The sequence below is a fragment of the Chenopodium album genome, chromosome 22, assembly GCF_948465745.1.
Source record: "Chenopodium album chromosome 22, dcCheAlbu1.1, whole genome shotgun sequence".
NCBI classification, from domain to species: Eukaryota; Viridiplantae; Streptophyta; class Magnoliopsida; order Caryophyllales; family Amaranthaceae; genus Chenopodium; species Chenopodium album.
In genome coordinates this window covers 31771661-31824809 of record NC_137855.1, presented here as the reverse complement: position 1 = coordinate 31824809, position 53149 = coordinate 31771661, and the positions used below count along the sequence as shown (strand labels likewise).

Sequence of the window (53149 nt, the reverse complement as noted above, 5' to 3'; positions counted from 1 at the left end):
GACTATCAATAAGGGACGGAGGGAGTAATTATATATATAATATAATTAAATATTGATGAAATCATCAAAAATTGTTATTAATATCATGAAACATTGAATTTACTTATTAACAACATTTTACATAATATAATTGGTTTTTAATACATACTATATATATATATATATATATATATATATATATATATATATATATATATATATATATATATATATATATATATATATATATATATATATATATATATATATATATATATATATATATATATATATATATATATATATATATATATATATATATATATATATATATATATATATATATATATATATATAAAGAAAAGCTTTTATAGACCACTTATGGCACAAAACATAAAGTTAGATTTATGGAAAAAAAATTGACTCATAGAAATAGAGGCAGTATTTATTTTAAAGTAAAAGTCAATTAAAGTTTAAGCTAAGTGATATTTTGTAATTAGTATAAGATTCCGCATTACTATATATTACCTCCGTCCCCTTTTGATAGTCCCTTATGAGCAAATTTTAGTCCCAAAATGTTCACCCCATTTGCTTTTTCCAACAACCATTAATATTAATTTTTTACCAAAATTTCCTCCAATTTGAACAATACTTGTGCAAATTTAAATTTCCCATGTAAATTTTGTTTTCCCATGTACTTTTATTACTTTCTCTCTTTATTTTTTTTGTATACCCAATGTCAATTTACTTTTTCAATGTACTTTTACTATTCTTATTTGTGTTTATTAGTTCCCGTGAAAAATGCCCATAATGGACTATCAAAAGGGGACGGAGGGAGTATGTTTTTCAAGATAGTAGATGAGAAGTTTTAATGATATTAATTAAACAAGATTCCTCATAACAAGATTTTTCAAATGAGATAATCAAATTGAGGGTGTAAAATTTTCAATAAAGTGTTGTCCATTTGGAATGAAGTTTACCTATGTTCTAAATGACTAAATGAGATAAATCAAATTAAGGGTGTGAATTTCTCTTTTATCTTATTGAGATGTTCAAGTTTGCTTTATTCACATCAAGATAACCAGATTGTCTATATATGTTTCGTTTCGATTAAACTTCAGATTGTTCATTTCGTAGAAGATAAAATTTTCAAATTTGCTTTATTGACTTTTATATATCTAATGTTCATTTAAAAAGTAGTTTCATGTTTAATCATACGATCGAAAGACTACATGTGAAGCTTAGTACTCTTTCCGTGCGTTCCTTTTTTATTGGAATAAATTAGGAGATTCTCTCAAATTATAAATAGTGTCAAAAAATCAAAACATAACTAATAAAAGATGCATGCTCTACACTTCTTCATTTATTTTTAATTATAACGCTTGAAGTTTAATATTTACAATTCCCTCAAAGAATTTTTTTTTTTTCATATTTACAAGTGCACATTTTATACAAGTAAATATGTTAATTAAATTATCTTTCATAAGATAAAAAATTAATATTTTGAAAATATATATTAAAATGAATCTACGACGTTTTTCTTAATGTATACATTACAAAAACAGTCAAAATTAAAGAGTGCGTATCATGTGTATGGTGTAAATTTTCAGAATATTGCAATTAAAAAAGAACATGGTTAAAGACTTCCAAGTATATACAAATTCAATTCAAGAAACTTCAACTAGCTCATTGCCATCATTGTTGACTAGATACCAGCAGGCAGCAGCCCATACATAATTACTAGATGTTTCTTAAACTGTTTTTAGAGCTTATTAATTAAACCGTTGATAGAAATGATTAAATTTATTACCGTAGTAATTAATACATGCTTTTTTTTTTTTTTGGGTAATGTTATATGTAGCCCTAAGGGCTATATATAAGCATTAAATACACTCTTGAAAATTGTATAAAATTAGGAATTCATGACAAAAACACACGTAAATCATTGTGATTATTGTTTATATTTTCATGATTTCCTAACTTTTAACGGTTTTCTAGTGTAACTTTAATGCTTATATGTAGCCCTAATGGTTGGTTATGTATAACATTTTCCATTTTTTTCAACACAATACTTTCTTTTACGAATACTTATTACTAATCCTGCAATTGACTCTAAACCTTAAGCACTCAGAAAAATTCAACAATTTTCAATTAAATATTACATAAAAAAATTCCTTTATAAAATCATGATATTAAGCAATAAAAAGAATTAGTATTTGTTAAAGTCCCTGTCTTATTGTTATACTTCACCTCAATGATTTCTGACAGAAAGCAAGAGTATCTTGTTAGTGGTCATATATAGTTATCACTAATCTTCCGACAATAGAACCATAATCTACTTTTTATTCTTTATTTGTTAATAATTTAAAGCATAACAAATACAATAGGGTAGCTAACTTGTCATTTTCTTCTATTTTTACTATTTGTAACTCATAGGCATCCCCAATCGGCCTACGACACATCACCCCGGTTAAGGTAATTGTATTATAAATTAATCACAAATGGTTTAAATAATCCGAACTATTGATTTTTGACTAATTCTTAAAACATTGTTTAATCATGATTTAATTAAGTTAGTTCTTGTAGAAGACTAGTAATTCCACAAACATAATCTTATGGGGCACTTCAGGTAAATTATACATACGTCATTTACATAAAATCTAAGCTTCAAATGTGGACCGTTGATTAAGGGATAATATTAGTTAGGAAAAAAAGCCGACCACCCACTATTAGTTCCGTTTAAATCAACAAAATGAATCATGAAGTGTCCAAATGGACCAGGTATATAATTCCATTTACTAAAGCTTGTAAAAGGATTTTCTGGATTAGTTAAATAATTTTTTTGTTTTTTGATTAGTTAAATAATTCAATAAGATTTCTTGGTTCAATAAGATTTTAGAGATAGATTAGTCTTAGGTAATTATTTGGTTATAAAGGGCATAGACAAATAAACTTTCAATGAAAACTTTTTTGTAATTTTATTTTTTTTTTATTATTTTTTTATTTATTTTAAAAAAAAGTGTTGTGTGACCACATTTGTTGTCAAGAATAACCCTTATTCAATATATATATATATATATATATATATATATATATATATATATATATATATATATATATATATATATATATATATATATATTTTTTTTTTGAAACCACCCTTATTCAATATGAGTAACCTTAATTATTTGTAAATCTAACTTTATTTTGTTCATCTGTGTAACTCCAATTTGTTATACTAGTAACATCAATTAATTATTAAAAAATTAAGTAATCTTATTTGTCCATTTGAGTAACTTCCATTCTTTTGTTTTGACCATTACAAAAATAATTCTACTTGTTTAATACGTAAGAGTAAATGAGTAATCTCACTTTTCTATTGCAATAACCCCTCCTCCGTTGATGTAACCTCATCTGATAATCATTGTAATCCTAGTTACTCGATTAATTTCTTATGTATTTGGAAAAAAAATATTAAAAAAAAAAAACCTTTTAAAATGCCTCATTTCGCAAAAAAAAAAAAAAAAAAAAAAAAAAAAAAAAAAAAAAAAACAAAAAAAAAAAACTTTTAAAAGGATCTTTGTTAAAAAAAACAATTAATTAGTATTATATACTCCTGGAGTACTATGGATCATGGTACTCCTTACACAATATATTTGAGTTATTTTGCGCACACTTTATGTTATTTTGTTTAAATGTTGTGTTATTTTGTTACAACAATATGTTATTTACTTATTTATTACTTCAACCTCAACTCATGCCATTAAATAACATGTACTTATTTAAAAAAAGGCAAATTTGCAAAAAAAAAAACTTTTAAATGCACCATTTTACGAAAAAAAACCTTTTAAAAGCTTTTTTGCAAAAGAAAACCCGATTTTTAACATTTTAGCAAAAGGAAACCCAATTGTGAAATTTTTTTTGTTGAAGACAACTTAGGCCCTGTTCTTTAGAGCTGCTCTGCTCTGCTGAAATCTGCTCTGCTCTGCCGAAATCTGCTTTGCTTTGCTTTGCTCTGCTCTGCCCTGCTCTGCTCTGCTTAAAAATAGTACTTAGAAATAGCTGCTTCAATCTGCTATACTCTGCCTTGCTCTGCTCTGCTCTGCCCTGCTCTGCTCTGCTTCAATCTGCTCTGCTCTGCTTCAATCTGCTTTGCTCTGCCCAGAAGCTCAAAAGAACAGGGCCTTAATATCACTAATTCACTTAATTAAGTTCTAATTTCTTCTAATTATCCTTTAACTCTCACATAACTATTTATTAATTAACTTAATTTATAAATCTTGCAAATTAAAAAAAAAAACCCAAAAACCACTACTCCCACCACCAGCCAGCCACCCCCTCCTCTTCCCCCTCCCATGGCAGCAGCCCCCTCCCCCTAACTGTGCCACCGCCTAGAACCCTCAACTTCCGGCGATCCACCTCGACCACCAGCCGACCCTCCTATCTTACTTGGCCGCATACCCCCGCTGCAACCCTCCCCTCCTTAAACTCTAACACCGAGCACTTAATGGGTGTTTCCGGTCAGGTTCCCTCGCGCTTCTTCTCCCTCTTCCTTGTTCTTCTTTGATTCACTCTCTCTCTTTCCCTCTTTCTCGCCCTTGCCGCCGCATCGCCGACCTCTCTGAGGATCTTCTGCCATTTGGTGTTGATGCTATCATTGCTGTCTCAATTGATTCTCTAATTGAAGAAGAAATCTTCGGTGTAGGGTGGATGTTCGGGGTTAGGGTTTAGGGAAGGGGGAGGGTTCGTTACCGCGGGGGTATGGTAAGGGGGAAGGGAGAGGCCGGCGGTGGTTCAGGATGGCTCGGTTGGGGGGAGGAGGGCACTGCCGCCATGGGAGGGGAAAAGGAAAGGGTGGCTGGTGGTGGAGTGGTGGTAGGGATGGTGGTTTAAGTTTTTATTTTTGTTTATAAATTAATTTAATTATTAAATGGCTAAGTGAGAGTTAGATGGTAATTAAGAATAAATTAGAGCTTAATTAAGTGAATTAGAGGCATAGGTTGTCTTCAACAAAAAAATTTATCTTTTGTTTTTCTTTTGCAAAAAAGCTTTTAAAAGGTTTTTTTTTCGCAAATTGGTGCATTTAAAAGGTTTTTTTTTTTTGACAAATTAGCCTTAAAAATAACATATATATAAATTGAAATAATAATAAATTCACATCAAAATAAAATTAGCATTGTTGAGTTTTAATTTAAAGCATCGTGAAGAGAATCAAACACTTTAGAAGATACTAAATTTCTGGACATAAACACATTTAAACCCTTAAATTACCTTCAAATTAATTGATTTCTAAGAAGCACAAAAAATTAGAAGAAGAAAAGAGGAGAAAGAAAGTGTGTATGATTTAGAGTTGGAGTAGTAAGAGGAGAAGAGAGAGAGAGAGAGAGAGAGAGGTTGATTTTCAAAAACCCAGAAAATTGAAAGAAGAAAGGAGAGAGAAAGTGTATGATTTTGTTGGAGTAGATGAGAGGAAGATGGAGTGAGTGCGGGAGGAAGATGAATTAGAAAAAGGGCGAAATAACATACATGTATTTAAAAATAACATATATATAATTTGAAGTAATAAAGAGTTAACATCAAAATAACATAAATTTTATAAAACCTTGAGTACTGTGTACATGGTACTCCAGGAATATGATAGAAATTGCGAAAAAAACACCACGATCACTTTTTTTTGTTTAATAAAACCTCCACTCTCTTTTCCGGCATTGACTCGTTAATTTTCCTACTTGCAGCCTATTGTTGGTTAATTTACCCTTTGTTTTTTTTTTTTTTGGGCTCCCTAACTTTCCCTCTTATAAATAATCTAGGGAAAATAAAACCTCCCCAAATCAGTTGAAAAAAAAATTAGGGCAAACATCCCTAAATCAAATCAATTGAAAGGTAAATTAGGTTAATCTATTTCTTCCAGAATTGTAGTTTTGACTTAATCATTTTAGTGCTCACTCGAGCCTTCTTTGTTTTTTTTTTTTTTTTTTTTTTGCATATGTTCTCTTCTTGTGCATTCTTCTCTATTCTCTAATATTTCTCTTCTTGTGCATTCTTCTCTATTCTCTAAAATTTCTCTTCTTGTTCGTTCTTCTCTTTTCCCTTTAAGTCGACAAATTCAACAATCCATCAAAGGTTGTGGGTTTGGTATTAAATTCACCAACAACAAGCAACAAATAGGTAAATTTAGTTTATTTTTAGCCAAAATTTTACATAAACCCTAACTAATTTCACGAAATTAATCTAATTGAGTATGAAATTGAAGATCTTACCTTGGTTTGTACTTAATTACGTAATTGGAAAACCTGAATTTGGGCCCAAATGACCCTTTTCTTCCTCCTTTAGCCATTGACAACAGCAATTACATGAGTTTTTTTTTTTTTAATTTTGTTAAAAAATCCCCAATTTTTTATACTTTCTGCAGTAATAATTTGATTAATTTACACTTACCTTAGATTAGTGTTATTAATTGCAACATATATGGCATGCAATAGAGGAGAGAGACATATAGAGAGAAACCCATATTGATGTTATAGGAGAGTGGAGCATTCATGGAAGCAATGGAGAGAGAGAATACAAGGGCGTTAACTTTGGAGGGGAAATAAGAGGGAAATAAAACCGTACTAGGGAGTGCAAATATAAAAAGACTTGGGTGTAAGTAGAGAAAATAAGGGGACAACACCTGAAAACTAGAGTCAATGCCAGAAAAGAAGGTGGAGGTTTTATTAAACAAAAAAAAGTGATCGTGGTGGTTTTTTTTTAACAAAGATCCTTTTCAAAAAAAAAATTCTTGTAAAATGAGGCTTTTAAAAGGTTTTTTTTTTTTTTTTTTTTTTTGACAAATTAAATTTGCCTGTAAAGTGATAACGTCATCAACTAAAAATGTGGCAGATCAAATATAAGAATTTGTGTTTGAAATCATCATCCAATAGGAAAATTTAGACATAACAATATTAATTTTAGCAAAAGAAAGAAAAAGAAAATATCATAAATTATACACTTAAGGCCTGTTCTCATACGATTATTTTCAGTTCAGTTCAGGTCAGCTCAGCTCTAATAAGTTCAGTTCAGCTCAGCTCCTAGTTTCCTTCTCTTAAAAAATATTCATTTCAGTTTAGTTCAGTTCAGTTCAACTCTAATAAGTTCAGTTCAGTTCAGCTCTAATAAGTTCAGTTCAGTTTAGTTCAGCTCTAATAAGTTCAGTTCAGCTCTGTTCAGTCAATGAGAACAGGCCCTTAGTATATACTTTATGATCTAATAAACTTCAAATGTTGTATGTTGTTGTTGTATATATATTATATCACAAATATTCACTAAGTTTATTCTAGCTCAGTTGCTATATAATGAGGCTAAAACTCTAAAATAATACTCCATTTGCTTCACTTGTGTTAATCCCCTTTGACTTAATAAAATAAGAAAAGGAGGAATCCTAATAATTTGGAATTTGATTGCACCTTTGTAATTAATGTTTTGTCTTTTCGTATTTTATTTGTTTTTTATCGCAAGTCACTGTAAATTAAATTGCCTACAATAAATCTTGATTGGAAGAATCTTTCATGTCATCAATCCACTAGTACATATATTAACCAACCACAATTATTTGACTCTTTAAACACCCAACTAGATTAATTATTCACATCATAAAAAAATAGATTAATTATTTACATATTATGAAAGTTATGCAACTCGAACTCTATTGTTGTGTTTTGGAATAAGGTTGAAGCCCTGGCTTCAACAATCGATACTGATTGCCTAACCGATTTATCGAACCACTCTAAACCGTTTTATCGAGAATTTTAGTTATCCTTAGGTGTAATAGGACAACCAGTTACTGCACACGATCGAGAATAACACTGGACTGAGCACAATAGGAAAAGGGTATAAGGGATTAGATTACTTATCGACTCAGTCAAAGCTCGGTCAAAACTCGACTCGAGTTAGCTCGACTCGAGGAGTTAATGAACACGAATTGAGCAAGCTCTAACTCGACTCGATAATAAGCTTGTATGTACGTAGCTCGATAATATATTTTATTAATATAGAATTTACAAATAAAGTTACCATGTTTAAACAAATTTGACACTTAATAAATGTTAATTTATATCATCAAAAGAAAAAGAGTAAAACTTTAATAATAAATAAATTTAAAAAATAAAACAATATAAAGTGAACAAAAATAAATAAAGGCATATAATTATAGAATGGTAAAAACTTTAACGAGTAGCTCAGGCTCGAAACTTTAACGAGCACGAGTCGAGCATGTTTTATTAGCTCGAAACTTTAGCGAGCACGAGTTGAGTACATGTAAAAAGTTTCGAGTCGAGTCGAGCACCCTTCAGCTTGTGATCGAATATTATTTTAAAATGCCCAAAATAGTATTGGGACTAACAAAGTGAAACAAAGGGAGTATTCAACAAAACGTTGATAGTCGTACACACACATACAAAAAAAATAATAATAATAAATAAATAAATAAATAAATAAAACGTTGACAAAAGGTAAAATTGGAAAGTAAAATTTATAAGTAGAGGCAACATGTAAGTGTCACTCCCACATTTTTTTAGGATAAAGGGTCGCTTCCTACGGTTGTTAAAAGCTTATGGTACATGTTTTGTTGATTAGTGCTAAACAATAATTGGATCATATAAAAATAAATGGATAACTTAAGCACATGATCAATACAAACAATAGAAATATCATCAATGCAAATTACTACATTTAATCTTTCCAAAGTCCTATGGTCCTATTATTAGTTAGCACTAATCAACATAATTACTCTATTGTTTGTCTTTTTTTGAAGGGGTAATGTGTGTCTTAAAACATTTTGATAGTTCGATGTTCTAATTTTGGTTATTACATTTAATTGTGAGTGGGAATTTTTTTAAAATGGTAATTGTGAGTGGAAATTAGGTTGTGTAACTAAACCATTTAATGAGATTGAGACGATGGACGTGCTTAATGCAACAAATTAGATAAAGAAATTGATACCTTCACATTTTATATTCATATTTTGCATGTCTCTTTTCATATTATTTTCATGTTCAAATTTTAACTCTGTTAAAGGACAAAATTGAATTGAAATACAAATGTATATATAGTTTTTTTTTTTTTTTTTTTTTTTTTTATTAATAAACAAATGTAAATAGATACTTCCTCCGTTTTATTTTTGTTATTGCACCATACAAGTTGGCACAATAATTTTGGTAGTAGGAAAAAGTTAGACAGAGAAATTTAAGTTAAAAATACAAAAGTGTGCATATGATGTAAACATAAACTAAAGAATAAGTTTGAAAAAGTAAGGGTATGTTGGGTATTTACAGTGTATTTTTTGCCTATTAGAAATGGTGTAATATTTGTGAAACTTCCTTAAAAGACAAATGAAATTGTATAATTTTATATAATATCATAAGTAAATGTAAATACGTTTTTGAAGAACATTAGTGAAATTGTATAAATAAATTAGCAACGAATAAAGGTGTGACCAATATTGATTGAGCCTTGATTTTGGTTTCCATTATAGAAACTTTTTAATTTAATACTGTATGAATTTTACATTATATATCATATTAAATCCATAAAGCAACAAATAATATTTGAATGGCATTGAAAAAAAGTCTGGCCAACATATTTGATTTTTTTTTTTTTTTTTTGGGTAAACAACTTTATTGTCTTTTCATATTGAGTTATGTTCTTTTCATAATGGGTTTTCTTGTTAATCAATAACTTGTTCTTTTCATATTATATCATTTAATTATACTCGTACCATGTTCTTTTATATTAAGTCATGTTATTTTCATACCCAGTAATATTCTATTACAAGTTTACAACCCGCGTTTTGTTTGTGGGATATTTGTTTTGGGCCGCATGCACGATGATTCGATGAACACTATTATACACTTGCCTAGTTGCCTGCATATCTAATTTCTGCCTTGCGGCTATATAAAGAATGAGAAAACAAAATAAAAATATCTTAACTATATGAGTACTTCATTTTTGGTCTAATTCTTTCAATTTCCTTGAATATATATTCGGACATTTGGTTAGACAGAGATCTCCTCAACAGAATGATCTTGTCAACAGTCAACACACAATTCAACTTATGCTGAGGCAGTCTCCTGAGAGCTCTGAATGCTGTTACCACATTTGACAATCCGCGCTTGGACTGGGAGTTTGTCTTCTATGATACTCACAACTGAAGACATTGTGGGTCTGAGAGTGGGAGAAGGATTAGTACACAGTAGAGCTATATTCAGCAGTCGTAGCGCCTCTTCTTCAGAGTAATTTGAGCCGAGTGTTGGATCCATAAGTTCAAGAAGGTTCCCTTGCTCTAGTAATACATAGGCCTGTCAAATTGCCAAGTGAGATCCATAAATAAGTTAACTAATATATGAAGGGGAAAAAGATCTTTAATGATAAAATAAATTATGATATATCTCTGAAGTAGTGTAGTATATCCAAAAGCAAAATAATAGATTACCCAGTCTAGAAGAAATATGAACTCTTCCTTCGGCATATAGCTTGTGTTGCTTGTTCCGCTCACGAGCTCAAGTACGACAACTCCAAAGCTGTAGACATCTGCCTTATCTGTGAGGTATCCCCTCATTGCATATTCAGGAGCCATGTATCCACTGTCCAAATTTGAAATAAATACATGAGTTGATTTCCATAATGTATTATGATAACCATTGAACTTATAAGCTAAAATGTTCTGCTTAGAGAAGACTAATATATCATTATTATCAATATATATTATGCTTTGACATCCAAGAGCCCTCTTAAGATCATATATCTAATAATCTAAACGATGTGATGTAATGGTTGATTTGTTAAGAATCTGCATGATCTTGTCACCCATTTCCATGAAATCATGAATAGCTGAAGATTGGCCCAAAACCCATTAAGATTTAATAGAAGAGGAAGAATTACCGATTCACTTACAGTCTTCACAGCTAATTGCAGGAAGATGACGCTAAAAATGCACAAAGTATGGGAACATACATATGCAAGAAGCGAAAGGGAGAAATTGAACTTACAATGTTCCCGCGATTCTAGTACTGATATGAGTGTTTTCTTCTTCATCAAGCTTTGCTAGACCAAAATCTGATATTTTAGCGTTCAAGTCCTTATCAAGCAACACATTAGTTGCCTTAATATCCCTATGAACAATCTTCAGTCTTGACTCCTCATGAAGATATGCTAATCCTCTTGCAATTCCCAAGCATATCTTCATTCTTGTCTGCCAGTCCAAGTGCAACTTCTGATCCTCTCTTCCTAAAAAAGTAATTAAAAAAAAAAACCGATTGGAAAGGTGATTAGTGTCATAACGAAATATAAATCAAATTTACCACAGAAAGATAAAACTTTCTACAACACATTGGGAAGGCACTTGCCAAATAGCGCACGTGCAAGGGAGTTGTTTTCCATGTATTCATATACTAGCAATAACTCTTTTCCTTCAATGCAACATCCATAAAGCTTTACCAGATTTGGGTGTTGTAGAGCAGAAATCATGCCTATCTCAGTGACAAATTCACGGTTTCCTTGCTTCGATTTGGAAGACAGCTGCTTTACAGCAATCACTTTGCCGTCAGGAAGTACACCCTAAAGCCAGAAAGTTGCACGGCAAGTCACAATACTATTCTCATATATGCACTATTTACTTGTGCAAATTGACCATAATTTACCTTGTACACTGGCCCAAAACCTCCTTCCCCAATCTTATTTACTTGACTAAAGCCATCTGTAGCAGCTTTTATCTGCCTTAAGGTAAAATAACCTGTATCTAGCCTCTGGAGTTCTGCAATACGTGAATAAAAACAGAAATTAGTAGCATTTTAATAAATTGGATAGTAGAATTTTCTTTGTTTTCTGTAAAGCATCAAGAAGGCAAGAATTTACAATTATGCTAAGAAACTAAACATTATTGATATTGAGCAATTGAAAGAGGGTCAACTTTTCTCTTTCAGGTGGGGGTGGAGGCAGGGAGGGGCAAAGTGAATTTAGAAGAAAAATGTCCGTTGTAAAAATAAAAAGTATGTATGCTGGATATTTTCAAAGAGACCCAAATACGCAACATAAATTACAGACCAGAACAACATAGTATGAGATAAGTGATACACAGAGCTTTACCAGAATTATCTTTAAAATGTTATTGCACTGGAGGCAAAGGCACTTTTATTTTATCATATAGGTACAAGCAAGAAAAAAAAAAGGTTCTCATCAGCAAAAGTACGATTTTTCTTCAATCTCAAAAACAGTTTCACTTGAATTATCCGGAGTGAACTGTAATTTTTATCAACTAAGAGATTCCGGGTTCTCATCTAGAAGCTAAAGCTAAACAGAAATGTATATTTCTTCAAATTATAGAATAACAAATGAAGGGAGGATTTCACAAGAATATTATTGAAAGAAAAGTACGAGCCACTCTAAAATAGTCATGGTACTCCTGTTTTCACTTCCAAATAAAAACCACTATAATGTAGCCATATCTAGTGTATCCACTCTAAAATAGTCATGGCATTCCTGGTTTCACTCCAAAGAAAAATTTTAATCACTCAGAGAATTCAATGCCAAATAATGTGAGTAAGAAGTATCAAGTAAACATATTTCCTGTAAGAAAATCAAAATTAAATCCAACAATTTTGTTTATTTACAGGATATTATTATGTCTATTTAAAAAGTAAAGTAATTATGCAGGATCAGTCCCTTCAATGTTATTGAACAATCAATCTGACAAACGGTCTTAACAATGAGGTCTTACCTTCATTTTCACGGTCTTTTCCACCTATGAAACCTGTCATCCAGAAAATTACCAAGAGAGATACAAGAATGGTGAACAATGAAGCAAGTACTATTCCAGTAATGGCCCCAACAGGCAATCTTGTTTTAACTTTAAAGTCTGCAAAGGCATAGAAACAAAAACATCAGAAATCATTCCTTAAAATCTAATCATGTTAATAGAGAAAAAGTAGTAATTTGTAATGGAATATAGACTAACTAGGTGTCACAGTGATCCCAGATATAAGAGGTCCATATACACTTCTTAGGGGAACAGCCGTAGTCCCTTTTCCAGCCCAGTACAAGAAGATTTCAAGTGTACCGTCATTAACATAGACATTTTTAAACACCTTAGTGAGCATCTTGCCAGCCCCTCCAGCTTCTGCCGCAATGTTAAAATCATTAAGTACCTCATTTCCCTATCAAGCCAAACAAAGAAAAGAAAAATTAGAGAACAAAGCAGTTTATTAGCACCTTAAGAAGTCCCATCTTACAGTTATCAATACATCACAAGCTGAATTTGCTTATCCAGAGTGTATTTTGAATGTAATAAAGTAAATTGAAGTGTAGACTGGTTTCTTGATTCACCTGAATTGACACATCAAAGATGCGTCTGCCATTGCTACTAAAAGTTTGGTCATCAGTAATCATAATTTCAGCAAAGTGTAGCTTCACTGTGTAACTGCCTTGCTGCATACAAAGGCCATAATATTTGAGTGACAGAGGTGCCAATCGAGCTGTTCGGAAAATACCAGGCACATTAGGATCAGAAGTCTGTGTTACAAAGTTGGCAGTGCCATCGAACTGATAAGTTCCTGTACTGCTGTAAGCCCACTTTTGTCCAGATGAAAAGAATATTGATGGGCCTTGAGAGATTGTATCTTCTTCATATACATTCCCTTTGAAGCTCATTTGGTTTCCTCCACAGTTAATAAACAACGAATGATCTGAAAAACACGAAACATAAAACAGGAAGCTAACATTTCAAATCAATTAAACAACAATGTCAATCCTTACACTGGGGTTTTGTGGAGCAAGGAAGGTCCTTCATCAAGCACCAGTTTACCCTGCAGAATCAAACGTTAAATTAGACAATTCTATCATTAGTTTTACAAAATAAGATTTGCATAAATGAATGATTTCTCTAGATCAATCTCTCCAGCTACTGACTTTTGGATTAATGTGGTATATTGTAAATAATTTAATGACTTTTCTAATTGTGAAAGGTGGAAGAATAAAATTTAATAAAAATGAGAACTATTCCATGGGTATTAACTCAAATTTGGCTCCTCTCCATCTCATTATTATCAAGGTATATAGTAAATGAAATTAACATTTGTTTTCGTGCCACTGTATTAAAAAGCTTTTATTACTTGACAAATAAAAGAAAAAGATAAATTTGTCAGATACGATATGCTTGCAGATAAACTTGGTTTTTCTCATAGAAATTCTGACACGAATATTTGGTATCATAGGTAACCCTTGTTAAAGTATAAATAAATATGTATTCCATGTTTGTCCAACCACAAGTCCACAAGTCGGAATGTTGGGTATATAGTGTATTGGTGTGGAAATGTTATTAATAGAAATGATTGCCGCACCTTTACATTTCTCCAAAACAATATTTTATGCAAGAGTGATTAGGATTAACTAAGGCTAATATCAGAATTAGCTAAATAAATAAAATACAATATTACAAAATATACACTCTAAGTCTCTAACACACCCGTATAGTCACAGCAGGAGGTTAACAGACGCTTAGGTTGTCTTGAAAGTTATCAAAGAGAATGCGTGGAAGCCCCTTGGTAAAAAGGTTAGCAATTTGGTTGGTACCAGGGAGGAACATGGAGCACACATACTTCACCAAATTAGACCTTTTCACGAATGAAATGAATGTCTATCTCAATGTGTTTGATGCGTTGATCTATCATTCAAGCACATGAACCTACTATTAACAGGACAACTAACAAACACACTATCAAAAGTTTTAGGTCCAACATTTTCCTGTTTTAAGGAAGGTAGTTTAACTTTAGCAATACGCCCCTAGACTTTCAAGTATTTTAGGTTAGACACATAGCTTTTCCATAATCTGTAGGGACTTTATCAAGTTTTTATGGGGCACTTTGTTTAACACATAAGAAGCAAAAAGTATAGCCTCCCCCCCCCCCCCCCCCATATATTATAAGACAAACTAGAACTAATTAACCCATTGCATTCATGATCACTTTAAGAGTTCTATATGCCATTTTGTTAGGGAGTATAAAGAGCAAAAAGTTCATGAATAATTCTATTTTTCTCACAAAGTTCTATGTCTATTAATCTTACGATCCAATTGGTTTTCAACTTCTGCTTTATAAACTAAAAACATTTTTTTAGCCTCATCTTGTTCAAATTCAAACTTTAATTATGGAAGATTTATTATTAGAATGTTGATTTTAGAATTTGTTAATTTAAGAAGTGGTTAAGAATTAGAACTAATGACATCTGTTTTGGGTGTTTTCGTCCCTCAGGAGAGTTACAGCTCGAACACTGATTCGGCTTGAGTTGTACCTGCAAAAACAACGGAGACTCCGGTAGTTAGGAGCTCCGCCTCCGACGATCAAGTTAGTACTTGAAAGAGAGTAAAAAAAGGTGCGGAAATTTAGGTGGGATCTTCTCGGATTCCGAGATCAGATGTTCTCTGTTGTAAGAGAATGTAGGGTGTAATAAATGGAAAAACATGCCCTCCAAGTGGAGAGAATCCCCCTATTTATAGGGTCATCGGGGATTGTGCCCCTGATTAGGTCATTCTGACCTAACTGTTGGTGGGCTGCGCCGCATTGCAGCTTTCTCGGGATCTGGGCCCTGAAGGCCGCATTCTCTCCCATTTCTTTGGAGCGCCACTTGTCAAATTGGGATTGGTCTACTTTGGACTGACCCTTGGGCGACACGTGTCACCCTCTTATTGGACCACGTGGCGGGGGAGGGGGGGTAAAATTACCCTAAACATTTGCCCCTCACAGGTGTGACGTGGCACGCCACGTGTATATGTGACAAGTGTCACTCATCCATTGGTGGTAATTTTACCGCCATTTTTTTACTGTTCACCTTCTGTGAAAATTACGGAAATGCCCCCGAATTTACCCCTCTATATATAGCCGTTTACCCCCCATTATTTTTGCACGTTTGCAATAATATTCAAGAGAGATAAACATCTTAGAGAGAGAGACACTGCCATCCGTCTGTGTCAAGCACAAGCAATCGAGCTCGCACCCGTCTGTTCAACGCCTATTACCTTCAGATATAAAATCTTAAGGTACCGTCTCTGCCCCTCTCAGCTGTTTCTTGTTTTTTCCGCTTGTATATATTTCTTTCAATAAATGGACGCATCACCAACACACACGGCACAACCTAGGTTAGAGTCCAGCCGGTCTCCAGATATGGCTGAGTCTAGGACTAGGAGTGCCGCATCTGGGTGTTGGGACCACCCTTATGCTTCTCCGAATCCGACCGTCTATGTGCAGGACACGATGGCTTGGACAAAGCAAACGACCCCAGATACAGATTATAGGAGTGAGGGCTCAGACGATCTTCTGCCCGAGGGAGAGACGTCAAGTAGGGAGGACCTGACGGCCGAGGAAAGATCTCCTCCTTGCACTCCTTCTACTCCGACGGATTCATTCTTAGAGGAGTGTGATCAGGGAGGCGGTGAGGAAGCCGCCTCTATGTCTTGCTCGCAGAATGGTGAATCCTCTGAGGGAGATGAGCTCAGAGATGAACCCATGTCCCCGCTTAAGGACGTGAGGTTGAGGAGAGGAAAAAGTGGAGCGAAAAGGATGATCCCTTTAAGATACACGTCTCTATTAGATCGTGATGCCATAAACAAAGATCTTGATAAGTTTAAGCTCATGCGGGCTCTTCGGGACGAATATAGCATCCGGGTGCCGCCTGAGTTAGGCACTATAGCTTAGAAAGACGACCAGAAGGAACGCCAACACCTACTTTGGCTTTCGTTTCCCCTTTCACGAGGCGGTGAAGACTATCTTGCAAGGCTACGACCACGGTGTGTGGCAACTAACCCCAAACTCCTGGGCCAAAATCTTGGGTATGTTGCCGCCTGCGAATTTCAAGGGCTGCATCCCGGCTGGGAAGCGTTTGCCCATATGCACTATCTATCCCAAATACATGATGACCTTGGACAAGGTATCCAAGTATGACGGCTGGAAGCACCGGTTCTACTTGTTGTCTACGCCCAGCCGGCGTGAAAAGTACGAGCTCCGCCGTCACAAAAAGAAGCCGGAGCTTATGGGTCAAAAGTGTGTCCTTCCCCGGATTCCAGATGAGGACTACGAAAAAATAATCGAGACCAATTTCTTCGGTCTTGAGACAGCTACCCTCTCAACTGGGGAATCAATAAAAGTTCCCAAGAACTGGATCCCAAAAGTAATGGACCACGTGGCGAGGGTAAAATTACTTGAAAGAGAGTAAAAATGTGCGGAAATTTAGGTAGGATCTTCTCGGATTCCGAGATCAGATGTTCTCTGTTGTAAGAGAATGTAGGGTGTAATAAATGGAAAAACGTGCCCTCTAAGTGGAGGGAATCCCCCTATTTATAGGGTCATCGAGAATAGTGCCCCTGATTAGGTCATTCTGATCTATTGGTGGGCTACGCCGCATTGCGGCTTTCTCGGGATTTGGGCCTTAAAGGCTGCATTATCTCCCGTTTCTTTGAGCGCCACGTGTCAAAGTGGGATTGGTCCACTTTAAACTAACCCTTAGGCGACACGTGTCACCTTCTTATTGGACCACGTGGCGAGGGTAAAATTACCCTAAACAACATCCTTTCATTGTTTAGAAAAAGGACATGTTATATGAAGATTGTAAAGAAAAAGGACATGTTTAGAAAAAGTACCCCAATTGTCAACAGACCAATATGAAGATTGGTGCATCAAAATGAAAGCATTATTTGGATCCCTAGATTTGTGGGAAATTGTTGATGATGGGTTTGAAAATCCATGAGATGAAACAAAAGCGACATTAACTAAAGAGAAGAAAGATGAGTTGATAGAAAATCAGAAAAAAGATCAACGAGCACTATTTTTGATCTATGCAAGATTAGACCGCGAAACATCTGTGAAAATCTCAAATGCAACCACAAGTAAGGAAACTTGGGATAATCTTGCAACTATATTTAAAGGAGTCGAGAGAGTTCGAAAAATTCGCGTATAAGCACTACGAGGTGAATTTGAGGAAATTAAAATGACTAGTAATGAGTTAATCTCTGAATATTTTTCTCGCCTACTTACAAATGCTAACCAACAAAAATTAAATGGGAAAAAGATCGAAGATCAAAAAAATTGTTGAGAAAGTACTTTGATCATGCAATAAAAGATTTAAACATGTATAACCCGCGATAGAAGAATCAAAAGATATTGATTCATTATCAATAGAAGAACTTTTGGGGTCTCTTCAAGTACATGAACAAAGAATTTAGAAGAATGATGAACTAGAGCAAGCACTTGAATCAAAGTTGTCATTAAATGAACAAAAAGGTGGAAATCGACGAGGTAGATTTCGTGGACGAGGAAGAGGTCGTAATAACTACCAACCTCGCAACCAAAGTAATGAGAGAAGTACGAACGTAAAAAATCAAAAGACATCCAATGCTATAATTGTCAAAAATATGGACATTGTGCATATGAGTATTGGAGCAAACAAAAGGATCAAGGCAATCGATTAAATTTTGCTGAATCATCAAGAAACAATGAAGAAAGTCCTACATTGTTACTAGCACATGAAGAAGCTAGTAATCAGCAAGACATGTGGTTTTTCGATTCTGGAGCTAGCAACCACATGTGTGGGAGAAAAGAAGTTTTCATTGACCTTGATGAAAACATTTAAGGTAATGTAAGTTTGGTTGATTCATCCAAACTACAAGTTGAGGGTAAAGGTAAAATACGATTTTTTCTAAAGAATGGAAATGAAGAATTCATTTCTAATGTTTATTATGTACCTAATATGCAAAGTAACATTCTCAGTATTGGACAACTTTTAGAAAAAGGATATGTTGTTCATATGGAGGGTAGTAATCTTCAATTAAAAGATAATAGTGGAAGAATTATTGCTTAATCGAAAATGGCAAAGAATCGCATGTTTCCGTTGCAACTTCACACCAACTTAACACGGAGGTTCAAAAGTGTTTCTATAGTGTTATGGAGAATGAGTCATGGAAATAGCATAAACGTTTTGGGCATTTGCATTTCAATGGCCTAAAACTTTTGCAATCAAAGAATATGGTGCATGGATTACCTACCATTGAAGACCCTAAACAAGTTTGTGAAATATGCACAACCGGAAAACTAGCTAGACTTCCATTCCAACAGGGATTATCATGGAGAGCTAAAGCACCATTAGAATTGGTACACAGAGATATATGTGGACTATTGGAGCCAATATCTTTGGGAGGTAATCGCTATTTTATTACCTTTATTGATGACTATAGTAGAAAATTATGGGTGTATATGCTGAAAGAAAAGTCAGTTGCATTTGATACATCCGTACAATTTAAAGCTCGAGTAGAGATAGAAAGCGTACGTAAGTTGAAAACACTTAGGTCTAATCGAGGGGGCGAATATACATCAAGTATATTCAAATATTTTTGTAGAGATGCAGGAATTAGACAACAATTTACAGCCTCCTATACACCACAACAAAATGAAATTGCCGAACGGAAGAATCGAACAATTCTAGACATGACAAGAAGCATTTTGAAAGAAAGAGGATTGCCAATGCAGAAGTTGTTGCATGGACAACTTATATTCTAAATCGTTGTCCTACAAAGAGTGTAAAGAACATGACACCACAAGAAGCATGGAGTGGTGAAAAGCCAAATGTTGAACTTTTTTGAGTATTTGGTTGCATAGCCTATGCTCGAGTATCCGAGGCAAAGAGAAGGAAGTTAGATGACAGAGGTGAAAAATGTATCTTCATTGGATATAGTTCACAATCTAAAGCTTATAAGTTGTACAATCCAATTAGTGGAAAGCTCATTGAGAGTAGAGACGTAATCTTCAGCGAAAGAGTATCCTAAAAATGGGATGATCAAGAAAAAGACAAAGAGAAAAATTGTGTTTGAAGACTATAATGATATTACAGAAAAGAGTTATGAAAGAAATCAACCACAACTCTAACAAATACAAATGATTCACAATCATCATTGCCATCAACTGAAGGATCACATTCAACATCAAAAACATCTGCTTATATGAAGAGACAAATAAAAAAGAGTTATGAAAGAAATCAACCAACGACTCTAACAAATACAAATGATTCACAATCATCATCGCCATCAACTGAAGGATCACATTCAACATCAAAAACATCTGCTTATATGAAGAGACAAATGAAGTTAATGAAGTTGATTTATTCTGCTTATATGTGGACCACGAACCCATTAATTATGAAGAAGCATTAGGAGAAGAGGAATGGAGATCTGCTATGAAAGAGGAGATCCGGTTAATAGAGAAAAATGATACTAGGAGTTGGCTACACTACCAAAGGGCCATAAGGCCATAGGTATAGAATGGGTTTATACGATAAAAAGACGTGCAGAGGGAAACATTGAAAGATACAAGGTAAGACTTGTAGAAAAAGGATACAAGCAAAAGTATGGTGTTAATTATGATGAAGTATTTGCTCCTGTAGCTCGTTTAGACACTGTAAGAATGATGATCTCACTTGGCGCACATCACAAATGGAAGATATATCAACTTGATGTTAAATCAACATTTTTAAATGGAATTCTAGAAGAAGAAGTTTATGTGGAACAACCAGAAGGTTTTGTCATCAAAGAAGAAGAAGATAAAGTGATTCGTTTGAAAAAGGCACTTTATGGTCTAAAGCAAGCCCCACGAACTTGGAATACACGTATAGACGGATACTTGATCTAGAATGGTTTTATCAAGTGTCCATACGAACATGCTGTATATGTGAAGAAGAATGGTGATGATATTCTTATAGTAAGTTTGTATGTTGATGATATATTATTCACCGGCAAAAGTCAAAGTACGTTTGATGATTTCAAAGCGGCAATGTTCAAAGAATTTGAAATGACAGATTGTGGGCTAATGAACTTCTTTCTAGGCATTGAGGTAAAGCAATCTGAAGTTCATTTCGCAAAGGAAATATGCGAAAGAAATACTTGAAAAGTTTAAGATGGACTCATGCAAACTCATAAGCACTCCGGTAGCGACAGGAATAAAATGACGAAATCTGGAGAAGGAAAATTGATTAATCCAACTTTATACAAGAGTCTTGTTGGAAGCCTAAGATATTTAATCATAACTAGGCCAAACATTGTATATGGAGTCGGATTGGTTAGTAGATATATGGAGACGCCAAAAGAATCACATTGGTGCACTGCAAAGAGAATAATAAGGTATATTAAAGGTACCATAGATTATGTGATGTTCTATTCTTTTGGAAATAGAGCAACATTATATGGTTATTCAGAAGCTGGAGATCAAGATGAGCGGAAAAGTACAATTGGATATGTATTTAATCTAGGTTTAACTGCTTTTACCTACAGTTCTAAAAAAAAACCAGTTGTGGCACTATCAAGTTGTGAAGCTGAATACATAGCAGCTTCATCCGCAGTCTGTGAAGCATTATGGTTGCGAAATCTCTTGAAAGAAATTAGTCATGTTCAAGAACGACCAACTACAATATATGTAGTTAATGTGTCAGCAATAAAACTTGCTAGGAATCCAGTGCAACATGGAAGAAGTAAACATATTGATACTTGATTTCATTTTCTACAAGATCAAGTCAATCAAGGAACAATTGAGCTCACACTTAGCAAGTTGCGGATATTTTTACAAAGCTCCTATCTCTAGACACATTCAAAAGGTTAAGAGAGTTACTCGAAATGAAAATTAAAGTTTGAGGGGGCGTGTTGAAATTCAAACTTTAATTATAAAAGATTTATTATTAGAACGTTGATTTTAGAATTTGTTAATTTAAGAGGTGGTTAAGAATTAGAACTAATGACATCCGTTCATTGTTTAGAAAAAGGACATGTTATATATATGTAGTTATTGTTTTTTGTTAAAAGTAAGCAGATTAAAGAAAAAGAAAAGGAAGAATATTTGAGAGATATTAAGGAGATATAAGAGAAAGTTTATATTTTAAAATTATATATATTTAGAAGAAGTTTATTTTATATTTCGGGTTGTAACCCATATTTGTATTTCCTTCATATATCCTTATTATTACTTGAGTTAGCAATTCATAAATTTGTTATAACTCCTACACATCTTTGGTTCTCAACAGCAATTTGGTATATCTAGAATGGTCATCAACAAAAGTAATGTCCGATTACCACCTTCGCCTTCGATATTCTTAAAGTCAACTAAGTCCATATGAACCAATTCAGGCAATTCAGATTGTCTATCATTTATAGCTTTGAAAGATTTCTTGGAATGTTTAGCTTCAATACAAATTTCACATTTATGATCATTACCGACTAAACTAGGAATTAAAGACATGTTTTGCAAGAATTTTATAAGTACCATAATATACATGTCCTAATCTAACATGCCGAAGATCAATAGACTTAATCATATAAGCAGAAGTAGAAGCTTTATAAATATAGTAAGCAACAAATACAATTTCTAAAATAAGCAACCCCCCAAACACATATCCCTTCCCCACAAATTCCCCATTACGAGATAAAACTAACTTATCACCTTAAAAAACATGTTTTATTCTCACACCAACTTTATAAAGAAGAGCATCGAAAATTAAGTTTCTACGAAGGGAAGAGACATACAAAACATTTTGCAAAGACAAAGTTTGTTATAAGGTTTTCATGATTGTGAAAAATGATAATTATCTAACTAATATGAGTATTGAAATGTGCATGAACAAGTCACGAAAGCATGAACATTGTGGAGTACAATTTAGATCATTGTTGAAAATGGATCCCAACATATAATGTATAGATTGTGGTTGAGTTTCCGAGGGAGAACACAAAGAGAAGAAGAGTTCTTGACGGGGAACACAAAGAGAAGAAGTCTAAGCGTAAAAACGTATTGTTAGACTTTTTATGCAATTCCTGAATAACCACCAATTCCTTAGCGGGAATATTGGCCATGATTATTGTTCTTAGTAGAACAAGCAAAGATAAGTTCCGAGAGGAATATCAAAGCATATAAAGACAACATATAAGAGTATATTTTTCTAGGAATCATGTAAGTATGTTAAACAAGAATCACAGGAGAATAATTGGAACAAGTCTAAGGAACTATATAGGAACTTCAGTTAGTAAGGTACTTAGTGTTGCTAATCGGTAAGGAAATTACAATTAGTCAGAATTCATTTCTAAGTGGAACACGAGTTTACACAGTATTAGAAGTTTACACAGTACTAGAAGTCAGTTTTCCACATTAATGGGCATTGCATTATATATGCGTAGTCTCTAAGGAGTAAGTTTTGACTTGGTATGATTATGTTCTATTAGATTACATTTTATAAAGCACAAGTTTTTAAAATAAAATCAGATTTTCTTTTGGTAAAAAAGATTTAATTTTATAAAACAAAGTTTTAAAAATAAAATTGTGGGAGAAAGAATTTCAAAAAGGTTACCTTAAAAGTAGCACTTAGCTGAAATTTTATTTGTTAATCTAGACATCTAGTCCATGGTCATGTTTGGCAAAAGTAGTGGTTACCTTTTGGTGGTCGAGTAGTGAGTAGTAAGTAGTTGTTAAGGTAGCGAGTAGGTGTCAATTAGTAGTGGGTAGAGGTTAGTTGTCAAAGTAACGGTTGATTGTATGAGTGTTTGGCAAAAGTAGCAATTACAATACTAAAATATATCAAAACTCATATAAATATTGTTTAAAAAGTAATAAAAATTTGTCAAACACTACCCGCTACTTCTATACGCTATAATATTTAACGTTAAGCTACCTAAATGTTACCTCTATCGCTAATCGTTACCAGGACCATTAAGTTGCCAAACACTCTCAAATTTTTTATAGTGGTGTTCTGACTGGTCAAAACACTAACGCTAAATCAAACGCTACCACCAAACGGGGACTAATGTTAAGTTAAGTAGTTTATTAATTTAACTTATAGTTTTAAGGAAGTTTGTTTTAAACTCCTATCTTTTAGCACAAGGGCTTGGTTTTGAAGGAACTTGTGGATGATCTTTGTAAAATGTGCAGATTGTAAACTATTTTGAGACATATTGTAATACCCCGTATTTTTTAACTGAGATCCTTCACTAGTAACTTCCCTAGTAACTTATTTTCTACAAAAATATACGTATATATTTTATCGTATCTTGCTAGTTTATTTTAATATTAGTTATGAATAATTTGTATAGTATGTATGTGGTTGATTAGTGTAAGATTACTTGATTAGTATCTTATTAGAGATACAAAGTTGTCCTATTATTTTTGTTTTAGACCAACTCTCATATCTTGAAAACAAGTTGTACCTGAACTTAATGGATGATCATTTGATAATGTGAAGAGTTTAGGAGATAATTATTGGTTTGTGTCTAACCTTTGAATGTCTTAACCCCCACTTTGTTTCACTAATTACTGTATTAATTTTCATTCACTTCTTATTATTGTAAACTGTCCAAGTTCCCTCCATTCAACTTCTTACTTCATCTATAAAATATAGTAGTATACTAGTATGTCATGAGTCTTGGCAGCAAATTCTTCCTATTTTTTCCTCACGAGATTCCACTCAAAATTCACCTATTATACTCGAGGGAAGGAGATTAAAGGGGGAGCATTGTTCTTTAGTTGGTCTTTTTTGTATAACTTCTACTCGACAATAAGGTAACTAGCACAATCCCTTGAGCAAAGAATTTCATAGTTATAGATGTTAGATTACGAGTTAGAGTGGGCTAAGTTGTACTTTGCTAATTATAATCATATACTTTACTGGTCTTATCGTATCTAATGTACATGTTAATTATATATGTGGTGGTTTAGTTGGTTTCGTATAATGTGAAATTTTTTCCATGGAGGCAGCTCCATGCATCCATTTTCTTTTAAAAAAGGCGGAATGAACATTTAGTTGTTCAGTAAAGAACATCAATTGTTTTGTAAAGAACATATAGCTATTTCATAAAGAACATCACATGTAGCTGTATTGTAATGAACATATAGTTGTTTTGTAAAAAACATATAATCTGGTAAAAAAAAAATTAAAAATAAATAAAAAAATAATCATTCAACTTTATGTTCTTTATATATATATATTTAAGAAACATCCGTAATATTAATAAAAAACATGATAGTTAGAGGTAATTAACTTCGGCTCAGCCCGATCCGACCCTAAAATAGGGCAGGTTTAGGCAAGCCTTAAAATGCATTTTGAGTAAAAAATAAATCCAAATCCAGCTCGAAAAAAACCCAAAAAGCCCGCTACATTTTCCGGGTTTGGGCACAAGATATTATGTTAAGGCCCAGCCCGACTCGAATTTTTTATCACCTCTAATGATAATATAATGTAATGAACATTATTTTTATTCAACCACCATAATCTAAAGACAAAATTCAAAGAACATTTCAAAATAAACAATTAACATTATGTGACAAATAAAAGTACATTATACTGACAATCAAAGAACATGAAGATAAAAAACATTATTTAACAGCATGTTATGTTCTTTACAATTTTATAACATGTTTTTTTCACTTTAATTGAATATTCTTTACATTTCTATACAATATTCTTTACAATTTTATAATATGTTATTTTCACTTTAACTAAATGTTCTTTATATTTGTATACAATGTTATTTCCGCTTGTTTGTGGAAGGGATGCACCATGCGGATAGTGCATCCGCTTGCATGAACCACGCATTGCGTATAATGGGTTTGCGTGGGAATGAATGATTAATTTGTAAATTTGTTTATTTATATACTTGACACCTCACCTATTATCATGCCAAGTTATTAGTCTAATATGTAGCTTAGTCCTAATTTCTAGCCACGTATAACTAATTATTGGGCAAATTATGTTAGTGGAATGCATGAAACATACTTCCTTTAATTTTGTCAGACTTCTAGAAACTAGGTAAGTAAGGAATTTAAATGTTACCTCCATTCGTAAGATTTGTTTCTAGTAAAATCATATAATGATTATGGAGGTTAGGAAGGAAATCTTTCTTATATGATAAATAGTGTAATAATAATTAGTTAAATTTTAGTATTGGAGATTACTATGCGTGCATAATAGTTGATTGGACTACATTGATATAAAGGTGTTACTGATTTTATGTCAGATGGCCGGAGCAATTGAATTAATTTAGCCCTTCATGTTAAATATTAGTGGATATATTTCTTATGTACTGTGAAATATTAATGTAGGGTGATTAGCTAAACTAAACGCATGATATTGCGATTCTATAAACTTGTATGATATTGAGTGAAATATCCCGATCAATTATGTGACCATCTTGTTTACATCGTTAGCATGTTAAGATTTATGTGTGACTTGGTAAGGTTTTAGATTAATATCACCTATTAATGATTGTTACTGTTTTTATTGATGAGCAGGATTGTAAGGCCGTTTTGGCTTATCTACTATTTTTGGAGGATTTTTACAGTATAGTATTTTATTATAATTGTTCTTAAATAATTGAGTGTAAGAAGCCATTGGGCTACGGGATTCAATGGTTAGAACATGTCAACTGCTTGGGCTGCGGGATTCAAGTAGTATCACCTAGGTTAATTGTTGTCATCCGAAACTACTCGAGCTATGGAATTCGAGTAAGGAAACTGGGAGTTTGGCCATTCTTGGACACAAACAACTGCGGGATCCTTTGGAGGTTTGCCCTGACAAACCTTAACCTTAGGAAGTGGGCTGCGGGATCCATTGGCGTTCATTTCTACCTCAATTTATTTTGTTTGAATAATCCCTTTAAATTTTATTTCTATGATTTGAGCTATTTTAAATTATGAGGTAAAAGAGTGAAGTCTTAAATATTGATTCATGTTATTTCTCTTAGAAGGTGAAATTGTTATGTTATGAATTGTCATGTTTCTTGGTTGCATTATAATGGCGTAGTCTTTCATGTATACTTTGTGATTCTATGTTTTTGGGAGAACTGCTAGTTACTCCCCACTGATTGTGGAATTTTTTATTTGTTGTTGTCACAGATGCCGAGATGCCGAGTGATTGTAGAATTATCCCCATCTGGACTAGGTTAGTGAAGATTGGCTTTAGGACCTAACCCCCTTATGTTGGCTATCATAAACTCTTATGAGGACAGTGTTAGACAGTCCTTCTATGTTGTGGTGTATCTCTAAACAACTTTTGTTATTTTGGTTTGGTTTAATGGAGGTGGTTTACTACTAAGACTTTTGATGTATCTCGGATGATGTTTAGAGTGTAATAGGCCTCTATAGGCCATGTTTGAACCTAGTATTGCCTATTTTGTTATGAAACAAGTTTGGTCTTTCCTTTGTAAAGCTCTTTTAATTTCTTAGGTGGCATTTTCGTCCCGATGTTATGATGTTATTTCCGCTGGCATGTTTTCATTGATAAGGACGGTGTGTTACACATATGACCCGCACTACTATTGGGAAAGTTCACAAATAATCTTGCAGCAGTTATAATATTCGTTTTCCCTTCATGTATAAACCAAATAGGCTAAAGATTATGTGACTACAATGTCATAAGATAACTCACAAAGAGTTTATAAAATATGAGCTTACATTCGATGGTTATACTCTTAAAATTGAAATGTGTTTATCTATTTCTCAAACAATGTGATACGAATTATTTCCGAATATTAATAATCAATTTGATTACATAATTATTATAATCAATCTATTACCAATTATTTAATAACCACAGAGAGAGTCCACTTCACAAGCCCAAAGGAGAATCTATCCCAAAATCATATGGCAATAGAAGGTTTAGCTTTAGCCTTATAAAGTGTTTACTCTCTCAACTTTTTATCAATGTGGGACGCTTACATGTGTTATTGGGTAGGCTATACTTCTAACACTTTCCTTCTTTTTCTCTCTTATTTCTCTTATCATTCTTTTTCTCTTGTTATTATTCTAATTTAGTTTTCTCCAAATAAGGAGATAACAACCAACAACTAATTTATAATTCTTTTTCCACTTTTGTCCTACTTACCTTATATTTTTATTCTTTTTTCTTACAACATTGCATTATTTTATTACTCCTTTCTTACAGTAATCCACTAAATCCACTAATTTACAGTACTATACTAGCGTGTTATTCTTTTTCTTCAAACATTTGATAACTTACATTACTTTGTTATTCTTTTCTTACAATATTCTTATTGTAAGGTTTTGATGATTGTGAACAAATGATGGTTATCTAACTAATATGTGTATTGAGGTGTGCATGAACAAGTCGTGAAGCATGAAAATGGATTGAGTATAAATTAAATCTTTATTGAACATGGTTCCCAACATACAACGTATCGTGCTTAAGTTCCTAAGGGAAACACAAAGAGAAAAAGTCTAAACATACTAACGTATTGTTAGACTTTACATGCACATCCTAAGAAGAATGAGAAGCGATTCTTTGCAAGGAATAAGCAGCACTTCCCGAGTGGGAACAAGCAAAGAGAAGTTCCTTTACAGGAACAAAAGCTTTGAAGTAGAAGCTTCACCAGAGAAGAGAAGTTCCATTGCAGGAACATAAGCTTCGGAGTGCTTCACCAGAGAAGAGAAGTTCCTTGTGGGAACAGAAGCTTCGTTAGAGAAATATAAAGATGGAAAAATAGGAGTATATTTTTCTAGGACACATGTAAGTATGTTAGACTAGAGAAATTGTTTGGAACAAGCCTAAGGAAGTGCATTAGAATTTTAGTTAGTAAGAAACTTAGTGCTGTTGTCAATCTAGAATTTCCTTATAGAAGGAACACGAACTTGCACAACACTAGAAGTCAGTTTTCAACGTTAAATAGACATAGCATTATGTTTGCCTACTTTTTAGGAAATTAGTTTTGACAAGGTATTATTAAATCTTAATAAATTTTATTTTATAAAAGATAAGTTTATAAAATAAAATCTGATTTTCTTTTAGTCAAAGAGATAACTTATTTTCCTAGTTTCCAAGGATTTAGTTTTGACATAAACTATTTTTAAAATGATTTTATTTTATAAAACAAAGTTTGATAAATAAAATCCGGTTTTATTGTAGTCAAAATCGTGGGAAAAAGAATTTCAAAGTTAATACCTTAAAAGTAAGAGTGTATTTGAGATTATTTTTTAAGGAACAAAATGAATTTGGTCTATATGTTAAGTTAAATTAATAAACTAGTTTATTATTCTAACTTATCTTCTTAAGAAAGTTTGTTTCAAACTCCTATCTTTTAGCACAAGGACTTGGTCTTCAAGGAACTTGTATTTGTAAACGTGCCATTGTTTTCCTAAGAAAAAGGAGGTTATTGAGCAAGTCGTGGAGCAACTAATTGACCCATTATTGTTGCTTATAATAGGATTAGTTTTCTATTCGTGGGCCTAAAGATTCAGACCAGTCCTGATCATAAGGAACATGGGTAGTTAGTGAGTTTTCTAATCTTCTATAAATAGAACGTTTTAATTCTTACCAAACTATTTGACTTTAGAGAGTCATTCCATATAGTGTCTCACTTAAGTAGAATAGTTTTTCATGAGATATATTATGTCTTCTGCGTTAGTGAGTCAGTTCCTTTAGGTTCCAAGTCCCTCACAAGTTTCAAAGTGTCCACCATATTAGTTTCGTACACTTTATCTTTTATATGTATTTGAGAATTATTTAAAGATTCGAGTAAACTCTTGTATTGAGGTGAGAACTTAAGCGAGTTCTTTGTAAAGCTTTGAGTGAAGCTTGTGATAAGAGAAGAAAAAGAGAATTAGAGCTTTGAGTGAAGCTTTAGAGAAAGAGTAAGGCTTTGAGTGAAGTCTTGAGTGAGAACAGGTGAAGATTTCAACTCCAACTATTAGAGTGAATAGTTGTTGGGAATATGAGTTCGTTGAAGAACTCGATATGCTCAAGTTCCTTATAGGTTGTAACAGGTTGGCCTATTTTAGTGGAATGTTTTGAGTCAAAATCCCTTTGGGTCGAGGTTTTTCACTTCCTATCTGGTCTAGGAAGTTTTCCTTGTAAAATCTCTCTTGCGTTATTTCTCTACTTGCGTTAAGTTTCTTTTAGTTCCGTGAAAAGTGACTAGCAAGCTCCATACTACAATTCAAACACCCCCCCCCATCTTGTAGTATTTCATCTAAATAACAATTCTTCTTTTCTCTCTTACTTCCCAATCAATATCTTGTTTTTTGTGAAAAAAATAACAAAGTATAGCCACTAAAAAGAAATGGAGTATTATATAAGTGCTACTCCATCAACAAAATGTAGAGCAAGAAAAGTGTTGTTATAAGAACTTACTCGTTGTTTTTCGCAGATAAATAGCTAGCAACCAGGTTACTGTTGCATTAAAAAAGGACCGGTAATGAGAAATTGATTGACAAAACATTTTACTCGCTGTGTTATTGCTTTATACTTGCGCATTTGATTGCTGACAACTAGTTAGGGATGAACCAGTGAAATTGTTGTAAGACACATCACTGCAAAAGCAAAAACAATAGTATCATAGGACCTTCCTACATTTCATATAAATGTATAAAATTTCCTGAAGAAAGAAGTTTAAAAAAAAAAAAAATTAAAAATTAAAAAAATTAAAAAATAAATTAAAAAATAAATAAAATTAAAAAAAAAAAAAAAAAAAAAAAAACAGCAGGAAATATAACTTACAAGTACTTCTTGCTGTTTAATATCCATTGTGGTACTGCACCAGAAAATGAGTTGTTTGTAAGGAACCTGTATCAGCCAAGAATTAATACAACCATCTTGTTAGAAAATTTACTACTGGGTATGCATTTTTCTTACAGATAATTAAGATTTTGCAAGTTTTCCAATGATTCAGGAACTGGACCACTCATCTGGTTGTAGCTTAGGTCTCTGCAAGAGTCACTGAACAGATTAAAAATTATCCTCTTTATTTCATATATTTTCTAGGCAATGCCATAACTTATATCATAAGCATAATTAAATGTACGTCGGTTACAGATTTACTTACTACAACTTACATTCATCTGCAGAGGAAAACCCATGCCCAAAATATGTGTTTTAGAAGTTGGGTTATGTAACTATATTGTTTAAGGAGTGCGGGTGTATCTGGATGTATAATAGAAATGCTGATAGATCACAAACACTATACTTACATTAGAGTCAAGTTTGTCAAGTTAGAGATATAATCAGGTATTTGACCAGTAATCAAGCAGTTCCTAAGAACGCTGAACACAAAAGAAAAAATGTCAGCAAAAAAAATGGAATGCTAGCCATAGTGTACATGTAATTATTAATGTTGATCAATCGTATTACTGAACTCACAGATACTTTAAGTTTTCCATGCTTGCAAGGTTTGGGAAAGGTATACTTGAAGTATCGAGATCTGAAATTCTCCTGGTAATCAAAGTAAACTTCATCATTATTTTACCTTCCAGATGTACTTAAGCTAAGAAGATACTAGGAGATGACAAGGAATTACTAGGGAATAATTTTAATAGACTATACTCACAAGATCTGCAAGTTTGTCAAATGCGATAAGCTAGATGGAATAGGTCCCTCCATAGACGTGCCTTGAATATCCCTAGACACAAAAAGTTACTATGTATTAAAATGAGTAGTATAGATACAAGGCCGTACATATCAGCAAATTGGAATCCTGCATGAGAAATCTACTCACAATGAGACAAGGGTGGTTAAATTGCCAATAAAATCAGGGATTTTTCCAGAGATCATGTTTCCGTTGAGCCTCCTGGAAAAAGCACACAATTCTTAGCTAGCAGAGGTGGAGTCTGGTTAAACATCAAAATTAACAAGGGTGACTTACAGTTCAGTAATATTCTTTAGGTTGACAAATGTTTCAGGTATCGATCCATTAAAGAAGTTTGAAGCAAGTGCTCTACAAAAAAGAAGCAAGTATTTAATGAATATTGAGTTGTATGATATGATCATATGAAATAGGAACTAGGGCAACAAGAAATCAGTGCAATAGCTGCAACTCAAAATCATGACAAGTAACGACGAGCTGAAAATCCTATATTGAAACATAGCAAGAATTATCTTGTACTGACACAATCTTTAAAAAAAAAAACTTAGTGAAGTGCTCCAAGTATCAGTTTATAGAGTTCACTGAAAAATAGACTCACAAGATTCTCAAGTTTCTCAAATTCCCGAGGCTCTTGGGCACAAGTCCTCCTAATTGGTTATCTTCCAATCCCCTGGAAAAGTGAAATTTACAAAATAACAAGGTAAACTATAAAGATTAGTTGTCAAGCCATTGGAATAAAAGGCACAGCCAGAAACAAGACTAACAACTTCTGAAGGGTGATAATCTGTCCAATTTCGTCAGGAATTGGACCAGTGATTCGGGTTTCTGAAACTGCTCTGCAACGCAAAAAGGATTCAGATAAAAACTTGGAAAATATCCTTTTAACTAATGTCAAAACATGTGTTTAAGAAAGTAATACATACTTACAGAGTCACAAGCGGAATCTTAGACAGGTTTTTTGGGATTGTTCCATTAATATAGTTTCTGGTGAGATCACTGGATCATAAAGAAAAACTCCTTAAAATCTTTACCAGTTAGGAGTGCTCACATTGTAATTCACATATGGCAAAACAGTTAACTATCTTTTGTTACATATGACATGCAATAACTTACATTTCTTGCAGATGAGCCAGGTTTCCGAATTCTTCAGGCATAAATCCGGTAAGGTTGAGACCCTTTAACTGACTGTAACCTCGAAGAAAAATTTTCAATGAAGAAAAAGGAATCCAACAAGCCAAAGAAAATTCATAAGAAACCAACTAAGTTTGCCCCATCATAGCCAGATAGCTCTGACAAAAGTCTGCTGAATGCTACCACAATTATATACAGAATTATTGTGAAAACACTAAGACAATTTAGAATTGCAATAAGTTATAGGCACCAACAAATATGAGTCTCAAATTGTGAGTAGGCATGCATGTAAGCAAGAGATTGCACATTGGTATATATGAAAAAGAAGACAGCGTGATAGGGAGGGAGAGAACATACATGTTTGTGACATGGCATACAGTGCCCCTTTTAAATGAACAATCACAAATGACATTGCTAAGAGCAATACGGTCAATGAAGGTTTTATTGAAACTCTGACCCCTATCACTGCAGGATGTTCGGCTGACATTCCAATGCGAATTCTTCAACTTTTGAGAGATTATTTGAAGTGTTTTCACTGCTAGGCAACAAGTAATAAAGTCAAGCAATATCAAATCGACAAGTTTGAACTACATACCGCAAGTGTGTAAAAGACCAAGTGACCACCTTAGTTATGTTGGTAATCAAAGTGACCAGATGAACGGTTTAACTCAAAACTCGACCCAATTTAAAGTGCATTCAATTTTTTAGTAATGAAATGATGGCCTATTCTTTATTTCATGTAGACCTTCATATAAAGCCAACATCATTATGTAAACTTAATTCATGAAGGCACATGACATTGATTGTAAGTTTACTTATGAACTACAGCTGATTGTTCAACTATGCTTCATAATTTCATATGCAAATTCCCATACATTTTATAGCTTCGACTCTATAAATTGTAATAACTCCTTTTCCTTTTAGTAAAAGTTTATTCCTTCCTTATTGTCTTGCCCTTCCATGCTTTCCTACTTTCTCCCCCTTCCCTTTGCCCTCTTTTTCCCCCTTCCCCCTTCCCTTTTCCCCTTTTCACTCTATCTTTTATATTGCGAGTGATGAGCAAACATACAATAAGGTGGAAGAAAGATGGAGTTTAGGGTCAATGGCAAGGATGTAATTATAAATCTCTCTCAAGAATTGGTTAAAACCATATAAGGTATGATTTTTTAACCAAAGTTACACTAATTTAATCTTAATTGAACTTATTGGAACATATTGTATGCCTGATTTGAACTCCGATAACCCTTATTGGCCCAAACGGTAGTTTATCTTATTGTAATGTAATGGTGTGATAATTCATAGTTTTGGGGAAACATTTCTTAATAATGATTGAAGTTAAACATGTTTATATCTAGGGTTTATATAGGAAAACATAACCTTAGTGTAATAAGATGCATAAACACTAGTTCTATAAACTAACAAAACTCTTGTTTCCTAAACACATCATAATTCAAAAACTACCTACGTACCCTCAATCAGGATCAAACCACTCGCAATCTCATTTAACTTTTCATGTAATACCTAACATGGGATAATGTTACCCAATTCCAAACAATGTATGAACTTGCTTCCCATCACAACGTTCGTTAACATGTTTACAAGGTTCTCATACGTATGAACCTACATAAGAGAAATACTACCTTTATGATTGAGTTTTAGCCTATTGAATCGCACTTTGGCTGTCACAACTCACAAGTCACAACTAAGATTCTAATATTCCTGCCTTAACACCAAATCATCAGGAAGTCCCACAACCACATTGCTTCCTCAGCTTCTTCTTCCATAGCCATGTACTCAACCTTTGTGTAGATAGAACCACGTAGCCTATAACATTGACCGCTACCTGAAGCGCCATGCACTTTGAACACATAACCAATAGTAGCCATCGATCTAGATCACTATCATAATTCGAATCAACAAAGCCACATATCTAACATGTATCTCAACTAAAGCACAAACCTAGTCAATGGTAGTATGATACCCTTCAAAAATGTAAAATTCATTTCATTGATTCCTAATGTGCTTTATCTAGGTTCTCCATAAACCTACATACAACACTAACTACTTGTGAACCATATGGACGTGTACATGCCATGTAATCTAGTGGCTAGCGGCAAATCCCTTCTACCTTATATAATCTTACTAAGAAGGATCCTATTTTATTTTTTATATCCACTCACAACCAACAACAACTTTAGCAGTCTTACCTATAGACAATATGACTACCTCCCTTATCTTATTTTAATGAAGAGAATGTATCTCTTTTTCCATAGCAACCAACCAACTCTAGTTATCCTTGTCTTTAATAGCTTATTTAGAGGTGAGTGGGCGAGTGGCTCATCATCCTCCACCGAGAGTGCATATTCAACCAAGTTTACTTGCTCATAATGCCTTAGGGGTTCATATGACTTAAACTTGTGAATTGATTTATAATTCTTCTTTGGCCTAGTAGATGCCAAAGAATTTTGTTGTTGCAATAAATGTGTAATCCTGTAGCTATCCTCCTCATCTCTAGCACTTGAACATAACTAAAATCTTGTGAATCTCCACCACTCGAGTATTTGATGTTGTTTCAACATCACGATCATTAGACGCCATAGCTTTAGATAAAGCTACCACAGATCTCTCATTAAAAGCCACGATTACAAATTTGGAATTACCTACACTCCAAAGTCGATAGCCCTAACCCCTTATGGATAGTTTACAAAAGATTGCAATCTTAGCCCTTTTATTAAACTTATTATCCTCCAATCTATGTCTTTTAGTCATTATATTTAGTATTATTCAGGTTAAGATTTTTTAAGTTAAGATTTTTTAAGTCAATATATCTTTAGGATTTATGGTCATGGTAGTATATCTTTTAGAAAGATTATTTCATATCTCATGTTTTCAAAATTGATTACATCTCATATCTCTAACAAGAGGTGTCTCCATCTAAAAAAAGAATGTAAGGATTGATTCACTATATAACAAATTGTAGCAACCGACTATACACCTTGCCTACAGTAAAACTAGAATGCATACACCTTCCATTCTCAAGTTAGAGCATGATTCGGTCTTTCCATGACTCCATTATGTTGTGGTAATAAAAGAATAGCTTGAGTGACTCCATTATAAATTGTTAACTTTTATATTAATTCATCGTAATTTGTTAACTTTTATACCAACTTGTCACCGATAATAACTTTTTTACCCATGTGTTCAATTGGCCCAAAAATTTATATTTCCATAAGTAGGCCTCACCACCTAGGCCTCTAACGTATCGGGTACGCTGTACGCATCAAGTTTAGTTTATGGGAAAAGGGTGACTTCTCATCAATCTGTTGTCCTGATTTAGGGGCCGTTTGGTTGGCGTTAATCATCAAAGGGAATGAATCAACTGCCCTCATTCCCTTTGTTGTTGTTTGTTAGACCATTTTTCCCATTCCCTTTACCCTCCTCGTTCCCCTAAATCCCTCTAAGTTCATTCTCCACCCCCCCCAAACTTTTCCATTCACATTCCTGGGCCACTATCTCACCACCACCACTCACCACTGGAAAATCAGCCACCGCACCGCCGCTCTACCTCCAACGGTTCGTCGCCGACCGATCGCCGCACCTCCTCCGGCCGTTCGATGCACCTCCACCGCCTTCTGCCAAATCTGAGCTCAATTTGGATCCTTAAGGGCCAAAATAGCCCTCGAAACCTTTGACGGAATACCAATTCGATAAAAATAATATTAATAAATGGAGGGTGGGCCCCACTAACGGAATTTTTTAACGGCAGGATAACGGCAAGGTTACCGTATGGAAACAAAAGGTATATTGGGGTTACCGTGTAGAAAGTCATATATGTTGGGGCACAATATAGAAAAGTGAAAAAAAAGGGTTAATGTGTAGAAAAACCCAATTGATTATTATTATTATTATTATTATTATCATCTACACTGCTATAAATACTTCATTTTTCATTGTTTGGAATTACAATTCATTTACATCAACAAAAAAAAGAAGTTACAATTCAATCACTTTCCCAAGGTTTTTTTTGTTTGAAGAAACTAATTAAGAATGGGAAATTGCTGGGCTTTTTCGGCCAAAACACCCACTATGGAAAATAATGGGAGAAATGGGCCTCGAGCCAAGTGGACTTGTCACGTTGATTAACTGGACCTTTGACTGACTTGACATGAATTGGTATACAAATTTTTAGCTACACCCCCTGCTATACGTAAATGGGTGAATTCAACATTATGTAATTTTTTTTGTTGTTATTATTATTTATGGATATCTACTATATTTGAAATGGGAATTCCATAATTTGGGAATGGTTGAATTCAACCTCATCCCATTTTGTTAGAGTATACCCAGCCATTGGTTATTGAGGTTGGTTATTGAGAGAGAGAAAGTGGAATAATAATAAAATAATGAAGAGAGAGAAATTGTTGGGGAAAATTTTCAATAACTTGGTTAGTAGAATAACCGGTTATTGTAGCTTGGTCATGGAATATTTTATTGTTTTTGATAGTGACACATAATGACAAGGCTTCTTGAGATTGTGACACCTATTCATTTAATCAATGGCTGAGATTTGCTCTGATTTTATTACCGTTGTAATTTTGTAACGGCCATAATTTTTAAAATACAATTCTAAAAAAAAAAAAAAACACCAACGGCTCTATTTTATTTTTCTCTATAAATTGAGCCCAATATTGAGGTATTTTGAAACAATTTTTTTTTTCAGTGAATATTACTCTCTTTATTATCAAATTGTGTAGAGATGAATATTCTAAAATCTAATAGGAAAAAAAAACCACAAAATCTCAGAACTCATCACAACCCCAAAATAATCCAAATCTTCAACCTTACTATTCTAACATTCCAATTGATCTCAACTCAAATTTAGATACAAATTTTCAACAATTTCCGAATTATGGTTCACAAAATCTCAATTTCTCAAATCCAAGTACTTTTACTTCTTTCCCTTTTCAACCACCACAAAATCCTAATTATTCATATTCTCAAAATGTTATCCCATCTTTTGAGAATATTCAACTCTCTCAAGGTGATCCAACATTTCCTATGTCCCAATTTCCTATGTCACAAGGTGATGATAGTGCACTTCCGAGTTTCAATTGCTCATACACTTCGAATGGATCAGATGACGATAATGAACTAGAAGTTGAAGAAGTTGAAGTCAATGAAAGAGGTCATGAAGGAGGCCATCAAGATGGAAAAACAAAGTTTTGGTCAAAAGCTGAAGAAGTGGTTCTTGTGAAGGCTTGGCTTGAGGTTAGTCAAAATAAAAAAAACTAACACTAACCAAAAGGGGGATTTTTTTGGAGGAAAATTGAGGAAATGTATAATAATGTTAGACTATACAAACAAAGGTGTTTCGAAGAAGGTACTGACGGGGTAACACGAGAAGATTTGTTGAAAATGAGGGGTTCGGAGCAACTTAGAAACCGTTGGAGAAGGATCAATGCTTCATGTTCTAAATTTTGTGGTTCACATGCTCATGCTGAATCAAGAAGAGGAAGTGGTTACAATGATGAAGATGTTATGAAGGCAGCATATAGTATATATGCTGCTGACAAAACAAAGACATCATTGATGTGTAAAACCTTTCAAGACAAGCATGTTTGGGACATTTTGATATAACATGATGCGTGGAAACCAAGTGAAGATATTGTTCAAAAATGCAAGCAAAAAAATCTACTCAAGGAAGTGACTCAAAGAGATCACGTATCAATAAAGCTGGCAACTACTTATCTTCATCAAACCCAGAAACACCAACCAGTGGTGATATTGGGTATTCAGGCTTGCCTACCAGCAACGAATCTAGCAAAAATAAAGGAAAGAGCAAGATGGCAAATATGCCAGTTGGAGCATGGCAACAATGGTTGGACACGGCCCAGGACATGAACCTTATAAGGCAATCAGAAAATTAAGTGGAACTAACAAGGTTGCAACTAGAAAGGGAGAAAGAAGCAAGGAAGCAAAGAAAGATTAATATGGAGTTATTTAAGCACCTCGATTCAAAGCCAAACCTATCTTCGGAAGATCAAGAACTAAGGAACAATTTATTGAAGAAGTTGTTCCCCTCAGACTGATGTACTAAGTTTATGGTTAATCATAGTTTACATGTTGCTTAATTTCAAATAATTTGTTTTTTAGTTTTATGTTTTATGTACTAAGGTTCGATTTTTATTTTGGCAATTTTTAATGTGTTGTTGATTTAGGAAATGAATGAATGTTACATTGTGATGTTATTATTAATAAAAAAAAAACAAGTTAATTACATATCTAGTATTAAAATCTATTATATGTTTTATACGTACATATAATTATATTGATCTGACTAAATCCATCAATTCACTTTGATATTTCACTGCAAAAGATGTACATTGATTTACATTACATTGAAAAATAATTGATGTACCCAACACTGAAAAGCAAATATTGGATACTAGACATTGATGTACTTAACACTGAAAAGGTAATAGTGATCAACACTGTACACTGATATACTTGACACTGCAAAGGTAATACTAGCATAACATTGCTTTTACGTACATAACAATGCTAAGTTGATATTGACAATACAAATGCATGCATCTACATTACTGAAAAGGTAATAGTATTTTTTTCTGAATCAATGCATGCATGCAAGACTTCAATTTTATCATATAAGACAATAAAGATGGCTACATACCAAACACATTTGTTCTATAAATGGATGAGATACATTTCACTTGATTAACCATCCATCTTTTCCCCTAAAAAACTTCTACCTTCCATTCTCATATCAACTTGGTTTTAATAACATGTCATCCGACGAAAGCTCCAACTCTTCTAATTCTTCATCCAATTCAGAAAATAGCCAAACACAACGATATGAAAGACGAAGGCAAGCCAATCGTCTTGTTAATCGAATGATGGATGAAGTTTTTATGTCCAATCCAATTGAAGTATATCAAATGTTAAATCAAGTTCCAAGGGCACCAAGGATCCCCGTTCCAAGGGATCGTGAGGATGGACACAATCGTTTATGGAATGACTACTTTACTGACCACCCTGTGTTTCCCCCACAGTTATTTCGTCGGAGATTTCGCATGAACAAACATATATTTCTCCGAATAAAGCAAACTTTAGATGAACGCCATCCCTTCTTTCAGCAAAGACCAGATGCTACAGGAAGATTTGGTGCCTCCTGATTGCAAAAATGCACAGCTGCTATGAGGCTAATAGCTTATGGCACCTCTGCTGATTCTATGGATGACTACATTCGAATTAGTGCATCTCTTGCAAGAGATTCACTACAATATTTTGTGGAAGGAATTATCTCTTACTTTAGTGATGAATACCTTAGAAAGCCCAATGAAGAAGATCTGGTAAGATTACTAAGAATTGGTGAACGTCGAGGATTTCCGGGCATGCTAGGTTCCATTGATTGCATGCATTGGCGATGGAAAAATTGTCCACTTCGATTAAAAGGTATGTTTTCTGGAAGACCAGGTAAACCCACATTAATCTTGGAAGCTGTGGCATCATATGATCTTTGGATTTGGCATGCTTTTTTTGGGACACCAGGTAGTCGTAATGATATTAACGTTCTTGATAGATCCCCTTTTTTTAACGATGTTTTTGAAGGTCGTGCACCTTCTATTAACTATGTTGTGAATGACCATCAATACAATATGGGGTATTATCTCACAGATGGTATATATCCTAAATGGGCAGCATTTATTCCTACAATATCACTACCACAAAATGAAAAAGAAGGTCTTTTTGCCAAATTACAAGAAGCTAGACGAAAGGATGTTGAACGTGCTTTTGGAGTATTACAAGCTCGTTTTGCAATAATACGGAATCCTGCGCTAGCTCGTGACTCATCAATGTTAGGAAAAATAATGATAGCATGTATCATTATGCACTATATGATCGTTAAGGATGAAAGAGATACGTATAAAACGTATTACGATCCAAATGAATATGATCAAGCTACAAATGCGTCTTCAAGTAATAGAAATACTGAAGAGCCTTTTCAGTTCGAAAATAGCAACAACCGAATTGCAAGTTTGGAAACTTATATGTCTAATAGAGCTCGTGTTCGTGATGAAGCTATGCATAAAGCCTTGAAGAAAGACTTAGTTGAACATATGTGGCTCAAATTCGGTGTAAACCATAGGCAAAATAATTTGCGTTAAAAGTTGTATAATCGTAACATTAAATTATTGTATTTATACTCAATCACAGTTCATTGTTATCTTTTAAAGATTGTTGTCATTTGATAGAATATGTATTATTTATTATTATCGAATTTAGTAAAGTTGCAATTATTGTGTATTTCTTAATTAACGACTAATTACTTACTAATTAAATAATAAAATGCATAAATTTGAAACATAAGTCATTTTATTTAATTAATGTATGCTACTAATGATTATTAATTTTAATTGATTATTACCAAGTGCATTATTTATATATGATAGGATTTAAGAGAGATATTGTGTGGTGGGGTTGGGTAAAAGTAGGAGAGAGAAAATGTATAACCAAAAAGTTATGGTTAACTATTGGGAGGCATTGGTTATTAAATAGGTATAATAGTGGTTATAGGTGAGGTGGAAGATGTAGAAATTATTAAAATAAGCAATAACCACAATGGTTGTGGGCAACCATTGTTTTTGCTCTTATACATTTGGGTAATGAAATAACTTGGGAGTAGTAAACTTGTTAAATACGTTTTGAATGGGTGATTTTAACATATTTTTTTTAAAGGGATTTTTTTTTTTTGCAAATTTTTAAAGGGATTTTAACATTAAGTAATTTGTGATTTTAACATTAAGTAATTGATTAGTGTTTTTTTATACAGTAACCCTGTTTTTTTTTTTCACTTTTCTACGTTGTGCCCCAACATATATGTCTTTCTACACGGTAACCCCAATATACTTTTTATTTCCATACGGTAACCTTGCCGTTATCCTGCCGTTAAAAAATTCCGTTAGTGGGGCCCACCCTCCATTTATTAATATTATTTTTATCGAATTGGTATTCCGTCAAAGGTTTCGGGGGCTATTTTGGCCCTTAAGGTTCCAAATTGAGCTCAGATTTGACAAAAAAATAACGTAAATGTCTCGTTTTGTGTGTTAAAATGTCAACACGTAAATCGAGACATTTCTTAGTAAGGAAAATGAGGCATCTACGTTATTTTTTTGCCAAATCTGAGCCCAATTTGGGCCCCTAAGGGCCAAAATAGCCCCCGAAACCTTTGACGAAATACCAATTCGATAAAATTAATATTAATAAATGGAGAGTGGGCCCCACTAACGGAATTTTTTAACGGCAGGATAACGGCAAGGTTACCGTATGGAAACAAAAAGTATATTGGAGTTACCGTGTAGAAAGTCATATATGTTGGGGCACAACGTAGAAAAGTGAAAAAAAACAGAGTTACTGTGTAGAAAAACCCAATTGATTATTATTATTATTATCATCATCTACACTGCTATAAATACTTCATTTTTCATTGTTTGGAATTACAATTCATTTACATCAACAAAAAAAAAGAAGTTGCAATTCAATCACTTTCCCAAGGTTTTTTTTGTTTGAAGAAACTAATTAAGAATGGGAAATTGCTGGGCTTTTTCAGCCAAAACACCCACTATGGAAAATAATGGGAGAAATGGACCTCGAGCCAAGTGGACTTGTCACGTTGATTGACTGGACCTTTGACTGACTTGACATGAATTGGTATACAAATTTTTGGCTACACCCCCTGCTAGGTAGCAATCCCTACACCCCCTCCCCACTATAATTACCTGCATCTCTCCTCACTGGATTTACCCACCCTTCCCCTCAAATTATGTTTTACTGTACAGAGTAGCAATTAATTAACTCCGATCTAATTTTTTTTTTTTAAAAAAAAATCCCCTTCTAACTCGTCGTTTTTTTTCCTACACATTTTGCATGTTTTATTTTCTCTCTCCTATTTTCATTGATTTCATTTTCTCTCTCCTATTTTTTTGATTGATTTTCAGTTTTCTCTCTTTTTTTTCATGGTGATTGTTGTGGCAACAGCGGTGGCAAGACAACAAATGTTGTGGAGGTAACAGCGACAACGAGAAAGGATGATTGTTGTGGCTGAATTTGAGTGAGTTAGAGGGAGATATGTAAAGGATTGCAAATGATATAAAATAATAGAGTGAAGCTCAATGAAATTCTCCATCAATGAAATTCGTGTGTATATATATATATGTATATATATGAAATTCGTGTGTATATATATATATATATATATATATATATATATATATATATATATATATATATATATATATATATATATATATATATATATATAAGGGTATATCAATTTATAAATGAACATATAACAATTTGTAAATAAACATTCAAGATATTCCTAGTTTCCTACTACACTTGATGAAATAACATTCAAGGAATCAAGGTATTAGGAACTATCAACTCAAGTTGATAGTCATACGTCCTATAATGACTTCAAAGTGAGATAGAACTAGCCGTTTTTTTTATCATACCTCTGTTGTTAGATACGAGTAGTTGATAAGAATGTAAGCTTATCATCATACTAGATATATTAATGAGTTGTATTTCTATATATATCGGAAAACATTTATGCATGATCAATTTGGTTTTTTTTGTTCCAATCCACATTTTATTTTATCTACTATTTGATCTTTATTTATGTATCAACATCAAAATGAACAACTATCAATAAAAATTGAACATAATTTTAAGATTTTATATATTTGATATATATGACCTTCTATGGGTGATGATTTACGATAAATTTTAATTATTTTACCAATAAAAAAAGTAAATTAAGGAAAATGTTATAGTTAGGCGTATCTTTTGCGTTATTGTACTGGTAATGAACATTTAGTGATATGATAATGAACATATATATAGTTAAAGTAATGATATAGTGTTGAGATTTCAATGAATGTGATCATTGCAATGTAATTTTATATAGTTTGCACAATTATTTTTATAACAATTTTACAATATCTAGCAAATTCAACACTACCTACATACTAATGTATGAATGTCATCAAAATGTAAATGAGCATCCATCAATACGATAATGAGCATCCATCAAGACAAAAATGAACATCTATTAGAATCTGAATTACCATGCATTAAAATTGAAATGTAAATCTATCATATATAATGATTTATATATGAATGAAATATGGACATTTATGAATATAAAATAAGCATCTATAAGAGTGATAATGATTTTTAGATAGTTGTGAAACATCATTTTAGTAACACCCTTCTTCTTAGTTGATATAACCCAACTTTATCTACTTTTCTCTTAAGATTTCTTTTTATTCGGATAGCTAGAATGACGTGGTAATTGAACCAAATTTAAGATGCATATATATCCTGTTGAAGGATTTTGGTCGGAGCTTACAATTTTTAGGTTCAAAATTAAAAAACTAACAATTGTTTAGGAAAAAGGTAATGCTTAGTTATCAATTCAAATTATTATAAACATTTAGTTTTTTGTTTATGAACATGTTGCTTTCCCAATATGAACACCTTATATGTACTAGCTAGATGTTTAAGGATGGATGTTGGGTTATAGTAGTATTCATGGAAAAGGAAAAGATTCATTTCCTCTTTGATAAAAGCAAAATGAAATTGTATACCACAATTATATTGGATATCAATATATACTATACAATTCAACACATAATATCAAGCATAATAACTTCTAAATCCAAATTCAAAAAATTCAAGTTCATGTTATTGATTCATGTTGCTTGGCGGTCCCATGCCTTCTTAATTTCCTTCTTTTTTGCCGATCACTTTGATCATTTTTTCTTGCTATTGTGCAGTGCAATTCACGTACTTTATCCACGGTTCTTCATTTATCTAATTATAGACAAAATCATACAAATTATTGGATATTAACAAAGATTAGAGTTCCTAGAATGAACCAATTATTAAATAAAAATTAACATTGAAGAGTATAACAATTGATATGATTGAATTAATATACAAGTGAACATCTATTATTATATTAATGAACATATCTTAGTTTGGAAATGAACATAAAAAGATAATTATCGATGAAGATGATATGTATGAGAATAACTTTTGAAGTTTTCTACTTATCGTTTTAAGTCTTATGATGCTTACATGTGATGTTTTCTAAACTAGTTGTAACATATATACATAAACTAGTAAAATAAAAGATCTTTTATTAAAATTCAAAATTCATATGAACAACTATCAACATGTGATTGACCATATATCCCTATGAGATTGAACATATGTTGAAATTCAAAATTGAAATGAACAATTGCCAATATGTGTGATGATTGACTATGTACCCAAATGAGAATGAACATGTATCAAAATTAAATGAATATTTTAGGTTGCAGAATTGAAAGAGTATCAATAAACAAGTGTGTATTTGTTAATATGTAATACACAAGTATATATCAATATCTAGTTGAACATGCACACACCCATATTTAATGATCATATTGTAATATGACAATGAACAATTATTAGAACTCAATTTTGCATCTTTTATATTAGTATATATTTAACGTCAACCAAAAATACAAACGAACATCATAATATCTTGAAATAATTACACATCATATTATTATCTTACAATGCACATTTAATTTCATACATATAAATGAACATCTACTAAAACGAGAATGAACATCTATCAAAACGAGAATGAACATCTATCCATTATCAAAATAAGAATAATTATTTTATTAAAAATGAACATAATGTTTTCTAAATATGAACATTCAAATGATTATTACGATTAACAATCAATTTTTATTATTAAACATTCATCAAGCTCAACTTGAATATTTTCTAAGACAAAAAATAGCAGCAAAAACGACCAAAAAGCAGTTCATAGATACCCACTTAATCAAAACATTGCTTCACTAAATATGATCTACTCAATTACTACCACAATGATTTGGCTCTTCTCCAACATAGCTTCATCAAAAATTAATATTCACAATAATTTCTGGTGAAATTGCAAAATTCAACTGAAAAAAATCAATGAGATAGAGAGTGTGTAACTGTGTATACCTTAGGAATCCCTACACCCCCTCCCCACTATAATTTTTAGCTACACGCCTACACCCCTTGCTAGGTAGCAATCCCTACACCCCCTCCCCACTATAATTACCTGCATCTTTCCTCACTGGATTTACCCACCCTTCCCCTCAAATTATGTTTTTCTGTACAGAGTAGCAATTAATTAACTCCGATCTAATTTTTTTTTTTAAAAAAAAAAATCCCCTTCTAACTCGTCGTTTTATCCTACACATTTTGCATGTTTTATTTTCTCTCTCCTATTTTCATTGATTTCATTTTCTCTCTCCTATTTTTTTGATTGATCTTCAATTTTCTCTCTCTTTTTGCATCCTAACGTTACCAAATTACTTGGAAGCTACTTGGAAAACAACGAATTGCTTCTTGTATACGAATTCATGGATAGGGGGAGTTTGGATACTCATCTTTTTGGAAGTAAGTTGTTCAAAAATCAAACGTACGTAGGTAACATTTCTTGCAATTTCTTTGCTAGTAAGTTGCAACCAGCTGAATGATTAGATTTGTGTTTGTTTTAAACTGATCTTGTATATAATGTAAACGTATGTAGGGTCTAGTATTCACTAATTACAAACACTAAGTATGTACTTTTTTTTTTTGATAGCACACTGAGTATGTACTTGATTATTCCATAATATATGTAAACTGGCCCAATGATCTAGAGGAGGTCCCAATGATTATTATTCCTAAAATTATTAGGATTAATTATAACTTTCTAGAAATTTCTAGAAGGTTCCTTTTAATTCTAATATTATTAGATTTAATAATTATTTATTTTAAAGTGGACTTTTATTTGGAATAAAATATTATTATTATTGTTTTAATATCATTATTATTATTATTATTATCTTTGAAAAACACGTTTTTATCTTCTGTACGGATTCCGTAGATCAAGTTGATTAAAGATCGGATTCCGCGTGGAAAAACACGTCTAAGTCAGGCTGTCGCCAAATGACAAGGCTGTCGCCTCGCGACAGAGTGAATTCCTGGTGACAGCGTGTAGTTTTATTCCTTATCAAATTCTATACTTTTCCGGATTATTTCCTTATAAATAAGGTCTCAAATCTCCGTTTTTATTCATCAACAATAATCAACTCTCATCAAGAATTACTTAATTCTTACTCTCTCTCTCTTTCTAAGCCAACCTTTTTACAAACAATATTCCGCATTCACAAGACTTAAGAATCACTTAGCCAAGTTTGAAGTTGTCTTCGCCCTAGACGTGCAAGGTTTGATATTTTCTGGGGGTTTGGTCCAAATCTAGTCAAATTTGATTTCAATTTTAATCCCTTTAATTCTTTATTATTTTCATTGAAGTTTACTAACTTGTGTATTTTGTTATTAGAAAGAGGTACGAGGCTTCAAAGTAAGTAGATTAGCTTACTCTCTATTTCTTTCACAATGTAGAAAGCATGTTTATTATTGTTTAATATTCCTAGTATCATGTTAGGATGTTATTTTATGCTTTCTAGTATCATGTTTAGGGTGCTTTTACTCTTTCTAATAGCATGTTAGTACCATGTTAGGTTTAAAGCTTTGATGTTTATTGCTTAGTGACATGCTAGGATTTGTTATTAATCTTGTTAGTATCATGCCTAGGATCTTGTTATTATTAAGCTTTATTATGCCTGTAGACACCTAAAAATGTCTCCCCAAAACCAAACCCGATGATGAACAACCTTTCACCGCCATTATTGGTCGGGTTGAGTATTTAATCTTTGGAGTGCTTAAATCCATGTTCCATTCAATACATTTCATAAACCAACCCAATTCATAACCCATTTTCCCAAATCATAACTTAATTATTTTCCTCATTTCGTGCCTTTAAACCCAAAATAATTCATTTCGTGTCCTTTTTATAAAAACGTTTAGACCAGTTTATTTTGGTCCATAATCTAGGTCTAATGATTAAATATTTGGATGGGGATTTAAAAGAGCTTTCCAACGATGTATTATAAGCCCAAATCCAAGTTATAACGAATAAGTTATGGCCAAAATACTAAACTGAGTCTAAATCGAACCTAAGCCCACCTTACCTACGACCCAATGATCATGTGGAGGGTCCAAAGGATTTAATCCCACTCCTAATCCAATTAGAATTAATTGGAAGCTTCTATAAGCTTCTAAAAGATCTTAATTATCCTTTATTAAAAAAGATAAGATTAAAGAGTTTGAAATAGAATAAAACTCCTTTAGTAATTTAATTCGAATTGAAAGACGTTAAAAGATTGACAGATATTATTTTCGTTCCTCACTGTTTTTATCTGATTCTTACATGGTTGGATAGCTCATGAAATTATCTTTCCAATGATATATTATAATATTAATTCCGAGCTATAACGAAAAAGATATAAAAGAAATACGAAACTCTATCCAAAACTGACACCGTCCCACTATTTCGGCCATATCTTTTATTCTACAAAATATTTTAACCTGATTCTAATTGGGTTAGAAAGTAGACTTCAAGAGCTTTTTAATGATATCTTATTCATATTATTCCGATTTCTGGATCAAAAGATATGATAAAAACAAAAACCGCAAAAACTGCTGTCTATCGGAAGAGTTTTATCCGATTCGAATTTTTATCTTTTCTTGATTCGACCCCTCTTTTTTCCCTATAAATAGAGGTCATATCTCCCCTTTTTCAATCATCAACAAGCTTGATCATCAAATCATTCTCTCTTCCTCTCTTCTACACCAAAAATCATCCTCTCTCCCTACACCAAAAATATTCTCTCCTCTCTCTCTTGCTCTAGCCTAAATTCTAGCCACCCTATTCTCTCATTTTATATCCCTTAAGCACTCTAAGGAGTCCATACAATACCCGAAGTTCTATACTTAAACCAAGGCGTGAAAGGTAGAATTAACTGAGGGTTTGGACCAAATCAACTCTACTTTTTATTTAATTTAATTTCAATTTGATTTATATTTTTATTGAAGTTACTAACAATTTATTCATGATGTAGCAATTTTAAGGAACGCGCGAAATGTGAGTAATTAATTAATTTAATTACTTATATTATTTTATATTGCTAATATCATGATTATTATTATTATTATTTGATTTGACTAACGCTATTATTGTTGAATTGCTTCCAATATTAATGTTTATTGTTCTATATTTATTGATCACCATATTGCATGTTAAAGGGAATATGTAATTGAAAATCACGCTTAATAAGATAATTTGGACAACCGGTTTAGGTTCCTTTAATCTTGTTATTTAATCTAAGTGGTCACAAATATTTTAGAATCATATGTTGCATTAATATTTAACCAATTTAGCATAATAATAGTTTGGAGCGAATTGAATATTTTGTTTGTATGCCTTTGAGATCACGGGAATACTTTTCATAATAAGAATCGAGTAGAGGCCAATACGGGTGAATGTGACTCCATGACTCACTTCGTACCATCATCTCCGATCCTCCTTTCGTGGTTCCAAACCATATGGAGTTAGTAATCTCATGGATTATGAATGAGGTGTAACCTTCACGGGTCAATCGTTGTTGCCTTTCGTTGTCCCTTTTCGTGGTTGCCTTTTATGATCCGTGAACGGTTTACAAGTTCCTTAAAAACTTGTTGGCGGCTCCCTACTTTGCTTTGTCCCTAATCGTTGTCCCTAATCGTAATGTCAATTCCCACTTCCTATGAGTGCCAAGCATATTCACAACATGCTTTAACGTAGGCGCGCTTTGAACGACGCCTACAATGCCTTATCGTGATTATGATTATTATTATGTTGCTTGATATATTTTTTTATTGTTATTGCTTGGTCACACCTTTCATGCTTGTTAAAGGGAATTTGTACTTGAAATCACGCTTAATAAGATAATTAATAATTTGGTTTAGGCTAATATGATTTTTATTCAAGTGATTGCCAATAATAGTTTTATTTGTGCATTAATATTCAACCAACATAGATAAACAGGTTTAGGTTTAATATAATGTTTGCATGTTATTCGAAAAGCGCACATGAATACGAGCAGAACAAAGTAGAGGCCTATTTTATAGGGCGGGTCCTTTCTTTTGTAGATTGGATTCGTACCCTCATTCCCGAACCCTGTTTGGTTCAAGACCTTATGGAGTTGATGGTCCTTTTGGATTGTCTTTTGGGTTTACAAGTTCCTAAAACTTGTTGGCGACTCTTTTGCTCTCTTTTTCTTCCCTTTGGAACGCCACCATACTTAAGTGTATGATCACGGTGGGGTTCAAGTTTGGGATCATAATGCTTGAAATATTCCCCACAGTTTTTGGCGACTCCACTGGGGAGGATTTCTATTTATATTCCTGAAAATTTATTTTGGCAATTATTTAGAATGAGCGGATGAGACTCGAAAAATTCTAAGTATTTCATGTGCGTAATTTGATTAACATTATTGTCATATGCATTAAAAGGTCCTCATTGGGGGAGATCAATGAGTCAAAACATAGGATTTTTACACGTAGGAAATTTGAGAAATTTCTTTCACGACTAGAATCGAAATAACGCTACGAAATCTGGAAAATCCTAAGAACACAGGTACCTGCCAAGGCATGTAGGAACTAGCGTCTAGAAAATAGGGCTTGTCGTCTGTAAAGAGCTTCTGTCACCTGGCGACAGTTTTGTCGCTTGGCGACAGGGGTTCTTTTGCGGCGACAGTCCCTATAGTCTGGCGCCAAGTTCTTCCAATACCGAGCCAGGGATCTGCCTTCTTGTTTGACCATTTCTAGTACTGTTGGCTCGATTCTACTTATTGATTGAGTTCTTTTCTCACTTTTCTGAACCCATATGTGTTCTACATATGGACATAACCCTCTGGGGGTTCACGCTTCATCTGCCAATTGAATCCACTATATGTGCAACAACGGGTACATGCAAGTTTGTGAATCCACCAAACCATGGAGTCGAGTTCGATTTCATCACGAACTCGCGGGGTCCCATCCATCCGCGCCAACCCTTCACGGTTAGGCTTGTGCGCGATGCATCCGGACTCATAACCATGGACCCTTTTTGACTTAACCCATATCCTTGAACTTTAGAGAACTAGAGCCATGGTTAGGTTGCAAACTCATTGCATCATTTTGTGACTATATGAACTACTTGTGCATCCTTGTTTGTGCATACTATATATGTGTTAACCGTTTGTTTGACTTGTGTTTGTAAATAAGTCTTAATAAACTAACCAATGACTAAAGGACTTTTTTTAATTAATTAATTAATTAATTTGAACTAATAAAATAAGCCTAAAATCGAGTCATAATTCCTTTTAGTCAACCCGGATTTTTATTCCCGTATACTGCACATGCGTCAACTTATTTTGGTCATAGCCGGAGTTCTAGGAAGAAACACGAGTCTTATAACATATGGATCTGTAGCCCCGAGTTTTATCTTTAATTTGGCGTTGGTTTCATCCCAATTAGAGTCACAGATCAAAAGTTATGACTAAAATACTACAGCCTGTCCAGTTTAATGCATATACGTGAAGTCTTAACTTAGTCCTTGCTTGAGTCTAGTCACATTGTCTAGCCACATGGTCATGACACAAGTCTTATCATGTCACCTAAACTCACTAGTCTTAGCACACACTCTGTATATGTCATCATAGCCATGTCTTAGGTTCATGCATGAGTCGTCTTTCCGTTATTTGAGTTGGGGGTCCATTCTATTCCTATTTCTTCCATATTTCTTCATCTACATCATCTTCCCACTCTCCACATACTTTCTCCACACATATCATTCCCTTCATTCTTTCATGATCTCTTCCCATCTATGCATGTTGAATCGAGTTTGAGTCATGTGTTTGACAAGAAAAAAGTAATGATGAGACAAAAAACAAGGCAAGCTTCTCACCAAGATTTCGTGCTTTCTTCTTCTTTTTTCAAACCTTTCCCCCATAAGTCTAGCATAGGCACCCTTTGTCTACCTTAGATTTATTACATAGGTTTTTTTTTTTTATTATTCCCATTTAATAAAATGAGCGTTTCTTCCCTCACATATGATCATTGCATTGCATTATTCAAAAAAAAAAAGGTCGAACTAAGCACAAGGTATACCAATGATTTGAGGCACCTCTTGTAGCCATATCTTATCACTTTTACCTTTTACACTTCAAATATACAATCCTTTTTTGATAAAACACTTTGAGCTTCGTCTAACGATAGACCTTTCTTTCTTCAACCCACATCTACCTCACCTTGGGATGGGATGGTGTGTAACTTATGCAATTTACAAACATGAAAAGCTTGAGTAATCTCAAAAGAATAAAGTGAAAAATATAAAAATAATAAAAGTGTACAAAAGGGCAAGTGTTCCAATGTCTTTGATATAAAAATATCTTTGATAAGAACACGTCTCAGATTGCGTCTCTTATCGAGTGCTCGGTACCGTGCCTGAGAAACATGAATGCCAAGTGAGTGATAGACCGCATGATCGAGATTGCCCACACTTATAAAAAAATGCGAATATGAAAAAATGCAAAAGCAAAAAAAAAAGATAGAGCAAAAAAAAATAAAAAAAAGAAAGAGAGCTCAAAAGTGAGAAAACCTCAAGCATAAAAATAAAAAAGATTCAAAAGCAAGGTTGCACACCTTGGGGGCTTATCTAGGGTCTTGAGCCTTTATCCCCTTCTTCTTCAACCTTTAGCCTAACCACGTTACCACCCTTAAAAAGACCTTTTTGAGGTATACATACACTTGTGCGAGGTTCGGCTAGAGCTACGTTTGGTCTGATTCCTAACGGATACGTAGGCAACCTCATATTGAGGTGCGGCCATAATAAAAATGCATTCATTTTCACATTCACACACTCACATCGTGATCATGTCAAGGGATCTCCAATGCTCATCCCTATTCACTTAGAGCTAGACTTGGGGGCTTGATCCTTACATCATTAGCCTACCTAGCCTAAGAGTCATCATTATTTGACTCTTATCAAATAATACTTTTCCACACCGTTAGCCTTTGCAGCCTAACCTTAGTGTCACTTTCACACACATCACGGATACATGACCAAATAGACTTCCAATTAGGAACCTTTTGTCATGAAATCTTAACATAACGTTGAAGCATGCTTTGTCAAATCACACATCACTCATCACTCATAATCATTACTGTATCAGGAAGTACGAAGTGCTTAGCCTCCGTGCCTAAGTTACCTAAAAACTTTCAAAATCGAGTCAATTAAGATAGTTTAGGATAAATTACTCCTTGCACCTTGAGAGACAGTATCGAACGCATATATTTGCCTAAGCTCATTCAACATGCACCATCACTCACTTCGATTCTTTTTCGCGTCTTTCTTTTTCGGGAGAAAGTCGGTACCCTCCACAAAGATGACAAAAATTTTTTGTTTTTTGAGTCATGTGAGTCATATACACGAGTCATGTACATTGAGTCATGTCGTGTCATATCACATCAAGTGGAGTCTAGCTAACACATGTGTCAAACGCTTTGAGTTGAGTCATGTCAAATCAATGAGTCAAGCAACACTAAGCCTTAGGTCAACCCTAAGATAATAAAAGATTAGCAAAATCCTATAGTCTG

General features: G+C 33.3%; 2 protein-coding genes and 1 pseudogene across 2 annotated transcripts; 1 reads left to right on the top strand and 2 right to left on the bottom strand.

The window, feature by feature from the left end:
- Nucleotides 1-9821: 9821 nt before the first annotated feature.
- Nucleotides 9822-13737, bottom strand: LOC145605140 (putative LRR receptor-like serine/threonine-protein kinase At1g53430). Its single transcript, XM_081661164.1, has 8 exons — nucleotides 13333-13737; nucleotides 12965-13163; nucleotides 12728-12865; nucleotides 11652-11764; nucleotides 11341-11568; nucleotides 11001-11224; nucleotides 10445-10595; nucleotides 9822-10310 (listed from the first exon to the last, which is right to left on the bottom strand). The coding sequence occupies exons 1-8, from the start codon at nucleotides 13654-13656 to the stop codon at nucleotides 10065-10067; spliced, it is 1623 nt and encodes a 540-aa protein (XP_081517290.1). The 5' UTR covers nucleotides 13657-13737; the 3' UTR covers nucleotides 9822-10064.
- A 7247-nt stretch (nucleotides 13738-20984) lies between these two features.
- Nucleotides 20985-21527, top strand: LOC145604192 (secreted RxLR effector protein 161 pseudogene; annotated as a pseudogene).
- A 9416-nt stretch (nucleotides 21528-30943) lies between these two features.
- LOC145604191 (uncharacterized) lies at nucleotides 30944-34398 on the bottom strand. The gene is made up of 11 exons (XM_081660133.1): nucleotides 34242-34398; nucleotides 32870-33047; nucleotides 32495-32566; nucleotides 32309-32377; nucleotides 32146-32217; nucleotides 31980-32051; nucleotides 31661-31732; nucleotides 31514-31585; nucleotides 31346-31417; nucleotides 31159-31230; nucleotides 30944-31061 (listed from the first exon to the last, which is right to left on the bottom strand). The coding sequence occupies exons 1-11, from the start codon at nucleotides 34396-34398 to the stop codon at nucleotides 30986-30988; spliced, it is 984 nt and encodes a 327-aa protein (XP_081516259.1). The 3' UTR covers nucleotides 30944-30985.
- Nucleotides 34399-53149: the final 18751 nt, after the last annotated feature.

Excerpts from the sequence above, each read along its gene's own strand:
- LOC145605140 (XM_081661164.1), bottom strand. The coding sequence starts at position 13,656 with ATGAGCTTCAAAGGGAATGTATATGAAGAAGATACAATCTCTCAAGGC. Across the intron at positions 11,225-11,340 it reads TTGGCAAGTGCCTTCCCAAT|AAGTTGCACTTGGACTGGCA; the intron begins GTGTTGTAGAAA and ends AGAGAGGATCAG. Across the intron at positions 10,596-11,000 it reads ACTAGAATCGCGGGAACATT|TGGATACATGGCTCCTGAAT; the intron begins GTAAGTTCAATT and ends AAATTTGGACAG.
- LOC145604191 (XM_081660133.1), bottom strand. The coding sequence starts at position 34,398 with ATGGCTACTATTGGTTATGTGTTCAAAGTGCATGGCGCTTCAGGTAGC. Across the intron at positions 32,218-32,308 it reads AAGATTCCGCTTGTGACTCT|AGCAGTTTCAGAAACCCGAA; the intron begins GTAAGTATGTAT and ends TTTGCGTTGCAG. Across the intron at positions 32,052-32,145 it reads ATTATCACCCTTCAGAAGTT|GGGATTGGAAGATAACCAAT; the intron begins GTTAGTCTTGTT and ends TCACTTTTCCAG.